Source organism: Triticum dicoccoides, chromosome 1A, assembly GCF_002162155.2.
Source record: "Triticum dicoccoides isolate Atlit2015 ecotype Zavitan chromosome 1A, WEW_v2.0, whole genome shotgun sequence".
Taxonomy (NCBI): Eukaryota; Viridiplantae; Streptophyta; class Magnoliopsida; order Poales; family Poaceae; genus Triticum; species Triticum dicoccoides.
The window spans coordinates 368,255,358-368,327,446 of NC_041380.1; the positions used below are offsets into that span (position 1 = coordinate 368,255,358).

A 72,089-nucleotide genomic window follows, 5' to 3' on the forward strand; every position below is an offset into this window, starting at 1 on the left:
CGCACAAGCAATACTACCTCTTAAGGGGAAGGTACTATCTCTAAATAGATAGCAACAGAGCCAGAACATCCATAACTTCTGCAAACAAACTCCGAAATCAGCACTCAAGCTTGTTGGATAGATGACAACAAGCACTATCCAACAAGGACTGGATAAATTAAGAAGTAGAAATGGAGAAGAAATGTGAATAGGATAAAGAAGAGAACCTTCCCCAAATATGAACCGATGAAATCTCCAACACCGAAAAGGCATAGATGATGCATCAAACTCTTTTTTGATGAACTTGAGTTTGACAAGAAGACGAACACAAACTCTAAAACCTAGCAAAGAGAAAAAACAAATAGGATGCCAAGGATGCAATGATTTGAGCTCTGTATGAACGATACGATCAAGCTACTCACTCGAGAGAGCCCATTGATAGTACGACAATCACCTATAACCCGGTATCCTAACTAACACCATGAGACCAGTAAAATAAGAAACTATCAAGGTCAAACATTTGCCTTGCACATAATCCACTTGAGCTAGATGATGACAATCATGCTCACCTCAAGATGGAACACCTTTCTTGGTAGCACACACTTGGTGAGGACTCATGATTTGCTCCCCCGTACTCCACTATGGGAGAGCTACTTTTAGGCACATCTCCGCGAGGCCATTATCACCAAATGGTCGACAAGCTTCAAGCATGTGATCTCTTCGTTATGCTCCTCTTGAACTTGCACACTGCAACCTTGATGACGATCATCACTTGATGCCATCCTCTCTTGGGTTATATGAGATCTTCCTTTTGATGCAAGCCCATGGAAAGATACCTAACCCCACATAGAAACACCAAACACATAGATCATGGGTTAGTTCACATAGCGTAATGGACAATGCTTACCATACCGTGATATCACATGATCCCACTTGGTACATGGTCTATGCTTTGTGTGTTGATCAAATTTAATCCACTCTTAGCACTTTGTCTGGATCAACCTTGTATATTTCCTACTTTCTCCATTAAGATGATGTATTGAAAGGTAACATGAATGTTCACACAATCTTATTCTTCAAGATATGCTTGCAATTGGCTCAACTCTCCATGGCCAATCTTTGGATAACTCCTTGAATAACACCTTGGTCAACACATAATCTCCTTCTTATAACCTTGAAACCAACATATGGTCTTAAGTAACGCCTATGACAAACCATTAAGTATAACTCAAAGCAACCATTAGTCCATAGGGATTGTCATCAGTTACCAAAACCAAACATGGAGGCACCATGCTCTTTCAGTCGAGGATGGTGCTACTGCATCGATCGTCAAAGATGGAAAAGGTTAGTCCCTTACAGCAAATTGCTCATATACATCACAAGGTGTTGATGTAGCCATGCTGAAATTTATGGCTACACAGAATGGCTTGATCCATGGAAACTCAATTGGTTTCATGTCGTTGAAGCGACTTGGATTCTCTAGAAGTGATTAATTTATATACAGGGACAATTTTAATGGTGTGATGCAACGATGACAATATTGGTGGACTGAGTTGACACATACAACAATGACAGGAAGGTCAAATTCTTACATTGCTTATGAGAAGTGATTTTTTTTGAAACGAAGGCATACGATTAGCCTCATCAATTAATTAAGGAAGAAATAGAGTTGAGGTTACAACAAGACGCAAAAGCTCCAACACTAGTACAACTATTGTCCTGACATTAGTTGACCCAATCGCTTTGCACCCGGGATGACCTATTGCTTATTTCTTAATCTCCTCCATGAGAATCGTCATAGGGCCGGATTTGTGCCGGAAGAACCTTGCATTCCTCTCATTCCAAATGGTCCAACACATGAGTGGTGGAAGCCATCGCACTCCTGTTTGGGATGTTCCTTCCAGAAATTTTGATCCACCAATCTTTTATGGACCTTTCCATAGCCCAAATGATAGTGTCAATGTGCACTAGTTGGAGCCAATTCTAAACCAAACACTGAAGCCTGAAAGTGTAGCGGCATTTGTGTAGCAAGTGCGATGATGTTTCCAGCTCCCTCTTGCATAGCGGGCAGAAGCCACAATTTGTCCAACCACGCTTGGCTAGTCTATCCGCAGTTCAAATCCTTCCTTGGATTGTCAACCACGCAAAGAATTTGGCCTTCAGGATGAGAAGCGAATTGTGCGGCACATGAGCTAGCACGGTTTAGTTTGAGTAATAAGAATTCCTATAGTTGGGTCGATGAACTCCCGAACTTTTTAGCTGGGAAAACTAGTGAATGATGTATTCGTGTTTTCGTATCAATAAAGCTATGTATGATGTACTTCCCCAAAATAATCACATCATTTGGTTTGGTTTGATTTGATTTGATTTGTGAAGATGGGCTTAAGACTGAAGTTTAGAAAAAGAAGTGAACGACGCAGTTGGATGTGGATAGATGGACAGCCGCAAGATAGGACAGCGAATGAAGTCATGCTCCACACACACATCAATCAAAGAAATGAAAAAGGAAAACAAGCTTCGATGAACTGGACAGGGCAGGGATGAAGACGTGATAATTTAGGCCTCCTTTGGTTTAGGGGAGAATTTTGTTTCTGCCACTCTAGATTTTACCAATTTTCCTTATGCCACTCTAGATTTTGACATTTCACTTTTGCCACTCTTAGTTTTTGACAATTATCTGAATTGCCATTCCGGCGGCAAAAGCAAAATTTTCGGAGTGGCAATTGTGATACATTTCAAAAGCAAAGAGTGGCAAAAATGAAATAAAATTATTCTGCTTTTGCCACGGAATGGCAATTGTGATAATTGTCAAAAGCTAAGAGTGGCAAAAGTGAAATGTCAAAATCTAGAATGGTATAAGGAAAATTGGCAAAATCTAGAGTGGCAAAAACAAAATTTTCCCTTGGTTTAGAGGAATCTTGTAGGAATTTCATAGGATAGGATTTCTATAGGAAAATTCCTTTAGAGCCCTTTAGTTTGTAGGAATGGAATCCTATTCCTATGGAGGAATTCTTCCTATCCTCCACATTTCATAGGAAAATAAACATTAGCCTAGACTCAGGCCTCCTTTGGTTTGTAGGATTTTTGTAGGAATTCTATAGGATGGGATTTGCAAAGGAAAAAATCCTTTAAATCCCTTTGTTTTGTAGGAATGGATTCCTATTCCTATGTAGGATAGGAATCAATCCTTCACATTTTGGAGGGAAAAAACATTAGCCTAGACTCAGTGGAAAAAATCCTATCCTATGCACCAAATTGTTGGGGAACGACGTAATTTCAGAAAAAATTCTACGCACACGTAAGATCATAGTGATGCATAGCAACGAGAGGGGAGAGTGTTGTATACGCACCCTCGTATACCGTAAGCAGAAGCGTTATGACAACGCGGTTATCATACGTCTTCACGATCGACCGATCCTAGTACCGAAAGTACGGCACCTCCGTGATCTGCACACGTTTGGCTCGGTGACGTCCCACGAACTCACGATCCAGCAGAGTGTCAAGGTAGAGCTCCGTCAGCATGATGGCGTGATGACAGTGATGATGATGCTACCGGAACAGGGCTTCGCCTAAGCACTGCTATGATATAACCGAGGTGGATTATGGTAGAGGGGGGCACCGCACACGGCTGGAAACAATCAACTTGTGTGTTCTAGGGTGCCCCTGCCCCCGTATATAAAGGAGAAAGGGGGAGGCCGGCCGGCCTTGGGGCGTGCCAAGGAGGGGGTGGTGTCCTCCTCCTAGTAGGAGTAGGACTCCCCCTTTCCTAGCCCAACTAGGAGGAGGGAGGGGGAAGGAAGGAGAGGGAGGGAAAGAGGGGGCGCCCCCCCCCTCTCGTTGTACAATTCGGACTCCAAAGGGGGGCGGCCAGCCCTATGGCCCCTCCTCTCTCTCACACAAGGCCCATGTTGGCCCATTAGTTCCCCCGGGGGTTCCGATAACCCCCCGGCACTTCGATAATTATCCGGTGACCCCCGGAACTCATCCAGTGTCCGAATATAGTCATCCAATATATCAATCTTTATGTCTCGACCATTTCGAGACTCCTCGTCATGTCCGTGATCACATCCGGGACTCCGAACTACCTTCGGTACATCAAAACACATTGCTACCTCTTGAGTATGCGTTGGTTTTCCCTTGACGAGGAAAGGGTGATGCAGCAAAGTAGCGTAAGTATTTCCCTCAGTTTTTGAGAACCAAGGTATCAATCCAGTAGGAGACTACATGCAGATCGCCTAGTACCTGCACAAACAAATAAGAACCTTGCAACCAACGCGATAAAGGGGTTGTTAATCCCTTCACGGCCACTTGCAAAAGTGAGATCTAATAAAGATAATAAGATAAATATTTTTGGTATTTTTGTGGTATAGATTGGAAAGTAAAGATTGCAAAATAAATAGTAAACTAGAATTGTAGATTGGAAACTTATATGATGTAAAGTAGACCGAAGGGCCATAGGTTTCACTAGTGGCTTCTCTCAAGATAGCATGTATTACGGTGGGTGAACAAATTACTGCCGAGCAATTGATAGAAAAGCGCATAGTTATGATGATATCTAAGGCAATGATCATGAATATAGGCATCACGTCCGTGACAAGTAGACCGAAATGATTTTGCATCTACTATTATTACTCCACACATCGACCGCTATCCAGCATGCATCTAGAGTATTAAGTTCATAAGAACGGAGTAACGCATTAGGCAAGATGACATGATGTAGAGGGATAAACTCAAGCAATATGATATAAACCCCATCTTTTTATCCTTGATGGCAACAATACAATACGTGTCGTTTCCCTTTATGTCACTGGGATCGAGCACCGCAAGATTGAACCAAAAGCTAAGCACTTCTCCCATTGCAAGAAAGATCAGTCTAGTAGGCCAAACTAAACCGATAATTCGAAGAGACTTGCAAAGATATCAAATCATGCATATAATTCAGAGAAGTATCAAATAATATTAGATAATCAAGTTCATAAACCCACATTTCATCGGATCTCGGCAAACACACCGCAAAAGAGTTACATCGAATAGATCTCCAAGAAGATCGAGGAGAACTTTGTATTGAGATCCAAAGAGAGAGAAGAAGCCATCTAGCTAATAACTATGGACCTGAAGGTCTGTGGTATACTACTTTTTTCGAGAAAACGCAAAAGAGTTTGCGTTTCATTTCATTGAACAGGAAGAGAACAACAGTACAGGTACAACCTCCCAAGAGGATGGACACACACACACACACATCATCGTCCTCACCAAACGAGCAGGCGAGGAGGTGCTACCAACTACAGACTGCAACTATGAAAGGTCTAGCCTTGTCCAGCCTCCAACCATGAACGACGAGGTAACTAGACTTAGAGCCTCAAGGCCGCGTCACAGCCGTTGCCAGGCGCCTCCAAAGAAGACCGCATCTCCAGGGCTGTCCAGGCCAACGTACCTTCCACCCATATGTGCCTAAGAGACGGCAGGTGGATGGCAGGACCCAACCAGGACTAGTGAAGCCATCGTCTTGGACATGCCGGCGCCAGTGTACATAGCGCCCCGGACGCCCACGCTCTATGCTGAAGCCCTCGTCACAGCATCGCATTACCAGCAAGCCTCACCGGAAGACCGGGGAGGCCACCATCTCCAGTTGCCGCATCGGGGACTGCAAGTGCGACCCAAACAACGCCTTCAAGAAGGGAATGGCGCTGAGACGCCACCGCTGCCTTGTCCAGTGAACTGGACCAAGGGTTTCCCCCGGTGCTTGAGGAGAGGGTTAGTCCGGGCCATGACAGCGCCTCCATGGAGGTTACGACACCCTCAGGTGTCACCGTTGTCAGCGCAGGACATCGCCGCGCAGGGATTTTGCCCCGGCCCAAGACCAGAACCCCAAATACCGTCGAAGCAAAGCAGACAGGAGACGGGGAAGCAGACCGCCGAAGAAGACCATCAGCACCGAGAGGGAAACCACGTGTTCTCACCGTCGATGTAGGGAAGCACCGGCCATTGCAGAGCAGCAGCCGCTAGATGGCTGCCAAACAAGGCCAGCCACCGCAGGGGGTCGCGTCGAGCAGGAGTAGTGGCGCCATCATGGGGACCTGCCACCCGCACCTTGCTGCCGCCGACCATGCCGCTGCCACGGTGACCCGCAGCCTCCGCCACCTGGATCTGCTGGGGCATAGCCAAACAGCCGCAGCCGCACCCCCAAAGGGTCACGCCGGGCCACCCGCGTGCTCGCCACACCAAGTCCAGAGGCCCGACCCTCTGGATCTGGGGTCGCCGTCGCGAAACCCTAGGTCCGGAGCAGCACGGCACCGTCAGCCTCGTCGAGCCCCACGCTCGAGGGGGGAGGCAGAGAGGCTATGGTGTTGATATAGAAGCCCTCCATGATCGAATCCCCCTCCGGCAGATCGCCGGAAAAGACCCAAGATGGGATCTCACGGGTACATAAGGTTGCGGCAGTGGAAAAGGTGTTTCGTGGCTCTTCCTGAAGGTTTCAGGGTATAAGAGTTATATAGGCGAAAGAAGTAGGTCGGTGGAGCTGCGATGGGCCCACGAGGGTGGGGGCGCGCCCTCCTGCCTCGTGGCTTCCTCGCTGCTTCCTTGACGTCCACTCCAAGTCTCTCGGATTGCGTTCGTTCCAAAAATGATCCTCGCAAAGGTTTCATTCCGTTTGATATTCCTTTTCTGCGAAACACTGAAATAGGCAAAAAAACAGCAATTTGCACTGGGCTTTCGGTCAATAGGTTAGTCCCAAAAATAATATAAAAAGGTATATTAAAGCCCATTAAACATCCAAAACAGATAATATAATAGCATGGAACAATCAAAAATTATAGATACGTTGGAGACGTATCAAGTATCCCCAAGCTTAATTCCTACTCGTCCTCGAGTAGGTAAATGATAAAAACAAAATTTTTGATGTGGAATGCTCCCTAACATAATTTTCAATGTAATTCTCTTTATTGTGGCATGAATGTTCAGATCCAAAAGATTCAAGATAAAAGTTTAATGTTGACATAAAAATAGTAATACGTCAAGCATGCTAACCAGGCAATTATGTCTTATCAAAATAACATAGCCAAAGAAAGCTTATCCCTACAAAATCATATAGTTTTGCCATGCTTCATTTTCGTCACACAAAATGCTCCCATCATGCATAACCCTGATGACAAGCCGAGCAATTGGTTCATACTTTTTAACACGCTTCAGCCTTTTCAACCCTTACGCAATACATGAGCGCAAGCCATGGATATAGCACTATAGGTGGAATAGCATATGATGATGGGGGTTATGTGAGAAGACAAAAAAGGAGAAAGTCTCACATTGACACGGCTAATCAATGGGCTATGGAGATGCCCATCAATTGATGTCAATGCGAGGAGTAGGGATTGCCATGCAACGGATGCACTAGAGCTATAAGTGTATGAAAGCTCATCAAAAGAAACTAAGTGGTTGTGCATCCAACTTGCTTGCTCAGGAAGACCTAGGGTATTTTGAGGAAGCCCATCACTGGAATATACAAGTCCGAACTTGATACTAGAACAAAAATATGACTCTATGTGAATGCCTCCCACGGTGTACAGGGATATGCGATGAATCAAGAGCGACATGTATGAAAGAATTATGAAAGTGGCTTTGCCACAAATACGATGTCAACTACATGATCATGCAAAGCAATATGAAAATGATGAAGCGTGTCATAATAAACGAAATGGTGGAAAGTTGCATGGAAATATATCTCGGAATGGCTATGGAAATGCCATAATAGGTAGGTATGGTGGCTGTTTTGAGGAAGATATAAGGAGGCTTATGTGTGATAGAGCGTATCGTATCACGGGGTTTGGATGCATCGGCGAAGTTTGCACCAACTCTCAAGGTGAGAAAGGGCAATGCACGGTACCGTAGAGGCTAGCAAATTGCGGAAAGGTAAGAGTGTGTATGATCCATGGACTCACATTAGTCATAAAGAACTCATATACTTATTGCAAAAGTTTATTAGCCCTCGAAGCAAAGTACTACTACGCATGCCCCTAGATGGATAGATTGGTAGGAAAAGACCATCGCTCGTCCCCGACCGCCACTCATAAGGAAAGCACTCAAAGAACACCCCATGCTTCAAATTTGTCACACAACGTTTACCATATGTGCATGCTACGGGACTTGCCAACTTTAACACAAGTATTTCTCAATTTAACAATTACCCAACTAGCATGACTCTAACATTATCACCTTTATATCTCAAAACATCTATCAAGTATCATAGTATTCAATGCACTCTATATGAAAGTTTTTATGATACCCATCTTGAATGCCTATCATATTAGGACTAATTTTATAGCCAAAGCAAATTACCATGTTGTTCTAAAAGACTCTCAAAATAATATAAGTGAAGCATGAGAGATCGATAATTTTTACAAAATAAAACCACCACAGTGCTCTAAAAATATAAGTGAAGCACTAGAGCAAAATTATCTAGCTCAAAAGATATAAGTGAAGCACATAGAGTATTCTAATAAATTACGATTCATGTGTGTCTCTCCCAAAAGGTGTATACAGCAAGGATGATTGTAGTAAACTAAAAAGCAAAGACTCAAATCATGCAAGACGCTCCAAGCAAAACACATATCATGTGGTGAATAAAAATATAGCCTCAAGTAAAGTTACCGATAAACGAAGACGAAAGAGTGGATGCCTTCTGGGGCATCCCCAAGCTTAGGCTTTTTGGTTGTCCTTGGATTTTACCTTGGGTTTCCTTGGGCATCCCCAAGCTTAGGCTCTTGCCACTCCTTGTTCCAAAATCCATCAAATCTTTACCCAAAAACTTCAAAACTCACAACACAAAACTAAACAGAAAATCTCATGAGCTCCGTTGGTATAAGAAAACAAATTACCACCTTAAGGTACTATAATGAATTCATTCTTTATTTATATTGGTGTTAAACCTACTGTATTCCAACTTCTCTATGGTTCATACCCCCCGGTACTAGCCATAGATTCATCAAAATAAGCAAACAACACACGAAAAACAGAATCTGTCAAAAACAGAACAGTCTGCAGTAATCTGTAGGTTACAATACTTCTGTAACTCCAAAACTCCTAAGAAATTAGGAAATCCTAAATAATTTGTATTTTGATCTACTGCAGTTGGAATCAGTATTTTATCGCTCTCTGGTTAAAAATGAAAATTATTCTCGTGAGCGCATACTTTCTGTTTTTTCCAGCAAGATCAAATAACAATCACCCAAGAAGATCCTAAAGGCTTTACTTGGCACAAACACTAATTAAAACATAAAAACACAATCATAACAGAGGATAGATGATTTATTTATTACTAAACAGTAACAAAAAGCAAGGAACAAAAAATAAAATTGGGTTGCCTCCCAACAAGCGCTATCGTTTAACGCCCCTATCTAGGCATTGCGATTTCAACGATGCTCACATGAAAGACAAGAATTGAAGCACAAAGAGAGCATCACAAAACACATGACAAACACATCTAAGTCTAACATACTTCCTATGCATAGGCATTTTATAAGCAAACAAATTATCAAGACAAGCAAAACTAGCATATGCATGGAAGAAAAAAGAAACAATAGCAATCTCAACATGACGAGAGGTAATTTAGTAACATGAAAATTTCTACGACCATATTTTCCTCTCTCATAATAATTACATGTAGGATCATAAGCAAATTTAACAAAATAACTATCACATAAAATATTTTCAACACGATCCACATGCATGCAAAGTTGACACTCTTCCAAAATAGTGGGATTAACATTAACTAAAGTCATGACCTCTCCAAACCCACTTTTATAAACAATTTCATAAGATTTAACATTATCCAAATGTGTGGGATCTAAAGTTGACACTCTTCCAAACCCACTTTCAATAATATTGCAAACACTATTATCAATCTCATATTCATCATGGGGCTTAAATAAATTTTCAAGATCAAAAGAACAATCACCCCAATCATGATCATTGCAACAAATAGTAGTCATAGCAAAACTAGCATCCCCAAGCTTACGGTTTTGCATATTATTAGAACAATTGACATTAATAGAATTTACAATAACATCATTGCAATCATGCTTTTTATTCAAAGATCTATCATGAATCACTTCATAAAGCACTTCATCACAATTTTCAGATTCACAAATTTCAAGCAAAACCTCATAAAGATAATCTAGTACACCCAACTCACTAGCAATTGGTTCATCATAATTGGATCTTTTAAAAAGATTAGCAAGAGGATGAGGATCCATATCAATAGATATTTAGCAAGCGAAGATGCAAGCTAATAGAAGGCACATGGTAACACGAGCAAATAGAAGGACGAACGAAAGAGGGCGAATAAAACGGCAAAGGTGAAGTGGGGGAGAGGAAAACGAGAGGCAAATGGCAAATAATGTAATGCGAGGGATAAGAGTTTGTGATGGGTACTTGGTATGTCTTAACTTGGCGTAGATCTCCCCAGCAACGGCGCCAGAAATGGCTAGTTGACGGGAGATCAAATCTTGACTTGACTTGGTGCAAATCTCCCCGGCAACAGCGACAAAAATTCTTCTTGCTACCTCTTGAGCATGCGTTGGTTTTCCCTTGAAGAGGAAAGGGTGGTGTAGCAAAGTAGCGTAAGTATTTCCCTCAGTTTTTTAGAACCAAGGTATCAATCCAGTAGGAGACTACACACAAATCGCCTAGTACATGCACAAACAAATAAGAACCTTGCAACCAACTCGATAAAGGGGTTTTCAATCCCTTCACGGCCACTTGCAAAAGTAAGATCTGATAAAGATAATATGATAAATATTTTTGGTATTTTTGTGGTATAGATTGGAAAATAAAGATTGCAAAATAAATAGTAAACTAGAATTGTAGATTGGAAACTTATATGATGTAAAGTAGACCCGGGGGCCATAGGTTTCACTAGTGGCTTCTCTCAAGATAGCATGTATTACGGTGGGTGAACAAATTATTGCCAAGGAATTGATAGAAAAGTGCATAGTTATGATGATATCTAAGGCAATGATCATGAATATATGCATCACGTCCGTGACAAGTAGACCGAAACGATTCTGCATCTACTACTATTACTCCACACATCGACCTCTATCCAGCATGCATCTAGAGTATTAAGTTCATAAGAACGAGTAACGCATTAGGCAAGATGACATGATGTAGAGGGATAAACTCAAGCAATATGATATAAACCCCATCTTTTTATCCTCGATGGCAATAATACAATACGTGTCATTTCCCTTTATGTCACTAGGATCGAGCACCGCAAGATTGAACCCAAAGCTAAGCACTTCTCCCATTGCAAGAAAGATCAATCTAGTAGGCCGAACTAAACCGATAATTCGAAGAGACTTGCAAAGATATCAAATCATGCATATAAGAATTCAGAGAAGAATCAAATAATATTCATAGATAATCAAGTTCATAAACCCACAATTCATCGGATCTCGGCAAACACACCGCAAAAGAGTTACATCGAATAGATCTCCAAGAAGATCGAGGAGAACTTTGTATTGAGATCCAAAGAGAGAGAAGAAGCCATCTAGCTAATAACTATGGACCCGAAGGTCTGTGGTAAACTACTCACACATCATCGGAGAGGCTATGGTGTTGATGTAGAAGCCCTCCGTGATCGAACCCCCCTCCGGCAGATCGCCGGAAAAGGCCCCAAGATGGGATCTCACGGGTACAAAAGGTTGCGGCGGTGGAAAAGGTGTTTCGTGGCTCGTCCTGAAGGTTTCATGGTATAAGAGTATATATAGGCGAAAGAAGTAGGTCGGTGGAGCTGTGAGGGGCTTACGAGGGTGGGGGGGCGCCCACCCCCCTAGGGCGTGCCCTCCTGCCTCGTGGTTTCCTTGCTGCTTCCTTAACGTCCACTCTAAGTCTCCTGGATTGCGTTTGTTCCAAAAACGATCCTCGCAAAGGTTTCATTCCGTTTGATATTCCTTTTCTGGAAAACACTGAAATAGGAAAAAAACAGCAATTTGCACTGGGCTTTTGATTAATAGGTTAGTCCCAAAAATTATATAAAAGGTATATTAAAGCCCATTAAACATCCAAAACAGATAATATAATAGCATGGAACAATAAAAAATTATATATACATTGGAGACGTATCACACATAAACTCATAATACCGATCGTCACTAAACGTTAAGCGTGCGGACCCTACGGGTTCGAGAACTATGTAGACATGACCGAGACATGTCTCCGGTCAATAACCAATAGTGAAACCTGGATGTTCATATTGGCTCCCACATATTCTATGAAGATCTTTATCGGTCAAACCGCATAACGATATACGTTGTTCCCTTTGTCATCGGTATGTTACTTGCCCGAGATTCGATCGTCGTATCTCAATACCTAGTTCAATCTCATTACCGGCAAGTCTCTTTACTCGTTCTATAATGCATCATCCCGCAACTAACTCATTAGTCACATTGCTTGAGGGAGTCCTGGATTAAGGGGTCCTCGGGCGTCCGGCCTATGTGACATGGGCCAGACTAATGGGCTATGAAGATACAAGACAGAAGACTCTCTCCCGTGTTCGGATGGGACTCTCCTTGGCATGGATGGAAAGCCTAGCGTTCGGATATGAAGATTCCTTTCTCTGTAACCAACTTTGTACAACCCTAGTCCCCTCCAGTGTCTATATAAACCGGAGGGTTTAGTCCGTAGAGGCAATCATAATCTGACATGCCAGACTTCTAGGGTTTAGCTATTACGATCTCATGGTAGATCAACGCTTGTAACCCTCATACTCATCAATATCAATCAAGCAGGATGTAGGGTATTACCTCCATCAAGAGGGCCTGAACCTAGGTAAAACTTCATGTCCCCTGTCTTCTGTTACCATCAACCTTAGATGCACAGTTTGGGACCCCCTACCCGAGATCCACCGGTTTTGACACCGACATTGGTGCTTTCATTGAGAGTTCCACTATGTCGCCGTCAGAAGGTTTGATGGCTCCATCCATCATCCGCAACGATACTGTCCTAGGGGAGGTTTTTCTCCCCGGCCAGATCTTTGTATTCGGCGGCTTCGCACTGCGGGCCAACTCACTTGGCCATCTAGAGCAGATCGACAGCTACGCCCTAGGTCACCAGATTAGTTTTGGAAACCTGGATTATGTCACTGATATCCGATGAGACTTGATCTTCCAAGGATTCACGACCCCAACCTCCGCTCTGGCCTTAGAGTTGGAGCACCTCGCCAGGACCAAAGATGCTAAACCTGCCGGACTATCTGTGGCTATTAGGCCCAGTACTGGAGAGCCGGAGGAAGTAGTGTCGCTGGAAACCATCGCAAAGCCAGACTCTTCCCCGAACACTGGCTCCGAACTCTTGGAGTTAGCATCGTGTGAGCTCGGCCAAGGAATTCCCTTCCCGCCATGCTCCACGGACTCTTTTCTCCCCCGACAAACCTCGCTGTTAAGCGAGGCTCTGGACTTGATGCGATCCCTCGTAATTACAGAGGAGCAATGTCCGAACTACGCCCAACCCAGACTAGGGGCTGAGAGTAGGGAATTTTACGTCCCACCCACCACCCACTTCATCGCCACAACAGAGGACTTAACTGACATGCTCGATTACGGCTCTGAAGACATCGACGGTATGGACGACGATGCCGGAGAGGAGCAAGCCGAAAACCCGCCATTTACCGGACGCTGGACGTCCACCTCTTCGTATGAAGTGTACATGGTGGATACACCCAAGGAGGGTGACATCGATAATGAGAAAAAATCTAGTAGAGGATGAACCTCCCAAGATACAACCAAAGCGCCGATGACGCCACTCTAAATCACGCCGCAGCAAATACATCAATACCGGCACGAGAGACAACAACACTCCGGAAGATGCCGAAGACCAAGAAAACCCCGTCGAGCATAACTCTAAACAAGACGATCGGGAGGATGGGCAAGTTAGCCCTGACGAACAGGCTGCAAATGAAGACTCAGAGGACAATAGTTACCTTCCACCCTTCGAGGATGAGGTGAGCCTCGGTGACGAAGACTTTATCGTGCCTGAGGAACCTCTTGAGCAGGAGCGCTTTAAGCAACGACTAATAGCCACTGCAAGGAGCCTGAAAAAGAAGCAGCAGCAGCTTCAAGCTAATCAAGATCTGCTCAACGATAGATGGACTAATGTCCTGGCAGCAGAGGAATACGGCCTCGAGCGCTCAACCAAAAGTTACCCGAAGCGTAAACTACTACCTCAATTCGATGATGAGGCACTTGAGCCCGTACCATCAATGCATAATGCGGTTGATCGACCACCACGTGGCCGGGACAAAATGACAACTCGGGCCGAACACCAGCCCGTCCTACCTCATCATAAAAGGCAAAGATAAAACAGCTTGGGGATACACATATGACTTGCGGCAGGACCTGAAGAATAAATCAGGTCCGGCCAGATCGATCTGCGGATTGCGGGGGCGTGCCCCGATGCACGATGACTGCTATCAAGCCGAACACGGCAAGCACAATCACGTCCGGGCCGAAAACCATAGACGGAATCCATCTGAACTATGACACGATCTGGCCCGATATAGAGGCGCCGCACACCCCCTCTGCTTCACTGATGAAGTAATGGAACATGAATTCCCAGAAGGGTTCAAACCCGTGAATATCGAATCATATGATGGAACCACAGATCCCGCGGTATGGATTGAAGACTTTATTCTCCATATTCATATGGCCCGCGGCGTTGATCTTCATGCCATCAAATACCTCCCCCTAAAACTCAAGGGACCGGCCCTACACTGGCTGAACAACCTACCTGAAAACTCTATTGGCATCTGGGAAGACCTAGAAGACGCCTTCCGTGACAACTTCCAAGGCACATATGTCAGACCTCCGGATGCCGATGACTTAAGTCACATAGTCCAACAGCCCGGAGAGTCAACGAGGAAATTTTGGACTAGGTTCTTAACTAAAAAGAACCAGATCGTCGACTGTCCAGATGTCGAAGCCCTAGCGGCCTTCAAACACAGCACCCGCGACGAATGGCTCGCCCGACACCTCGGCCAAGAAAATTCGTAGTCCATGGCGGCCCTCACGGCACTCATGACCCGCTTTTGTGCGGGTGAAGATAGCTGGCTAGCCCGCAACAATAACAATGCAAGCGAACCTGGCACCTCTGAAAGCACAAGTGCTCCCTAGATGGTTTTGATAATTGATGACAACATATCTCTTGTTGGACTAACATTTCTATCTAGCATGTTTCAGATAAGTTCAATAATGGAGTGGCATGGACTAAAGGTTGTGGGAACTCCTTCAAGATGCTAAGGACAAAGGATTGGCTAAAGCTTCAAGCTCAAGACTCTTCATTTTACATTTTAGTGATCCAAGATCACATTGAGTCCATAGGAAAAGCCAATACTATCAAGGAGGGATGAGGTGTTGCTTAATGAGCCTCTTGCTTCATGTGCTTAATGATATGCTCCAAAACCCTCAACTACTTTCCCATATCCACATATGACCTAAACCCTAAGCCAAACTCGGTCCTACCGATTCTTCCTATCCGGCGCCACCGAGTTTCACTTGTCATTAGCCACTGCCAAACCCTAGCAATTCGGTTCTACCGATAAGGGTCTCGGTCTCACCGAGATGGGATTGCAAACTCTCTGTTTCCCTTTCGTAACTTTTCGGTCTCACCGAAAGAGCGAATCGGTCCCACCGAGATTGCAATGTAAACTCAGTGTTTCCCCTTTGTAACTTTTCGGTCTCACCGAGTTCCACTCGGTCTCACCGAAAGAGCAAATCGGTCCCACCGAGTTTGCCTGACCAACTCTCTGGTTAGCTAATTACCAAAATCGGTCTCACCGAGTTTGTGTAATCGGTCTCACCGAGATTACATTATGCCCAAACCCTAACCATATCGGTCCTACCGAGTTGCATGTCAGTCCCACCGAAAATCTCTAACGGTCACTAGGTTTACATTTTCGGTCCGACCGAGTTTGTTGATTCGGTCCCACCGAGATTGGAAAACTGTGTGTAACGGTTGGATTTTGTGTGGAGGCTATATATACCCCTCCACCCCCTCTTCACTCGAAGAGAGAGCCATCAGAACACACACACCATTCCAACTCATATGTTCTGAGAGAGAACCACCTACTCATGTGTTGAGACCAAGATATTCCATTCCTACCATATGAATCTTGATCTCTAGCCTTCCCAAGTTGCTTTCCACTCAAATCTTCTTTCCACTAAATCCAAATCCTATGAGAGAGAGTTGAGTGTTGGGGAGACTATCATTTGAAGCACAAGAGCAAGGAGTTCATTACCTACACACCATTTGTTACTTCTTGGAGAGTGGTGTCTCCTAGATTGTCTAGGTGTCACTTGGGAGCCTCCGACAAGATTGTGGAGTTGAACCAAGGAGTTTGTAAGGGCAAGGAGATCGCCTACTTCGTGAAGATCTACCGCTAGTGAGGCAAGTCCTGTGTGGGCGATGGCCATGGTGGGATAGACAAGGTTGCTTCTTCGTGGACCCTTTGTGGGTGGTTGCTTCTTCGTGGACCCTTCGTGGATGGAGCCCTGTGTGGACTCGCGCAACCGTTACCCTTTGTGGGTTGAAGTCTCCATCAACGTGGATGTAGGATAGCACCACATATCCAAACCACGGGAAAAACATCCGTGTCTCCAATTGCGTTTGATCTCTCCAAACCCTTCCCTTTACATTCTTGCAGGCTGCATGCTTTACATTCTGCTGCTCATATACTCTTTGCATGCTTGCTTGATATGTATTGTGTGTGTTGAAATTGTGCCTAAACTCCACTTAAACCGAAAAAGCTTAAAAATTGCAACTTGAGCATTATGTGTCTAATCACCCCCCTCTAGACACATCTACTTCTAGATCCTACAAGTGGTATTAGAGCTTTGGTCTCCATTACCTTGGTTTAATCACCATTGGAGGAAGATGGATGTGTCTACATTAGGGAGTCTTAGACATAGAGTGCCTATTCTTGATGGAGAGTATTTCCATGAGTGGAAAAATGAGATGCTTGTAATCTTCAATCAATATCATTTGAACAAGTATATTGCTAGCCCTTGTGCACCTCATATTGATCCTTTGCATCCTACCCTAGATGAAGATATTGACATGATTCACAATCTTAGAACTATTGAGCTCATCATTAGAGGATTGCCCAAAAATTTGATTGCTAGTTTGCCTACTCACAATTGTGCCTATACCATATGGAAATTTCTTGAGGAACGATTTCCTGATTATTCCTTGAAAACTTTGGATGAAATTCTCCATAAATCTATTGCCTTGAGTAAGATGAACTCTAGTGATCCTAGTTTTGGTAAATGTCTTTTTGAACTTGCCAATCTTAAGCATGCTAAAGGAGATGTTGGAATCATTAATGATATCATATTCAAAGCTATAAGAATTCATAAAAGTAACCACTTTGATCATTTATCTAATGAATTACCCTCTCTAGGAAATGATGAGTCACAAGATCATGATGAACATGAATATTATGATGATGATGATAGTGACTTCGATCTTGATGATGCAATGAGACATTTTGGTCTTATGGCAAATCTTCGGGGATATGAATCAGGAGGAAAGGAATGGGTTCTTGATAGTGGATGTACTGATCATATGACCGGAGATGAAGAGATGTTTTGTGAGCTTGCTGAAAACAACGGCCCTCAAAAATATGTCACCTTTGGTGATAATTCAAAGGGTAAAGTGGTTGGCCTTGGTAAGGTGGCCATCTCACATGATAGTTCCATTCAAAATGTCATGCTCGTTGAATCTCTTGGCTACAACTTACTTTCAGTATCTAGACTTGCTGATTTCGGTTTGAATGTCCTATTTACTGAGGTTGATTGCCAAGTATTTCGTCGAGACAATCATAAAATGGTCTTTACGGGTATGCGTAGAGGTGATCTTTACATTGTCGATTTCTCTAAAAAGGCACAACCTAAAACTTGCTTTGTTGCTAAATCCTCAAAAGGTTGGTTGTGGCATAGACGACTAGGTCACGTTGGCATGAGAAACCTTGACAAGCTTATTAAAGGAAATCATATCCTTGGAGTTAACAATGTCATATTTGATAAGGATAGACTTTGCAGTGCTTGTCAAGCAGGTAAACAGGTTGGAGGAAGACATCCCGTGAAGAACATCATGACCACAAGGAGGCCACTCGAGCTACTTCACATGGATCTTTTTGGTCCCAACGCCTACAAGAGTCTCGATGGAAATTATTTTGGTCTAGTTATAGTTGATGACTTTTCAAGATTTACGTGGGTGTTCTTTCTTAATGACAAGTCGCAGGTCCAGAAGATCTTCAGAAACTTCGCTAGGAAGGCCCAAAATCAGTTTGATGTGAAGATCAAGAAGGTACGGAGTGACAACGGAACGGAGTTCAAGAACGCAAATGTGGACACCTTTCTTGACGAAGAAGGGATTTCACACGAGTTCTCGGCTATGTACACACCTCAACAAAATGGAGTTGTTGGGAGGAAGAACCGGACGCTCATCGAGATGGCAAGAACGATGCTTGATGAATACAAGATGCCAAAGCACTTTTGGGCAGAAGCGGTTGAGACAGCTTGTCACGCAACAAATCGCTTATATCTTCACAAGCTACTCGGCAAGACGGCATACGAGCTTCTCACCGGTAACAAACCCCAAGTTGGATACTTTCGAGTATTCGGCTCAAAGTGCTACATTCTTGATAAGCATCGTCGTTCAAAGTTTGCTTCTAAAACTCATGAAGGTTTTCTACTTGGTTATGGCTCAAACTCTCACACTTACCGTGTCTACAACAATTTCACCCGGAAGGTTGAAGAGACGGTAGATGTGAAGTTTGATGAATCTAATGGCTCGCAAGTAGAGCAATTTCCAATTGATGTAGGAGACAAAGACTCTTCAGAAGCAATTCAAGACTTGTCCATTGGCAAAATTCGTCCAACGGAGGTGAAGGAGAGTACTTCATCCGTCCAAGTGGAAGCTTCTACTTCACGACAAGGTGAACCAAGAATCGACACGGAAGCATCCACAAGTGGGACACACCAAGATGAAGAAAACGAGGAAGTACGTCAAGATGAACATCAACAACCTCCTTCTCCACCACGACAAGAGAACGACGACGTCAACAATGAAGAAGGCCAAGAAGAAGAACAAGATGAAGAAGATGTTCAACGAAGACCCAAGCAAAAGCTCTCACAAGTTCGAGCAAGAATTGCCAAAGATCATCCCGTCGAGCAAATCCTCAATGATATACAAACCGGGAGAATCACTCGCTCAAAAACTCGTTTAGCTAACTTTTGTGAAAACTATTCATTCATCTCTAGCATTGAACCAATGAAGGTTGAAGAAGCATTGGAAGATCCGGATTGGATAAACGCTATGCATGAAGAGCTACATAATTTTGAGAGAAACCAAGTTTGGACATTGGTTGAGAAGCCCGACAACAACCACAACATCGTTGGTACCAAATGGGTGTTTCGCAACAAGCAAGATGAAGATGGACAAGTGGTTCGCAACAAAGCACGTCTCGTCGCCCAAGGGTACACACAAGTCGAAGGTATGGACTATGGTGAGACGTATGCTCCCGTTGCTAGACTTGAGTCCATTCGCATCTTACTTGCCTATGCTAATCACCATAATATCACCTTGTACCAAATGGACATTAAAAGTGCTTTTCTAAATGGTGAAATAGAGGAGGAAGTTTATGTCAAACAACCTCCCGGCTTTGTCAATCCTAAGAAACCAAATCATGTTTACAAACTTCACAAAGCTCTTTATGGTCTTAAACAAGCTCCTAGAGCATGGTATAAATGCTTGACCAAGTTCCTTACTACAAGTGGTTTTGAATTGGTAAAATTGATTCTACTTTTTACTAAAAGGGTTAATGGAGAACTATTTGTATGCCAAATTTATGTTGATGATATCATATTTGGTTCAACTAACCCTCTCTTTAGTGAAAAGTTTGGAAAGCTAATGTCAGAGAAGTTTGAGATGTCTATGATGAGTGAACTCAAATTCTTTCTCGGGTTGCAAATCAAGCAAACTAAGGAAGGTACATTTGTCTCTCAAACAAAGTACACCAAGGACTTATTCAAGAAGATCAATATGCAAGAATGCAAAGGTATGTCTACACCCATGCCTACTAGTGGACATAATGATTTGTCCAAAGATGGTGAACCTGTTGATCAAAAGGTTTATCGCTCTATGATTGGTTCATTGTTATACCTATGTGCTTCACGTCCCGATATTATGCTAAGTGTGTGCATGTGTGCACGATATCAAGCTGCTCCTAAAGATTGTCATCTTAAGGCTGTAAAAAGGATAGTGAGATATTTAATCCATACACCAAATTTTGGCATTTGGTATCCTAAGAGGTCTTCTTTTGATCTTGTTGGCTATTCTGACTCGGATTATGCCAGAGACAAGGTTGACAGAAAGTCCACTTCGGGTACTTGTCAATTTCTTGGCAGATCTCTTGTGTCTTGGTCTTCCAAGAAACAAAACTCGGTATCCTTATCCACCGCCGGAGCGGAATACATTGCCGCTGGTTCATGTTGCGCTCAATTACTTTGGATGACCCAAACTCTTAAAGATTATGGGATTTATGTGAAACATGTTCCACTGCTTTGTGACAATGAAAGTGCTATCAAAATTGGTCATAATCCTGTACAACATTCTCGAACTAAGCATATTGAAGTTCGTCATCATTTCATTCGAGATCACGTTGCTAAGGGTGACATCAATCTTAAGCATGTTCGCACCGACAAGCAATTAGCGGATATATTTACTAAACCACTTGATGAGAAAGTGTTTTGCAGGTTGAGAGGAGAATTGAACATCATTGATGCTTCGAACTTGGAGTAGAAACTCCATTGGATACATGCAAGACATGAGCTTATGACTAATCCATGATATATCTCTTATGATAACTATCTTATGTCTTGGATATATTTGCACCTTGCATGTTGTCTAACCCATGTAGGTGCTTGGTTGAATCTAATTCCATGAGATTGCGACTCACTCATATCTTGAGCAATCTCTACATCACCAAGACTCTACACAATAGTGGTTGAAGACAGGGAAGCACAAAATCACTCAAACATATCCTTTGACAAATTCTATGTTAAGCTTCATGATTGTCATTTTTGGATACACAAGTGCTCTTCCTTGCAAGAACTAACCCATGTAGGTAGATGAACTCAAACTCCAAGTGGTGCTCTCAACTCTTGATGAACTACATCAACCTTGAGCACCCACACAAGTTCAACTACATGAGCAAGAACCACACCACCACCCAAGGTATGTTATTCCATCTTAGAGAAGCTTTACTCCAAGACATGAGTCAAAGCAACTCAACAAGATGTGAATACATCAAGATGCTTAAACGAAAAATGGTAACCCCATTTTGAGCTTAAACGATGAGTATGACCTATGATCAAGTGTTCTCACTTGACTCCTAAGTCAATATACTCTAACATAGGTGACTATGTCACCGCCCAATTCTAGATGAAGTTCTCTTGTGTTCTTTTCTGAGTTATTGCATTTGTCCCTTGCATATTTGTTTCCTTCTTTTTCAAACAAAACAAAAACAAAAACTTCATCTAGAAACTTTCACTCTTTTTTTGGTTCTTGTTCTGCATATTTCTGCATCAAATTCATTGCAAATCTTTGTGAGATCTTACTTGACTAGTGAGCTGAGGTGACAAGTGTTTTTCTCCGTGATGAACTCGGTTTCACCGAATTGCCATTTTCGGTCCAACCGAACCCCTTCGGTACTACCGAAACATGCCACTCGGTGCCACCGATTTCGCAACAGGAAAAACAGTTTGCCACATATTCTATATTTCCTCTGATCCAGCTCCACTCAATGAATCTTGTCCTCTACAAGCATCACAGTTTTATTCCCTACCTTGTACTGAATCTCAAGGACCAAACCTATTCGACGGATTCCAGGAAAAACCTTCTTGGAAATTGATGTCAAAGGGGGAGAGAGAGAGATCACATCAAAGCTTATCATCAGGGAGAGAGAGATCACATCAAAAGCTTATCACCTACAAAGGAGAAAGTACTAAGGGGGAGAGAATACTCAAGGATCCCATATATTAAGGGGGAGAAAGAAATCTCCAAGGAATCTCCAAGGGGGAGAGAATACTCAAGGATCCCAGATGCTTGATGTTCAAAAGGAGAGATGCCACATGTCTTTTTGGGGGAAAGACATGTTCATATGAACTCTGGGGAAAGACATGTTCATATGAACTCATTTCAATTAAGTTCTATTCATATCTTTCAGCTCTGATTTTCTGTTTCCTATCTTCTCCCAATATCCCATGTACGATTCAGGGGGAGCAAGACACCTAAGGAAAAGAAATCAGTCAAATTCATTGCATATCTTTATTCTTGGGGACATGTTGAATTCAATGTGGTACCTTGTACTCACTCTCTACATGTCATCCCAGTCTTGGTATTCTTGTGGTTTCTCTTGTTTGCTCTGGCTAGTGGACGTACCTGTGTTATCTAACCTTGTTTGTGCAGGTCCATTTCATCCTAAGCCAACTCAAGACCACAAGGTAAGTATATGCATCAAAATCATGAGTATGAGGAGTTCTTGCTTATGTACATACTGTTTGCAAGAAGGACTCATGAGCATGAAGATATTTTCCTTGATAATCTTTTGCTCTGATGCATATGGCCAAGATGCATGTAACACATTGCCTACTCTGTCATGGTTATGCTCTCACATGCCTCTATATTTCATATTTACATGAGTGCATACATGTAGGGGGAGCCTATGCTCGTTACATGTCCTTCCAAAGCTTTACTTACTGTTCTTTATATCTTTATCTAAAGCTTTGATGTATGTTGCCATCAATTACCAAAAAGGGGGAGATTGAAAGCACAAGTGCTCCCTAGATGGTTTTGATAATTGATGACAACATATCTCTTGTTGGACTAACATTTCTATCTAGCATGTTTCAGATAAGTTCAACAATGGAGTGGCATGGACTAAAGGTTGTGGGAACTCCTTCAAGATGCTAAGGACAAAGGATTGGCTAAAGCTTCAAGCTCAAGACTCTTCATTTTACATTTTAGTGATCCAAGATCACATTGAGTCCATAGGAAAAGCCAATACTATCAAGGAGGGATGAGGTGTTTCTTAATGAGCCTCTTGCTTCATGTGCTTAATGATATGCTCCAAAACCCTCAACTACTTTCCCATATCCACATATGACCTAAACCCTAAGCCAAACTCGGTCCTACCGGTTCTTCCTATCCGGCGCCACCGAGTTTCACTTGTCATTAGCCACTGTCAAACCCTAGCAATTCGGTTCTACCGATAAGGGTCTCGGTCTCACCGAGATGGGATTGCAAACTCTCTGTTTCCCTTTCGTAACTTCTCGGTCTCACCGAAAGAGCGAATCGGTCCCACCGAAATTGCAATGTAAACTTAGTGTTTCCCCTTTGTAACTTTTCAGTCTCACCGAGTTCCAATCGGTCTCACCGAAAGAGCAAATTGGTCCCACCGAGTTTGCCTGACCAACTCTCTGGTTAGCTAATTACCAAAATCGGTCTCACCGAGTTTGTGTAATCGGTCTCACCGAGATTAGTTATGCCCAAACCCTAACCATATCGGTCCTACTGAGTTGCATGTCAGTCCCACCGAAAATCTCTAACGGTCACTAGGTTTACATTTTCGGTCCGACCGAGTTTGTTGATTCGGTCCCACCGAGATTGGAAAACTGTGTGTAACGGTTGGATTTTGTGTGGAGGCTATATATACCCCTCCACCCCCTCTTCATTCGAAGAGAGAGCCATCAGAACACACACACCATTCCAACTCATATGTTCTGAGAGAGAACCACCTACTCATGTGTTGAGACCAAGATATTCCATTCCTACCATATGAATCTTGATCTCTAGCCTTCCCAAGTTGCTTTCCACTCAAATCTTCTTTCCACTAAATCCAAATCCTATGAGAGAGAGTTGAGTGTTGGGGAGACTATCATTTGAAGCACAAGAGCAAGGAGTTCATTACCTACACACCATTTGTTACTTCTTGGAGAGTGGTGTCTCCTAGATTGGCTAGGTGTCACTTGGGAGCCTCCGACAAGATTGTGGAGTTGAACCAAGGAGTTTGTAAGGGCAAGGAGATCGCCTACTTCGTGAAGATCTACCGCTAGTGAGGCAAGTCCTATGTGGGCGATGGCCATGGTGGGATAGACAAGGTTGCTTCTTCGTGGACCCTTTGTGGGTGGTTGCTTCTTCGTGGACCCTTCGTGGGTGGAGCCCTGTGTGGACTCGCGCAACCGTTACCCTTCGTGGGTTGAAGTCTCCATCAACGTGGATGTAGGATAGCACCACCTATCTGAACCACGGGAAAAATATCTGTGTCTCCAATTGCGTTTGATCTCTCCAAACCCTTCCCTTTACATTCTTGCAAGCTGCATGCTTTACATTCCGCTGCTCATATACTCTTTGCATGCTTGCTTGATATGTATTGTGTGTGTTGAAATTGTGCCTAAACTCCACTTAAACCGAAAAGGCTTGAAAATTGCAACTTGAGCATTATGTGTCTAATCACCCCCCTCTAGACACATCTACTTCTAGATCCTACAACCTCGAAAGCCAGAAATAGCAACGGCAAGCCCCGACGCAACAGGCACAAGAGTCGAAACAATGGTGACAATATTGATGACACGGCGGTCAACGCCGGATTCAGTGGCTCCAAGTCCGGTCAGCGGAAGAAGCCATATAAAAGGAATAATCAAAGCCCTTCCAGCCTGGACTGCATACTTGATCGTCCATGTCAGATCCATGGCACCCCTGATAAACCAACCAATCATACCCACCAGAGTTGTTGGGTCTTCAAACAAGCCGGCAAGTTAAATGCCGAAGACAAGGAGAAGGGGTCACAAAGCGAGAATGACGACGAGGAGCCCCGTCCACCAAACACAAGGGACAGAAGAAGTTTCCCCCTCGTTTCAAAATGGTGAACATGATATATGCTACCCATATCCCCAAGAGGGAGCGCAAGCGCGCGCTCAGGGATGTCTATGCGATAGAGCCAGTCGCCCCAAAATTCAACCCATGGTTGTCCTGCCCGATCACCTTTGATCGCAGGGACCATCCGACCAGTATCCGTCATGGCGGTTCAGCCACATTGGTTCTCGACCCAATAATTGATGGATTCCACCTCACATGAGTCCTCATGGACGATGGCACCAACGTCAACCTGCTCTATCAGGATACAGTACGTAAAATGGGCATCGATCCATCTAGGATCAAGCCCACCAAAACTGCCTTTAAAGGAGTTATACCATGTGTAGAGGCCCATTGCTCAGGCTCAATCACATTGGAGGTCGTCTTCGGATCTCCGGACAACTTCCGAAGTGAAGAGTTAATCTTCTATATCGTCCCCTTCCGCAGCGGCTATCACGCACTGCTCGAACGAACCGCGTTTGCTCGATTCAATGCGGTGCTGCACTATGCTTATCTCAAGCTCAAGATGCCCGGACCACGCGGTGTCATAACAGTCAATGGAAACACGAAGCGCTCCCTCCGTATCGAGGAACATACCGCAGCCCTGGTAGCGGAAGTACAGAGCGGCCTTTTAAGGCAAAACTTTGATTCAGCGGCCAAGCTCCTGGACACTGTCAAACGAGTCCGGACTACTCCGCAGCATGACAGTCCGGTTCGTCAGGAGTTAGACTAGCAATTCGACCTCCATCTCAGTCCCGACCAAGTGAAGGCATACGTACCGCGCATACATAACTACGCACTAAAAATACCATGGGCAAAGACGGAGGCATAACCGGACTGTGGTCCACAATATGGCTCAACCTTCCCAGGACACACATACTTTTACCTTTCTTTTTATCCTTTTCACGTTTCTTTTCCACATGCCCCTCTCGACAGCCTGATAATCAGTCCTTTCAAAGGACGGATATACCAAGGTGGCAAGTAGCACAGACGTATGGGGGAATCTCTAGATGTTCTTTTTAATGATCATTCTACCTATTTTCAGGACCCATACGCAGCTCCCCCTTGGTCTTGGCATGTTAAATAGCCACTGTTGCTTATCGCACTATTTTGTACAAATACGCTTTGACGTATTAATCAAAATTATAATGGAAATTGTTTGTGGCCCAACTTATGTGGCACTAGCTTACTACTTCATTTTTATTTCGCTATTCTTATTGATTGCATCCGTACACTTTGGTACGATGTAGTTCGCCTAGGGCTTTATTGCGCTCCATACTACAGCAACAAGTCCGAACACTTTTACAGTATAGTTCGGTCCCCGAATTTAGCATTATATGCATCGGCTCCGAATCATGTCTTTGGTCAATAGTTGGGTTGCCCGGCTCCTGTGCTTACTACCTTATGTTCTGCTCTATCGGCTAGGGTAGTAAAGGGAGAACTACTGCGACTGTGTCCTGGTTTATCTGGATGAGCACCCAGCAGAGAAAGCCGAAAACTGACTGTCATGATGCGGCGCGAGCCGGTCAGCTCTTTGGAGGATAAAAATCTTTTACGATTTTTTCCGCATTATGCGATGAATCGGTCTTCATCCGATCAGGTGTTTACAGCACCCCAGTCCGGATTAAATGCTAACTAGCCGCGCCTACATTTTTATTGTCAAACTCCTATGGCTAAGTGAGGGTGATAAAGCCACATAGTCCGATTGCCTGGTTCATTGCGCTAAACACCTCCTTCAAGGACCAAATTCTTGGATCAAGAGTGTTTAGATTCCATCCCGAGCATCCCCGTACTACCTACGTGGGGGCTGAAGCCGACGACTGGCCAACTCTCAGATTTAATAAAAACAGCCACAAAGGAGGACATTTTTTAAATAATAAACAAGCATTATATTACATAACGGCATTGTTTCATCATACAAGACAAGATAACATGAATGTATTCATTCGAAGATAATGTCTTTTGAACACTGGCCCTCTACAATACGGGACCCCTCGAGGACATCGTCAAAATATCGCTCCGGCGTGCGGTGCTCCTTGCCAGCGGGCGGTCCTTCGGTCACAAGCTTGATGGTGTCCATCTTCGCCCACTGCACCTTGACATGGGCGAAGGCCATCCGCACACCTTCAATGCAGACTGACCGCTTGATGACGTCAAGACGGGGGCAGGCATTGACTAGCCGCTTCACGAGTCCGAAGTAGCTACTGGGTATGACTTCGGCAGGCCATAGCCGGATTATTAAATCCTTCATGGCTAGTTCGGCCATCCTATGCAGTTCGACCAACTGTTATAGCTGATCGCTAAAGGGCACTGGATGTTCTGGCGCAAGGATTTTGACCAGAACAGCTTCTCCGTCGAGCTCCCCTCTTCGGCTCGGAAGAACTCCGCAGCATCGGCAACACTGCACGGTAAATCCACAAACGCTCCTGGAGAACTCCAAATCCGGGTTAGTAAGAGATACCTCTTCTTCACATATTTGCTCTGCATAATGAAGGCCTTACCCGCCGCGGTTTTTTTGGCCTCTTGGATCTTCTGGAGGGCGCCCTGGGCTTCGACCCGGGCATCTTGTGCGCTTTGGCGGGCCTTGGCGAGTTCAGACTCTTGATCCACAACGTGGCGCTCTAAGGACTCGTATTTCTTCACGACGTCCTGGAGCTCCTGATGGACCTCACCGACCCTGACCTCACTGCTTTTCACGGGCGGCCTGTTCCTTTGCCGCTCTCTCCTCGGGCTCGACCAGAGCCTTCTTGAGGGCCTCCACCTCGGTCGCCTCCCCTAATAACTATCATGGCACTATGGTCAGCACAAATCATTCATCCTTTCTGGATATACACAAGGCCATTACATACCTTGCTTGTCTTCTAGCTGCTTTTTTACACGGCCCAGCTCTTCCTCGGCCCGCTTCAGACTCTGCTTTAGTCCGGAGACCTCAGCAGCATGAGAGGTTGCGGCCAACAATGATGCCTGCTTATTCACATAAGACATATTAAGTTAGTCTCCTGCGAGAATTACTTGATCCTCTGCCCGGCTTTTCTTTTAGAACACCGGACAGAGTCTCAGGGGCTACTGTCTATACCATGACATTCTTTTTATACAATTGCGTCGCTTACCTCAAAGCCTCTTAGAAGGCTTGTGCAGGCTTCAGTTAGTCTGCTCTTTGCGGACTGAATCCTCTCAACCATCGTACCCATGAGGGTACTGTGTTCCTCAACAATGGAAGCACTTCGCAACACTTCCAGTAGAGTATTCGGTGCCTCTGGATGGACAGAGGGCACCGGTGGAATCGGTGCACCTCCTTCTTTCGAAGGAGGCTGCTTGCCAGATTCTGGAGCCGTATAGGTCTCCGGGATTGTATTCGGCTAGGGGCCAAATTGGATATTGCCCCCATCGCCAGTCTCCATGGGGACCTGCTCCCCCATGTGTTCGGCGGCCGAGGTATCGTCCTCTGGTGCCACCATAACGGCCTCATGTGCTTCCCCCGGGAGGGTCCTTTGGGACAACACTTTAGCGTCCTCCGTAGCCTTGGGAGAGGAGGCCGCCGGAAGGGACCCGCTGTCCATCACCTTCGGATCCAGCGAATTTCCTGAAGATGAGGATCGCTCGAGGTCGAAACGAGCTGGACTGCAAGTGCATGATTTAACATGTTAAAATTATGAAGTAAAGAAGGTTGGGTATTTGTGTGCATCTTCGAGTACTTACGATTCGGTCAGGGGCTTATCCCTGGGGCGCCACTCGGAGCTGCTATCAACCTCCCACGCGGAGTTGTCCGCGGTGGAGGCCTTCCCCTTCTTGGACGCCTCTGCCTCCAGATGCATGGAGGCCGCCCTTTTCTTCCTTCCCCCCTCAGGGGGAGAATTGCTTTCCTCCTCTTCCTCGTCGTCGGTGGCGGGAGGGGAGTGGGTTTCGGCGTCTTCGGATGTCACGTCCGAAGTGCCCTTATGGCAGAGACCACCTCTGGTCCCCTTGGCCTTGTTGTTGGCTTTCTTCTCCGGGGCTTGATAGGGCGCCGGAACCAGCATCTTCGTTAGAAGAGGGATAGCTGGTTCTTTGAGCAGCGGATCCGGACACCGAATCCACTCCGCCTTCTTTGTCCAACCCTGAAGAAACAAATAGGGAAGCTTAGACATCTTCCTTGAGTAAGCAAGTAAAGGATACACCTTGAAATATGGAAAAGTTACCGCACTAGCAGGATGGGCCAGGTCGTGCCCGCGGTCTTCGATCGTCGCCGGCCACGTCTCGTTGGCCTTAAAGAGCACCTTCCAGATGTCTTCGTGCGTAGTGCCAAAGAACCGTTGCAATGTCTGGTGCTTGGCCGGATCGAACTCCCACAAGTGGCAAGTCCGGCTTTGGCACGGAAGATCCGGCGAGCGAGCATCACCTGGATCACGACAAGCTTGACGTTCTTGTCCACCATGCTCCTGATGCGCGTCTGAAGTGCGGTCAGCTCATCCGACGAAGACCAGTCCAGGCCCTTCTCTAGCCAGGAGGTGAGCCGCATCAGGGCGCCGGACTGGAATTCAGGAGCCGCGGCCCAGGTGGCGTCACGAGGCTCTGTGATGTAGAACCACTACTGTTGCCACCCTTTGACGGTCTCCATGAAGGTACCTTTGGGCCATGTGACATTGGGCAGCTTGCTCACCATGGCGCCTCCGCACTCTGCATGTTGGCCATCCACCACCTTCGGCTTCATGTTGAAGATCTTCAACCACAGTCCGAAGTGGGGTGGAATACGGAGGAAGGCCTCGCACACGACAATAAATGCCGAGATATTGAGGAAGGAGTTGGGGGGCCAGATCGTAGAAATCTAGCCCGTAGTAGAACATGAGTCCACAAACGAATGGGCGGAGAGGAAATCCCAACCTGCGGACGAAGTGGGGGATGAACACGACCCTCTCATGGGGCTCCGGAGCAGGGACGATCTGTCCTTTGGCCGGAAGCCGGTGGGCCATTTCCTTGGCTAAGTATCCGGCCTCCTGGAGTTTGGTGATGTCCTTCTCCTTGACGGAGGAAACGATCCACTTGCCTTGTGCTCCGGATCCGGACATGGCTGGAGTGCTTTTTTGAGATGGAAAGGATGGAAGCTTGGGCACTGGAGCTCGAGAATGGATGGGCATAGAGAAGGAAGGCATGGGTGAAAGAGGTGAATCCTTATCCCTTTATAAAGGCAGTGAATATCAAGCGCCTCCCCACTCGCCTTAAAACTCTCCTATTCCCCAAGGGTCGTGCAGACGGCGCGGTTGGATTACCCATGCCCGTATTGATGAGAATCCCGCAATAAGGGGACACGATCTCTGCTTTGACAAGACGTGCCAATAAAACCACATCTTGAAACATGGAGCGGGAGGCTAAAAACGGTTCAAAATAATGACCGGGCTATGACATGATGTCACGCTACAAAAGTTGTCAGTGATCAGACTCATAAAATATTATACTCTCTGCGGATATATGTGTTATTTGTTTTACAGAGCCGGACACGTTCTCTGTGTTCGAGAGCTGTTTTGGAGTATTCGGAGGAGGAACCCGCCTTGCAATGCCGAAGACAATCTGCGTGCCAGACACCTCGTCATTGAAGCCTGGTTCAGGGGCTACTAAGGGAGTCCTGGATTAAGGGGTCCTCGGGCGCCCGGCCTGTGTGACATGGGCCAGACTAATGGGCTATGAAGATACAAGACAGAAGACTCCCTCCCGTGTCCGGGTGGGACTCTCCTTGGCGTGGATGGCAAGCCTAGCTTTCGGATATGAAGATTCATTTCTCTTTAGCCGACTTTGTACAACCCTAGTTCCCTCCGGTGTCTATATAAACTGGAGGGTTTAGTCCATAGAGGCAATCATAATCTGACAGGCTAGACTTCTAGGGTTTAGCTATTACGATCTTGTGGTAGATCAACTCTTGTAACCCTCATACTCATCAATATCAATCAAGCAGGACGTAGGGTATTACCTCCATCAAGAGGGCTCGAACTTGGGTAAAACTTCGTGTCCCCTATCTCCTGTTACCATCAACCTTAGACGCACAGTTCGGGACCCCTCGCCCGAGAACCACCGATTTTGACACTGACATTGCTTGCAAGGATTATATTGATGTGCATTACCGAGAGGGCCCAGAGATACCTCTCCGACAATCAGAGTGACAAATCCTAATCTCGATCTATGCCAACTCAACAAACACCATCGGAGACACCTGTAGAGCATCTTTATAATCACCCAGTTATGTTGTGACGTTTGGTAGCACACAAAGTGTTCCTCTGGTATTCGGGAGTTGTATGATCTCATAGTCATAGGAACATGTATAAGTTATGGATAAAGCAATAGCAACAAACTAAACGATCATCGTGCTAAGCTAACGGATGGGTCAAGTCAATCGCATCATTCTCTAATGATGTGATCCCGTTAATCAAATGACGACTCATGTCTATGGTTAGGAAACATAGCCATCATTGATTCAACGAGCTAGTAAAGTAGAGGCATACTAGTGACATTCTGTTTGTCTATGTATTCTCACATGTACTAAGTTTCCGATTAATACAATTCTAGCATGAATAATAAACATTTATCATGATATAAGGACATATAAATAACAACTTTATTATTGCCTCTAGGGCATATTTCCTTCAGTCTCCCACTTGCACTAGAGTCAATAATGTAGATTACATTGTAATGATTCTAACACCCATGGACTCTTGGTGTTGATCATGTTTTGCTCGTGAGAGAGGCTTACTCAACGGGTCTGCAACATTCAGATCCGTATGTATCTTGCAAATCTCTATGTCTCCCTCCTTGACTTGATCACGGATGGAGTTAAAGCGTCTCTTGATGTGCTTAGTTCTCTTGTGAAATCTGGATTCCTTTGACAAGGCAATTGCACCAGTATTGTCACAAAAGATTTTCATTGGACCCGATGCACTAGGTATGACACCTAGATCGGATATGAACTCCTTCATCCAGACCCCTTCATTTGCTGCTTCTGAAGCAGCTATGTATTCCGCTTCACACGTAGATCCCGCCACGACGCTCTGCTTGGAACTGCACCAACTGACAGCTCCACCATTTAATAAAAACACGTATCCGGTTTGTGACTTAGAGTCATCCGGATCAGTGTCAAAGCTTGCATCGATGTAACCGTTTACGACGAGCTCTTTGTCACCTCCATATACGAGAAACATATCCTTAGTCCTTTTCAGGTATTTCAGGATGTTCTTGACCGCTGTCCAGTGATCCACTCCTAGATTACTTTGGTACCTCCCTGCTAGACTGATAGCAAGGCACACATCAGGTCTGGTACACAACATTGCATACATGAGAGAGCCTATGGCTGAAGCATAGGGAACACCTTTCATTTTCTCTCTATCTTCTGCAGTGGTCGGGCATTGAGTCTGACTCAACTTCACACCTTGTAACACAGGCAAGAACCCTTTCTTTTCTTGATCCATTTTGAACTTCTTCAAAACTTTATCAAGGTATGTGCCTTGTGAAAGTCCAATTAAGCGTCTTGATCTATCTGTAGATCTTGATGCCTAATATATAAGCAGCTTCACCGAGGTCTTTCATTGAAAAATTCTTATTCAAGTATACTTTTATGCTATTCAGAAATTCAGTATCGTTTCTGATCAACAATATGTCATCTACATATAATATCAGAAATGCTACAGAAGCTCCCACTCACTTTCTTGTAAATACAGGCCTCTCCAAAAGTCTGTATAAAACCATATGCTTTGATCACACTATCAAAGCGTATATTCCAACTCTGAGAGGCTTGCACTAGTCCATAAATGGATCGCTGGAGCTTGCACACTTTGTTAGCACCTTTTGGATTGACAAAACCTTCTGGTTGCATCATATACAACTCTTCTTTAAGATATCCATTAAGGAATGCAGTTTTGACATCCATTTGCCAAATTTCATAATCATAAAATGCGGCAATTGCTAACATGATTCGGATGAACTTAAGCATCGCTACAGGTGAGAAGGTCTCATCATAGTCAACTCATTGAACTTGTCGAAAACCTTTTGCAACAAGTCGAGCTTTGTAGACAGTAATATTACCATCAGCGTTAGTCTTCTTATTGAAGATACATTTATTCTCTATGGCCTGCCGATCGACGGGCAAGTCAACCAAAGTCCATACTTTGTTCTCATACATGGACCCCATCTCAGATTTCATGGCCTCAAGCCATTTTGCAGAATCTGGGCTCATCATCGCTTCCTCATAGTTCGTAGGTTCGTCATGGTCAAGTAACATGACTTCCAGAACAGGATTACCGTACCACTCTGGTGCGGATCTTACTCTGGTTGACCTACGAGGTTCGGTAGTAACTTGATCAGAAGTTTCATGATCATCATCATTAGCTTCCTCACCTACTGGTGTAGGAATCACTGGAACTGATTTCAGTGATTTTCCAATAAGGGAGAAGGTACAATTACCTCATCAAGTTCTACTTCCCTCCCACTTACTTCTTTCAAGAGAAACTCCTTCTCTAGAAAGGATCCATTCTTAGCAACGAATATCTTGCCTTCGGATCTATGATAGAAGGTGTACCCAACAGTCTCCTTTGGGTATCCTATGAAGACACATTTCTCCAATTTGGGTTCGACCTTATTAGGTTGAAGCTTCTTCACATAAGCATCGCAGCCCCAAACTTTAAGAAACGACAACTTGGGTTTCTTGCCAAACCACAACTCATAAGGTGTCGTCTCAACGGATTTAGATGGTGCCCTATTTAACGTGAATGCAGTCGTCTCTAAAGCATAACCCCAAAACGATAGCAGTAAATCAGTGAGAGACATCATAGATCGCACCATATCTAATAAAGTGCGGTTACGACGTTCGGACACACCATTACGTTGTGGTGTTCCACATGGCGTGAGTTGCAAAACTATTCCGCATTGTTTCAAATGAAGTCCAAACTCATAACTCAAATATTCACCTCCATGATCAAATCGCAGAAACTTGATTTTCTTGTTACGATGATTTTCCACTTCACTCTAAAATTCTTTGAACTTTTCAAATGTTTCAGACTTATGTTTCATTAAGTAGATATACCCATATCTGCTCAAATCATCTGTGAAGGCGAGAAAATAACGATATCCGTCGCGAGCTTCAATGTTCATTGGACCACATACATCAGTATGTATGATTTCCAATAACTCTGTTGCTCTCTCCATTGTTCCGTAGAACGGAGTTTTAGTCATCTTGCCCATGAGGCATGGTTCACAAGTACCAAGTGATTCATAATCAAGTGATTCCAGAAGTCCATCAGAATGGAGTTTCTTCATGCGCTTTACACCAATATGACCTAAAAGGCAGTGCCACAAATAAGTTGCACTATCATTATCAACTTTGCATCTTTTGGCTTCAATACTATGAACATGTGTATCACTACTATCAAGATTTAGTAAAAATAGACCACTCATCAAGGGTGCATGACCATAAAAGATATTACTCATATAAATAGAAAAACCATTATTCTCTGATTTAAATGAATAACCGCCTCACATCAAACAAGATCCAGATATAATGTTCATGCTCAACGCTGGCACCAAATAACAATTATTTAGGTCTAAAACTAATCCCGAAGGTAGGTGTAGAGGTAGCGTGCCGATGGCGATCACATCGACTTTGGAACCATTTCCCACGCGCATCGTCACCTCGTCCTTAGCTAATCTTTGCTTAATCCGTAGCCCCTATTTCGAGTCACAAATGTTAGCAACTGAACCAGTATCAAATCCCCAGGCACTACTGCGAGCATTAGTAAGGTACACATCAATAACATGTATATCAAATATACCTTTCACTTTGCCATCCTTTTTCTCCGCCAAAATACTTGGGGCAGTTCCGCTTCCAGTGACCAGTCCTTTTGCAGTAGAAACACTCAGTCTCGGGTTTAGGTCCAGACTTGGTTTTCTTCACTTGAGCAGCAACTGGCTTGCTATTCTTCTTGAAGTTCCCCTTCTTCCCTTTACCCTTTTCCTTGAAACTGGTGGTCTTGTTGACCATCAACACTTGATGCTCCTTCTTGATTTCTACGTCCGCAGCCTTTAGCATTGCGAAGAGCTCAGGAATCATCTTATCCATCCCTTGCATATTATAGTTCATCACAAAGCTCTTGTAGCTTGGTGGCAGTGATTGAAGAACTCTGTCAATGACACTATCATCAGGAAGATTAACTCCCAGCTAAGTCAAGTGGTTATGGTACCCCAGACATTCTGAGTATATGTTCATTGACAGAACTATTCTCCTCCATTTTGCAGATGTAGAACTTATGGGAGACTTCATATGTCTCAATCCGGGCATTTGCTTGAAATATTAACTTCAACTCCTGAAATATCTCATATGCTCCATGACGTTCAAAACATCGTTGAAGTCCTGGTTCTAAGCCGTAAAGCATGGCACACTAAACTATCGAGTAGTCATCAGCTTTGCTCTGCCAGGTGTTCGCAACATCTGGCGTTGCTCCTGCAGCGGGTTTGTCACCTAGCGGTGCTTCCATGACGTAATTCTTCTGTGCAGCAATGAGGATAATCCTCAAGTTATGGACCCAGTCCATGTAGTTGCTACCATCATCTTTCAACTTAGCTTTCTCTAGGAACGCATTAAAATTCAACGGAACAACAGCACGGGCCATCTATCTACAACAACATAGACATGCAAAATACTATCAGGTACTAAGTTCATGATAAATTAAAGTTCAATTAATCAAATTACTTAAGAACTCCCACTTAGATAGACATCTCTCTAATCATCTAAGTGATCACGTGATCCAAATCAACTAAACCATGTCCAATCATCACGTGAGATGGAGTAGTTTTCAATGGTGAACATCACTATGTTGATCATATCTACTATATGATTCACACTCGACCTTTCGGTCTTAGTGTTCCGAGGCCATATCTGCATATGCTAGGCTCGTCAAGTTTAAACCGAGTATTCTGCGTGTGCAAAACTGGCTTGCACCCGTTGTATGTGAACGTAGAGCTTATCACACCCGATCATCACATGGTGTCTCGGCACGACGAACTATAGCAAAGGTGCATACTCAGGGAGAACACTTATACCTTGAAATTTAGTGAGAGATCATCTTATAATGCTACTGCCGAATTAAGCAAAATAAGATGCATAAAGGATAAACATCACATGCAATCATTTTAAGTGATATAATATGGCCATCATCATCTTGTGCCTTTGATCTCCATCTCCAAAGCACCATCATGATCACTATCGTCACCGGCTTGACATCTTGATCTCCATCGAAGCATCGTTGTCGTCTCGCCAACTATTGCTTTTACGACTATCACTACCGCTTAGTGATAAAGTAAAACAATTACATGGTGATTGCATTTCATACAATAAAGCGACAACCATATGGCTCCTATCAGTTGCCGATAACTATGCTACAAAACATGATCATCTCATACAATAAAATTTAGCATCATGTCTTGACCATATCACATCACAACATGCCCTGCAAAAACAAGTTAGACGTCCTCTACTTTGTTGTTGCAAGTTTTACGTGGCTGCTACGGGCTGAGCAAGAACCGTTCTTACCTACGCATCAAAAACCACAACGCGGTATAGTGATTGCTTTTTGATCTTCAGAAAGAACCCTATTCATTGAACCCGATTCAACTAAAGTTGGAGAAACTAACACCCACCAGCCACCTGTGTGCGAAACACGTCGGTAGAATCAGTCTCGCGTAAGCGTACGCGTAATGTCGGTCTGGGCCGCTTCATCCAACAATACCGCCGAATCAAGAATCAACTAGTGACGGCAAGAAATATGTATATACCCACGCCCACAACTCCTTTGTGTTCTACTCGTGCATATAACATCTACGCATAAACCTGGCCCAGATGCCACTTTTGGGGAACGCAGTAATTTCAAAAAAAATCCTACGCACACGCAAGATCATAGTGATGCATATCAACGAGAGGGGAGAGTGTTGTCTACGTACCCTCGTAGACCGTAAGCAGAAGCGTTATGACAACGCGGTTGATGTAGTCGTACGTCTTCACGATCGACCGATCCTAGTATCGAAAGTACGGCACCTCCGCGATCTGCACACGTTCGGCTCGGTGACGTCCCATGAACTCACGATCCAGCAGAGTGTCGAGGGAGAGCTTCGTCAGCACGACGACGTGATGACGGTGATGATGATGCTACCGGAACAGGGCTTCGCCTAAGCACCGCTACGATATGACCGAGGTGGATTATGGTGGAGGGGGGCACCGCACACGGCTAGAAAGAATCAACTTGTGTGCTCTAGGGTGCCCCTGCCCCTGTATATAAAGGAGCAAGGGGGAGGCCGGCCGGCCTTGGGGCACGCCAAGGAGGGGGAGGAGTCCTCCTCCTAGTAGGAGCAGGACTCCCCCTTTCCTAGTCCAACTAGGAGGAGGGAGGGGGAAGGAAGGAGAGGGAGAGAGGGAGGGAAAGAGGGGGCGCCGCCCCCCTCCTTGTCCAATTCAGACTCCCAAGGGGGGGCAGCCCTATGGCCCGTCCTCTCTCTCTCACAAGGCCCATGTTGGCCCATTAGTTCCCCCGGGGGTTCCGATAACCCCCCGACATTGATAATTATCCGGTGATCCCCGGAACTCATTCGGTGTCCGAATATAGTCATCCAATATATCAATCTTTATGTCTTGACCATTTCGAGACTCCTCTTCATGTCCGTGATCACATCCGAGACTCTGAACTATCTTCGGTACATCAAAACACATAAACTCATAATACCGATCGTCACCGAGCGTTAAGCATGCGTACCCTACGGGTTCGAGGACTATGTAGACATGACCGAGACACGTCTCCGGTCAATAACCAATAGCGTAACATGGATGTTCATATTGGCTCCCACATATTCTACGAATATCTTTATCGGTCAAACCGCGTAACGATATACGTTGTTCCCTTTGTCATCGGTATGTTACTTGCCTGAGATTCGATCATCGGTATCTCAATACCTAGTTCAATCTCGTTACCGGCAAGTCTCTTTACTCGTTCCGTAAGGCATCATCCCGCAACTAACTCATTAGTCACATTGCTTGCAAGGCTTATATTGATGTGCATTACCGAGAGGGCCTAGAGATACCTCTCTGACAATCGGAGTGACAAATCCTAATCTCGATCTATGCCAACTCAACAAACACCATCAGAGACACATGTAGAGCACCTTTATAATCACCCATTTACGTTGTGACGTTTGGTAGCACACAAAGTGTTCCTCCGATATTCGGGAGTTGTATGATCTCATAGTCATAGGAACATGTATAAGTTATGGAGAAAGCAATAGCAACAAACTAAACGATCATCGTGCTAAGCTAACGGATGGGTCAAGTCAATCACATCATTCTCTAATGATGTGATCCCGTTAATCAAATGACAACTCATCTCTATGGTTAGGAAACATAGCCATCATTGATTCAACGAGCTAGTCAAATAGAGGCATACTAGTGACATTTTGTTTGTCTATGTATTCACACATATACTAAGTTTCTGGTTAATACAATTCTAGCATGAATAATAAACATTTATCATGATATAAGGAAACATAAATAACAACTTTATTATTGTCTCTAAGGCATATTTCCTTCACAAATGACATCTCTTTCTCTATAGGAATTGACATGCATGCCATCTCACTTCCTATGATTTTCCTATTCCTATAAAATTCCTATCCTATGAACCAAAGAAGGCCTCAATAGAAAAAATACTATGATGTGAATCAAAGGACATCTCTTTTCCTATTTCTACTCAGGCCTCCTTTGGTTTAGAGGAATCTTGTAGGAATTTCATGGGATATGATTTCTATAGGAAAAATTCCTTTAGATCCCTTTGGCTTGTAGGAATATAATCCTATTCTTATGAAGGAATTCTTCCTATCCTCCACATTTCATAGGAAAATAAGGCCTCCTTTGGTTTGTAGGAATCTCATAGGATTTCTATAGGATAGGATTTGCATAGGAAATTTTCCTTTGAAGCCCTTTGGTTTGTAGGAATGGATTCCTATTCATTATATGTAGGATAGGAATCAATTCTTCATATTTTGGAGGAAAAAACATTAGCTAAGGCCTCTTTTGGTTCATAGGATAGGATTATCGTAGGAATAGGAATCTTGTAGGAAATGAGATGACATGTATTTCAAATCCTATGAGTAGGAATAGGAAACAAGATGTCATTTGGTTGACACCAAAGGAATTTTTCCATTGAGTCTAGGCTCATTTCTATTTTCTTATAAAATGTGGAGGATAGGAACCAATCCTATGTAGGAATAGGAATCCATTCATATGAACCAAAGGGCTCTAAAGGAAAAAATCCTATAAGAATCCTATCCTCTAGAATTCCTATGAAATTCCTCCAGACCAGAGGAGGCCTAAGACTCAATGGAAACATTCCTATCCTATGCATCAAATGACATGTCTTTCTCTATAGGAATTGAGATGCATGTCATCTCACTTCCTTTGATCTTCCTATTCCTATAACATTCCTATCCTATGAACCAAAGGAGGCCTAAACATTTGCCTAGACTTCATGGAAAAAATCCTACGATGTGAATCAAAGGACATCTCCTTTCCTATTCCTACTCATAGGATTTGAGATACATGTCATTTCATTTCCTATGACTTTTCTATTCATACATTTTTCCTACCCTATGAACCAAAAAAGGCTTCATAGAATTTGAGATACATGTCATGATTTTCCTATTTCTATGATTTTCTTATCCTATGAACTAAAGGAAAACAAAATAAAGGACATGCTCAACACGAGCGGAGGAAAGTCGCCGGTGCCACTGCTACTGCTACGTTTTTCCTCAGGGAAAACAAAATAAAGGACAGGCTCAACACGAGCGGAGGAAAGTCGCCGGTGCTACTGCTACTGCTACGGGAGGGAATCAGTCAGGGAAGATCCGTTCCGCTCTCACTGTCTACAGCAGTAGTATACTCGAGCTCCAGGAGACCAGGACATAAGGAAATGAATGAAGTTGGGTGGATCCGAATAGAAAACGACGGAGATAATTAGAATACGCAACGCGCGCAAATAATGAAGCCACGGTTCGATGAGAGCAAATAAAAGTCGTTGGTACTGGCGGCTACGTGCCGTGCCAAGGACGACCACCAAGTATGAGTAGCTGGGAGGCTGGAACGGGAGGAAGCGGACCCGGGGGAAGGTGAGGTGAGAGAGTCGGAGGGAGCCCCGCTCCGGCCAGCCTCCGTCGGCACCCACGGCCGGCAGCGGCAGCGGCAGCGGCACGCCATGGACGCGGAGGCCGGAGAGGCGCCCCTCCTCTCCCACCAGCACAGCCCCAACCAGGTAACCCCGCCTTGCCCACCGGAAAAGCCCATTCCCCAAAAACGCCTGCCTACCCGCCACCCATTTATTTCTCTGGCTCTGGCTCGGCGCCTCTACTACATCACAAATCTTCTTCTACTTCTTGCACCACCACCAGCATCTCTCGCGTCGCAAGTAGGGACAGGTTGAGATCAGGCTCCTCGGATTCATGGCCACGCCACGGGCTTCAGATTCGGCTCCGGGTTTGTCAGATAGGGTTGGTGTTGCTCAATTTTAGTACTACTCTCATTGTAGTAGACTGTAAGTACACGGCGCTCATCCTGTTAGATCTCCCCGTCGCTCGCTTGCTTGTAGCAGCAAGCAGCGCGCACATTCCGATCTCGGCTCACTTACATCACATCCAAATTCCACCTTAGATTCGCACTCCTGCTTGCCACTCCTCTGCACTGACGCTTGGGCACTTGCTATCCACCTCAAACTAAATCTCTCGGCTCTCATCCCTGCTCCCTAAATTGGTCAACCATTTTCTTCCTCATTTCAAGTCGCACAATCTGGTCACCTTTAACTTGCTTCATCTGTTTCTCCATGCATACAGGTCCCGTCGGCAAATCACAACGGCAAACCCTTCAACTGGAAGGCTCCTGCTATTATCTTGGGTCAGCTCCTCCTCATGTTAGTTCCTACCAGTCTCATGGATGCAAACAAACCTACTATACTATGAACATTTTCTTCTCTTGCAAACAAATTAACACTCCTTTTCACCGCAGCGTTTGAGTTCTTGGAGAGCATTGCCTACGCTGGTATTGCCCTCAACTTGGTAGTATATCTTGGGAAGGTCCTTCATGGAACTACGGCTTCAAATGCCGCGAATGTCGATACATGGAACGGCACCACGTTCCTCACGCCCGTTCTCGGAGCATTTCTTGCTGATACATACTGGGGGAAGTACAAGACCGTCGCAATCTCCATAATATTCTATCTTACTGTAAGTACATGCATTCTACAAATTCAGAACTTGCTCTCTGTTATGCTCATTTTATTGCAGTCATCATGTGTGATTTCTTAACTCCTCAATTTTTCTGTCAACAAATAGGGGCTGCTCATCATAACTGCTTCGGCGATCATTCCATCTTTACAACCCGCCGCATGTGAAGGAACTTCATGCCCTCCTGCCACAGGGTTTCAGAATTTTGTCTTCTTTACTGCACTATACCTTGTCTCGGTTGGGACTGGAGGGGTTAAATCAGCTTTGCTCCCACTTGGAGCTGATCAGTATGATGATTCAAACCTTGAGCAGAGTAAAAAGAAGCAGGCTTTCTTTAGCTGGTTCTTCATTGCCATTAACCTTGGCGTCTTCATCTCGGGGACAGTTGTTGTATGGATACAGCAAAATGTTGCTTGGTCTCTTGGATTCGGCATCTCATCGATATGCCTCATTATCGCCACAGTTGCCTTCTTGGCAGGAACACCAATCTACAGGGTTCAACTTCCTACTGGAAGCCCACTGAAAAGTCTTGTAGCGGTGTTTGTCGCATCATTTAAAAAGAGGAAAGTGGAGGTTCCTGCTGATAGCTCAATATTGTTTGATGGGAATGAAACCGACTTAACCAATGAGGCACCAAACAAATTGGCACATACCGAAGGATTCAGGTACGTTTATCACATGATGAAATCCAGGCTGGTAGCATAGCCGGACAAGTTAGTTCAAATTTGTTTGTTGTAAAAAGAAACTTATTTCACATGATTTCAAGAATTCCCCACTAGCTACAAATAGACATATGGAAGGTGTAATATCCCCCTTAACATTATTTTACGAAAATAGAGTCAAAACATATTTATGAAATCAGTAGCGTTTTTTATATCCTTTTTCTTGTAAAGAATGGTGTTGTTAGAGCTGCTGGGAAAATGTGAATTTTTTTTTTGTTCTTCTAAAAAAATGTGATTTTTGTATCAAAAGGTTACATTGACATGTGGCCTTGATTTGTTCATGTGAATCTCAAAGAGAAATTAAGCTCAGTCTGTCCTCATATTGTACTCGAGGTCCTCCGTCCCAGAATATAAGATGTTTTTGCAAGCTAAAAGGAGTACTATTCTTCAACCACAACCTCCGATTGTAATTAGTAAAAAAAATGTCATGAAACATATCAGTCCTAATTAGCCCCATCTAGGGCCTGTTCGGTTTCTCTCCGCTCCCGTGACTCAGCTCCCGGAGCGGAGCGGGCTGCTGCAGCTTTTTACGGAGCAGCTCAAATCGAGCTCCGCAGCTCCGTGGAGTTGAGCGGAGTGGAGAGATCCCAAACAGGGCCCTAATCTACCAGATAGAATTAAGTTGTCTCTCGCAACATTGTACATGTGAGTCATGTTATGTTATATAATGATCAAACATTAGAATTTTTTAGAATTTTCTGTGGCTGTGTTCATTGCAATTGTAGTTACCCTCCTTTAAAAAAGACAATACGTAGAATTTTTGCATTTGTACTACAGTATAATACAGCAAATCCAGTTTCTGTTACGTGTAACGTGTTAGTTATAATCATGGACTCGTGGTAAAGTTTGTGTGCAATTTGAGTCATTTTTGTTACCTTTCAGTCGAATAGGTATTCTGCACTTTGACAGTTGAATTCTTTCAGGTGCTTTGTTACCTTTTAGTCGAATATGTATTCTGCACATTGACATTGGAATTCTTTCAGGTGCTTAGATAAGGCTGCCGTAGTCTTAGGGGACCAAGAGATAAAGGAGAGCCTTTCTGGGCGTCCATGGATGCTATGCACAGTAACTCAGGTGGAGGAAGTGAAGATCCTTGTTCGGATGCTTCCAATATGGTTCACCAGCGTGTTCTACGCAGCTTCCATGTGCCAAACGGCCACCACCTTCATCCAACAGGGGAACAAAATGAACACAAAGATTGGATCCTTCTCCGTCCCTCCTGCTTCCATGAACTCTGCCTCGGTGGTCTTCATGATGATCTTTGTCGTGATCCAGGACAGCATTGTGATCCCAATGGCCAGACGATACACCGGAAACGTCGCCGGGCTCACGCAGCTGCAGCGCATGGGCGTTGGCCGGTTCCTGGCGGTCCCGGCGCTGGCCGCGGCCGCGCTGGTTGAGATGTGGAGGCTGCGCAGCATCAGGGCCGGCCACAACCTGAGCATAGCATGGCAGCTCCCCCAGTTCATGCTCATCGCCTGCTCCGACGTGTTCTGCGGCATAGCTCAGCTCGAGTTCTTCTACTCGGAGGCCCCCATGTCGATGCGGAGCCTGTGCTCGGCGTTCTCGTTCCTTGCGATGTCGCTTGGATATTACCTGAACTCGATGATCATCTCGGCCATCGCTGCTCTGACGAAGGGCGGGGGCGGGCAGGGCTGGCTTCCCGCCGACCTGAACGACGGGCATCTCGACTACTACTTCTGGCTGTGGGCGGGGATCGGCGCGGTGAACTTTGTTGTGTACACGGCATTCGCCAAGAATTACACGGTGAAGAAAGTCGAGCTCCGGTGAACACGGTTTGCTGTCGGTCACAGGCGTACGTTTTTCATCCTCTTTGTTGTGTATGTACCGTCTACAAAACCAGTTCGATGTAATTAAATATCGCCCAAAATTCCTGTAGCTGTGTTCATTTGAATAAATATAAAAGGTGCCTTTGGAACAGAAATGAAACAAAGCTAGCTCCCTCTGTTTGCAGCTGTGCATACGTCAATACGTCTGAACTTTGAATTCTCACTAGTATGACTCTGCTGGGGTGCTATCCGCGTTTATTCACCAAGAGGCCTCACTTCTATGGCCTACCTAACATCTGAACTTCCAGCAATACATCTCTTGAGCGGTTCTTGTTGACCAGCAACACATTTGCGGATCACACTTGAATCAATGTGCCTAGCCCAGTAGTTGGGGAATTGGTTGGGATTGATGAGAGTCACATGGCGAGGTTGCCCGTCGCCAGCAGTTCCAGGAAACCCAAGTAGCCAGGCAAGTTGCAAGTTGAGCTGGATCGGCAATACTAGACTAGTGCCAGCACCGTGAACGCGGACAGACGCAAGGTTGGGTCATTGGCTGCTATAGTTTTAGCTCATGCATCGAGCTAATCCCGCGGCCTAATTAAGTGGTCGCAAGTCGCAACTGCCTGCCTAGTGGCCGATGAAGAGCTGACCAGAAGTAGCCCAAGTCATAAACTATAACAGCAAGCGGTGCTCGACTGCTCGTCTGAATCTGGATGCCTTCCAGTGCTCTCCTCGCTGTTATCTTGCAGCAATGTCAGTAGTGCAGTAGTATGTTAGTGACAACTGGCCGCAGTATCAAATGCGCGTGCCTGGTCTACTCCGAGCTTAACTCTGAGGCCAAAGGAAAATGAGAAGCAGCAGCTAGAGCGATCTTGTGCTACATCACTGTCGCCGCCCACGTCCCATGCACATCAGCAAACGCGAGAGCGGCATCGAAGGACGGTTGGGTAGGCCGTAGCTGCCTGAAACGGGGCTTCCGTGGCGAATCCGGGCTGCCTTGGTGTCTTGGGTTGCAAGGGAAGGTGACGTGACCCGCCGCCTATCCCTCCGCCTTCTGCCCCAACAACCATGGATGGCGCCAAGGCTCACGGTCCCGCACCGCCCGCACGCCCACGGCCGCCTCTGACGGATGAGGTACGCCGCACATCTTTTCTTTGGGTTTTTCAGTGCACTGCGGTGGCGTCGCTGCCCGCGGGTTTGGTTCAAGGAGGGAGGGAGGGAGGGGGAGGCCACTCCATCCAGCTCGTTTATCCTCCCCGCCCGTACCTGTCCGGTTGCTGACCGGGGCCGAGCGGGATGACGCGCTGCCCTCGTCCTGTAGCTTGACTTTCACCGCGCGCGACCAAATCCGCCGAGCTCATCAATTCCACTCCGGTCTCGCGGTTTACTATTTTAGTTACTGTTTCATTCATTTCATTTCATCCCGCTGCCTTGTCTGTCTGTCATAGTCATTAGAACCTTCCGTCTTTGCTCCTGGTCGATCTTTACTCGCTGAATCTGGATGCGGCCTGCAGATGGCGTCCTCTGCTGGTAATGGCAAGGAGATGGCCGCGCTCGAGTCCGGCCATGGGTCGTCGTCCTCCTCCTCCTCGTCGCCGGCCGCTGCTGCCAAGATGACGGCGGTGGCGGGGAAACCGCGCCCCTTCACCTGGACAGGGCCTGCCATTGTTATGGGTAAGTAACCAACGACGACGACGATTTCCATTGATTCATGTGGCTGAATGAATGACTGGCTGTGGTGTGCAGGCTTCGAGTTGCTGGAGAGCATCGCCTTCTCCGGCGTTGCGCTGAACCTGGTCATCTACCTGGGCACCGTGCTCCATGGCACCACCGCCTTCAACGCCGCCCACGTCGACACCTGGAACGGCACCACCTTCATCGTCCCCGTCCTCGGCGCCTTCCTCGCCGACAGCTGCTGGGGCAAGTACAACACCATCGTCGTCTCGCTCCTCTTCTACCTCGCCGTCAGTATCATCCTCTTATCTTCATCACTTCACTTGTGATTCAGTCAGGCAAAAGTCGTACTGTAGTTGAGATTGATAGGGAAATGAAATGTCGATCGATGGATGCAGGGCCTCGTGCTGCTCACCCTGTCCGCGGCGATCTCGCCCTTCCGGCCGTCGTCGTGCCAGGGGCTCTCGTGCCCGCCGGCCTCACGGACCCAGTTCTCCGTCTTCTTCGCGGCGCTGTACTTGACCTCCATCGGCACGGGGGGCGTCAAGTCGGCGCTGCTCCCGTTCGGGGCGGAGCAGTACGACGACAGCAGCCCGGAGGAGAGCCGGAGGAAGCAGTCCTTCTTCACCTGGTTCTTCGGCGCCATCAACCTCGGCATCTTCGTCGCCGGGACGCTCGTGTCCTGGCTGCAGCAGAACGTGTCCTGGGCGCTCGGCTTCGGCGTCTCCGCGCTCTGCCTGCTCCTGGCGGCCGCGGGCTTCCTGGCCGGCACGCCCTGGTACAGGGTGCAGCTCCCCGCCGGCAGCCCGCTCAGGGACATCCTCAGGGTGGTGGTGGCGTCCGTCAAGAAGAGGAAGACCAGGCTGCCTGCAGCCGCGGGTCAAGGTGACCTTGGCCTGCACGAGGTGGCGGAAGACGACGACCTGCAGAAGCTGGCGCACACCAAGGGGCTCAGGTGCCTGGACAAGGCCGCGGCGAAGGGCGGCGACGGCCGCGAAGGCCCGTGGAATCTGTGCACGGTGAGCGAGGTGGAGGCCGTCAAGATCCTGGCGCGCATGGTGCCCATCTGGGTGACGTGCGTGCTCTACGCGGCGTCCCTGGGGCAGATGACCACCACCTTCATCCAGCAGGGGATGACCATGGACAACAAGCTGCTCGGGAAGGTGAAGGTGCCGGTGGCGTCGATGGTGTCGATCGAGGTGGTGTTCATGCTGCTGTGGGTGCTTCTGCACGACGCCGTCATCATGCCGCTCGCCAGGAGATGGGGCCGAGCCGGGAGCGCCGGGCTGTCCCAGCTCCAGCGGATGGGCGTGGGGAGGGTCCTGGTGGTTCTGGCGATGGCGACGGCGGCGCTGGTGGAGAGCCGGCGGCTGCACGTGGCCGGTGCGGGCAGGAAGATGGGCATCGCGTGGCAGGTGCCGCAGTTCGTGCTGGTGGCCGGGTCGGACGTGTTCTGCGGGATCGCGCAGCTGGAGTTCTTCTACGGGGAGGCGCCGGCGTCGATGCGCAGCATCTGCTCCGCCTTCTCCTTCCTCGCGCTGTCGCTGGGGTTCTACGTCAACTCGGTGGTGGTGACCGCGGTGGCGGCGCTGAGGCCCGGGTGGCTGGCGCGCGACCTCAACGAGGGGCACCTGGACTACTACTTCTGGCTGTGGGCCGTCATCAGCGCCGGCAACCTGCTGCTCTACCTGCTGCTTGCCGCCCAGTACACGCCCAAGCAAGTCCTCCGCCACTCGCCATAGCCGCCGGCACCGAGTTAGCTAATGCACTGCTCCGTACTACTGTATGATGAAATGTCTGAATGATGATGTAACTTGGACACATCACGCCGTAGAAGTCTTGCCGGATATAACTCTTGTTTTGTACATGTTCAGAGAGTGTCGTTAACGTTAACTAAGCTGGGAGATATGTAAGGGCAATTTTATCTTTTAGCAAAACAATGGGTGAATGATTTTCAGTTCTTTGTCCTTAGGATGAATGCAATCATAGTTTCTTGGTTATACTGTAATCGCATAAGGTTTTCTTGCGTACAATTTGTTTTCTGAAAAGCATAATTTTCTGCAACAATACTCTTGCTGCGAAATCTTTTCTTCTCTAACTTTCTACAACAAGAGTCATGTTACAAAAATCTCTTCTTCTCTAATTTTCTACAACAAAACATCTGATGCAAAATATTCTCTTATTTAATTTACTGCAACAAGACCCCTATTGCAAAACTTTTTCTTCTCTATTTTTCTGCAACAAGACCCTTGATACAAAACTTCTTCTCTATTTGTTTGTAACAAGACTCTTGTTGCAAAACTTTCATTGCAATAGACCCAACATCTCTAACTTCTTCTATGTATTCCTGCAACAAGACTGTTGTTGCCAAAACTTGCAAGACCGCCGACGGCTGCAACTCGAAGAGAGCAACCCGTGGTCTCTGCATCACCCCATTTGTTGCGGTATACTTTTTCGAAACAGGTGCTCAGTTATAAGAACTGTAGTACGGAGCACTCTGCATGATCAGATGAGATTCAACGCATGGATAGGAGAGATAAAAATATGCGGCCATTTCGTCAGAGATAGAGATGGAAAGAAGCGGTGCGCTTACCCATCAAAACATGTGTCAAAGCATAGAACGTGGTGGATGTGAGAGGAAAGATCGATCCGTTGACCACTAGCTTTTTCCAATTTCAATTTAGTTTTAAAGGTTTTCGTAGTTTTATGGGGGCTTCTAAAGGCAAACATATTGGTTTCAATCGACAAGTAGTGTCAATGTAAATGATTGTTATCAACCTACGGATGGATATTGATAGGTTCCTCCACCTCGTCTCCTTCCTATTCCAAACACTCCTCTCCCAGATGTCATATCCGCCCGAATGCTACTCGTCTCGCGGTTCCTCATGTGTCCCCCTCCTTCGATCCCCTCCCAAGTGTCCTCCTCCATGACAGTTAGTGGCCTGGAGCTCGCGCCATGGGCATACTCTAGAGTGGTGTTTGAGTTGAATACATGCTGCTTCATGGATACCTCACTGTGGAGCTTGAGTTCGCACCACCAAGCTCCAACGGATATCATGGTAGAATGGAATGAGTCAAGGATTGCCTAATATAGCTCTAACAGGCACTTGGTGTGTCGGGTTCATGGTTAGCGAGCCAGCTCGAATTCAACAAAAGGCGGCGCCTGCATTGTGATGGTGAGAGGGCTGTGAAAACCAAGATTTTTCGATGTTGCGTACTGTTGGACATGCTGCAAATGTGCATGGTGTTTTGTTTTGTACACATAGCTTCATCAATTAATGCTCAATCTTCATTTGAAGCTTGAGCTCAACTTGCGAGCTTCTCCTTGGGATGTCAACATTTGATGTTTAAACTCTAACTTGAGCTTGGTCACTTGAATGACATTGCCCTTGGTCTTGTTCACTTGATTGAGGGACATGTTCTTGGATAGGAAGTTGATCTTCAAGTATGAATTGATCTTGATCATTGTGTTAACCTTTTTGTTGAGGTAGGAGGTTCTACTTGTGTTGAACTTGACTCTTCTCCTTCACCACTTGAGCTTGTTCAATGTGTAAGATGTTTACAACACCCATGTCCTTGTAGCTTCAGAAGAATCTATATCACCTACGACACTGGGAACAACTTGCTCCACTTGGGATCCATTATCTTCATCAAAATCCACAACACAAGATTTTTCAACAGGTTTGACGAATTTATTGTAGAATTTTGAGTGTTTGACACATATCCAACAAATATGTCCTAAGTAGATCTAGATGCAAGTTTAGCTAACTGAGAAGCTTGGGAAGGATTGATGGTCACCTCAAGGCAAACCACTAGCTATTTGAGCTCCTACTTTGTGTTGGAGGCTCAAAGGAGAAGAAGGCAATACTTTGTGTTGTGGGGGGTACTTGTGTTCCCTATACCTCTCCAACGAAGATTATTATTTCTCCAAGTGTTTGAAATGGGGGATAATTCCTTCAACTCCAACTTGTGGTTATTTTGTGCCTCATCATTTACTATCTGCAAGTTATTGCTAGCTTTGTTTACTTGTGGATCTTGTGCACCTAGCTTTATCTTGTCATATAGGTTGTATCCTATATTTGCATATTTAGATAACTTACTTTATCCACAATCACTAAAGGCAATTAAAAAGAAAAAAGATGTAGCCGCCTTTCAACCCCCTCCTCTCATCCTCCTATCGGCATATTCGAACCCTCAATCCTGCATGTAAACCCGGGCATGGGCAGCCCGACCCGACTACCCGGCCCGAAAAACCCGGGCTGGGCCGGGTCGAGCTTGACATTCGGGCCGGGCTCGGGCTCGGGCTTTGTTTTGCAGCCCGAAAGATAGTTCGGGCCAGGCTTGGGCTCCAGCTTTTCTGTATTTCGGGTCGGGCTTGCATGTGCGCGTACTAAAAAACAACATTCGGGCCGGGCTTTCGGGCTTCGGACTTGATTTCAGGCTAGGCTCGGGCTTGAAAACATGGAGTATTTTGGGCTTCAGGCCGGGCTCGGGCTTGAGAAATGAAGGTCGGGCTTTTACAAGCCCGGCCCGAAACCCGGCCCGGCCCGACTTTTGCCCGGGTTTACCTGCATACACAGTTGTTTGTAGTGGCCACTCTGAGACATGTCGTGTCCAATAGACCTGCCACATCAAATAGATCATTCTTGGTGGAGGTCGTTCATTGTATTCGCGGTGAACGCACCACAAACTCTACCTTGATACAAACCAATCTATGTGAGAAAATACACCAAAGGAAGAGGCAGATATGAGAAAATTTAGAACAACTTGGCCACCATTACCAAGTGTTCCGCTGCTATCACTCATCATCTCTAGTCGACTTAGCTCTTGTACGAATGTATTACTTGATTTGTCGTGTGTAAGATTGTGAGACGGTTTTAAGCTTTTGTCTTGAAGTGAGTTTTTAAATCTTTGTGTCTACTATATATCTTTGCGTTTGATGAATCAAATTTATATGTTAATTTCCACCTTTTATTTTGTTTCGTAGTATAGGATTCTTTGGATTTTACCATGTTCACGCACCTTCTTTGTTTTGGAGTTCAAGGAAAGAACACCAATTTATGGTGATAAAATCACATCAATTAACGTGATAAAACATTACCATAAAGGAGTAAAACACCTGGGAGAAGAGATAGCTCATGCAGGAGCCTCCATAGCACAAAACGGCCCATCGCTGCCTCTGCTTGGTCAACTACTTCCTTGTGCAGATACATCGGGGATCAGAGACTCCTAGCCACCAGAAACACAATGGAAACGAAGAACTCTAGCCTTCGGAAGGATTCTAGAGGGGCAATTGATCAAGGGACTCCGTCGTCGCACCACCGCATTGACGTGGCTTGAGACTGCGTCAGTATTTCCCCAAAGAGGAAGGGTGATGCAGCACAGCTACGGTAAGTATTTCCCTCAGTTGTGAAACGAAGGTTATCAATCAAGTAGGAGAACCAAGCAACACTATGTAAATGGTGCCTGCACACAAAGAACAAATACTTGCAACCCGACACGTAAGAGGGGTTGTCATTTCCTCCTCGGTAAAAAGATAGATTAAATTGTATGAGATTGGATAAATAATATGAATAAAACACAAAGTAAAATAAGTAAATAAAAAGTACAGCAAGGTATTTTTGGGTTTTTGGAATAATATATCTGAAAACGATATGATAAAAGATAGACCCCGGGGCCGTCGATTTCACTAGTGGCTTCTCTCGAGAAAATAACATATGGTGCGTAAACAAATTACTGTTGGGCAATTGATAGAAGAACAAATAATTATGATGACATCCAAGGCAATGATCATGAATATAGGCATCACGTCGAAGATTAGTAAACCGACTCCTGCCTGCATCTACTACTATTACTCCACACATCGACTGCTATCCAGCATGCATCTAGTATATTAAGTTCATGGAGAAATGAAGTAATGCAATAAGAACAACGACATGATGTACACAAGATCTATTCATGTAGGAATAGGCCCCATATTTTTATCCTTAATAGGAATGATACATATGTGCCTTGCTACCCTTTCTGTCACTTGGTGAGGACACCGCAAGATCGAACCCATCACAAAGCACCTCTTCCCATTATAAGAAAATCAATCTAGTTGGCCAAACCAAACCAAAGTTTTAGAGAAGAAATGCGAGGCTATAAATAATCATGCATATAAGAGATCAAAGAAGACTCAAATAATATTCATGGATATAGATCTGATCATAAACTCAAACTTCATTGGATCCCAACAAACACACCGCAACAAGTCATTACATCAAATAGATATCCAAGAACAACAAGGAGAACATTGTATTGAGAATCAAAAAGAGAGAAGAAGCCATCTAGTTGATGACTAGGGACCCATAGGTCTATGGTGAACTACTCACACATCATCGGAGGAGCACCAATGAGGATGATGAACCCCTCCGTGATCGTGTTCCCCTCTGGCAGAGTGCCGGAATAGGGCTCTAGATTGGATCTCGTGGTTCTGCAACTTGCGGCGGCTGGAATTGTGTTTTGTCGACTCCCCTAGGGTTTCTCAAATATTTGTGTATTTATAGAGTTGAGAGGCGGTGGAGGAGACCCCTGTGGGCCCCACAACCCATCAGGGCACGCCAGGGCCACTGGCGCGCCCTCGTGTCTTTTGGGCCCCACGGGCCTCCCCCATGGTGTTTCCTTGGCTCCCAAGTTGTCTTCTGGTCCAAAAAAATCTCCAAATAGTTTCGCTCCGTTTGGACTCCGTTTGCTAGGGATATTCTGTGAAATAAAAACAAGCAAAAAAACAACAACTGGCATTGGGCACTATGTCAATAGGTTAGTCCCAAAAAGTGATATAAAGTGGCTATAAAATAATTGTAAAACATCCAAGAATGATAATATAACAACATTGAACAATAAAAAATTATAGATACATTGGGGATGTATCAGCATACCAAGCTTAATTTCTGCTCGTCCTCGAGTAGGTAAATTATAAACAGAATTTTTGATGTTGAATGCTGCCTAACATGTTCATCACATATTCTTTTCTTTTGTAGCATGGACATTTGGACTTTTAGACGGTTCAAAACAATAGTCTATATTTGAGGCTTCAATACTCAGGCATATCAACGAGCAAACCATGTCTTTCAAAATATCAAAACTAAAGAAAGTTATCCCTAGCCCATCATGCTCAATCATTCATCCATTCAAAAAAAACACTCGAATATTAGCTACACCCAATGCACAAGTACGATCATAGTGCTCCCTAGTTGGTGCTTTATAAGAGAAGACGGAGACCCAAGCTCGCCACTCATTTTTAACTTTGTTGCGGATGCCCTGGCGGCCATGATTAATAAAGCGAGGGCAGCGGGGCACATTAAAGGTCTTGTAGCCCACCTTATTCATGGTGGGGTTACGCATCTGCAATACGCAGATGATACGATGCTCTTATTCGAACCCGACGACCACAACATAGCTACCATCAAGTTACTACTGCTCGCTTTTGAGATTTTATCGGGGCTTAAGATCAACTTTCTGAAGAACGAAGTGATCACCATTGGGATGGATGATCTAGCAAGCACTCGGATTGCGAATCTACTTAATTGCAAGCTAGGGAGCTTCCCGATTAAATACTTGGGTCTTCCGATCTCGACCAAGAAACTAACCATAGCGGAATGGGAGCCGTTGTATGGGAAAGTCGCTAACAGAGTGAGCCCTTGGAGGGGCAGGTTTATGTCCTCGGCAGCGAGGCTTATCCTCACCAACTCGAGCTTATCCTCCCTTCCTATTTTAATAATGGGAATGTTCCTACTTGCGGATGGGGTTCACGCTAGAGTCGATACTCCGCGCTCCCGGTTCTTTTGGGAAGGAGCTGGGACCAAGCGCAAGTACCACTTAGTGAAATGGGCAGCGGTTTGTAGGCCCAAAAAATTTGGCGGCCTGGGTATTATGAAATCTAAACTCATGAACGTGGCCCTGCTTGCTAAGTGGTGGTGGCGTCTCGCCCAAAACGAGTTGGGACTCTGGGCAGACATCCTCCGGGCTAAATATTTCCTAGACGGGAATTTGTTCAAGGCCAAAAGCAACGGTTTGGCCTTTTGGAACGGGGTCCAAGCGGTCCGACGGGCCTTTACAGTGGGTGCACAGTTCCGTGTAAATGATGGCAAGTCCACACGCTTCTGGCTCGATCATTGGTGGGGTCAGGAACCGCCGTGGCAATCTCACCTGGAGCTGTACAAACTGGCAACAGACACCAACATTACGGTGGCCGATGCTCTGCGAGTCCAGCCGCCGGCCATCTCTTTTATTAGGATGCTAGAGGCAACGGAGGCCGCTTGCTGGGACGCTTTGGCGGCTAACTTGGGAGGGCTGACTAGTAGTAATGGTGCGGATACGATTACGTGGAAGTTGACCTCCTCCAAGAAATTTACGGTCAAGTCCCTGTACGACAAGCTCTCCGAGGGTGCTACGCTGGATATAGCTAGGGGCTATGGAAGGCTGGCATTCCTCTCAAAATCAAGATCTTCTTATGGCAAATGTTTCGCAACCGCTTACCTACTTCGGATAACGTGGCCAAACGCAACGGGCCAGCTGACGGAACGTGCACCACTTGCGGTTTAGGGGGAAACGTGAATCATGTGTTCTTTGGCTGTGTGCTCGCTAGATTTGCGTGGAGTGCGGTTAGAGACGCTTTCAAACAAAATTGGTATCCATAGTCTAGCCATGATGTTCTGGATATCTTAACATCGCAAAGAGGGGCCAATGCTAGGATCGTTTGGAGATGCGTTGGGGCGCTACTTTGGTCCCTTTGGACGGTTCGGAACAAAATTACGATAGAGCACAAGTTTCCGGACCACCCCGCTGATATCATTTTCAAATGTCACATTTTCCTTCAGGTATGGGCACCGCTGGGAAAGAAGCGTGACGTCGACCGCATGAACGATACTATGGAGTTGATCAAGACGACTATGGTGAAGGCACGACAAGGATGATGGCTTGATCATGAGACCTCTACTTTTAGCTATCTTACGTCTCGATGCTCCGCTTTTGCGCTATGGAACTTTTGGCTATGGCCTTCTTATCTTTATTCTGAGCCGTGAGCTTGTTGACTGTTTTATTCGGTTTGTAAGACTTATTATGTGTGGATCCTGCCTGGTGGCTTTATTAATTTAAAGCCTGACGCTTCTAGCGTCTATGTTCCAAAAAAAGAGAAGACGGAGACTCAAATAAAAAATTGCATAAAATAAAATAGATAGGCCGTTCGCACAGGGAAGCAGAGATTTGTAGAGGTGTCAGAGCTCAAATCTTAAATTGAGAGATAATTTTTTTAGAGGCATGCTTTTCCGATCAACGAAGACGACTGAGTAATTTCTAATACTTTCCATGCTAGATACATCATAGGAGGTTCCCAAATATAAAATAAAGTTTATTCCTTTTTCCACCATTCTATCACAATCATGGCTAGCCGTATCCAGGGGTGCCTTCCATACCAATACTTTCCAAGGAATTTATTATTTGACAACATAAAGTAAATTTATGTTTCCTTTCGAGACTGGGCATCCCTATTACCGCCGTACTCTCATGCAATGACAAGTGAATAAACACTCATCTTGAAAATAACACATCTAGGATGGAAAAATATTGGCCACCCCCCGCCGCTTCATGAGAAGTACGGGCATACAAAAAAGAAATTCATTTTGAAAATTAGAGTTAGCACATACAAATTTACTTAGAACAACACGAAAATGCCGCATATAGGTAGGTATGGTGGACTCATATGGCATAACTGGTTTAAGGATTTTGGATGCACAAGTAGTATTCCCACTTAATGCAAATGGAGGCTAGCAAATAGATTGAGAAGCAACCAACCAAGAAAAGAAAATTCTCATAAATGAGCATTAAGCATAATTAACACCGAATAATGCACCACAAGTAGGATGTAATTTCATTGCATAACTATTGACTTTCGTGCTTGCATAGGGCATCACAAACCTTAACAACAATATTCTTACTAAAGCATAATTATTCACCAACATGACTCACATATTACTATCATCATATCTCAAAACTATTACAAAGAATCAAGTTTATTTTGTCCAATGATCTTGATGAAAGTTTTTATTATACCCCTCTTGAATATATATCACTTTGGGACTAGTTTCATATATTTCCATTGCTTTTGACAAGCTCAAACAAATTTAAGTGAAGAACATGAGCATAAAAATTTTCATCTCTCAAAATAATATAAGTGAATCATGAGAGAATTTCTTAAAAAAATTACTAACTGTCAAATAAATCAAGTGAAGCATGAGAGTATTTCTTCAAAAAAAATTAAAGCACATCATGCTCAAAAAAATATAAGTGAAGCAGTAGAGCAATTCCATAGCTCAATTTTTTTAAGTGAAGCACATAATGCAATTCTAACAAATCATAGCATAATTTTGGCTCCCTCAAATAGGTGTGTCCAGCATGGATAATTGTGACAAACTAAAAAGCAAAAAAACAAAAGACTCATATAATACAAGAGGCAACAAGCAAAACTCATGATATGTGATACGTCCATTTTGCATCATGCTTTTATATCGATATTTATTGCATTATGGGCTGTTATTACACATTATGTCACAATACTTATGCCTATTCTCTCTTATTTTACAAGGTTTGCACGAAGGGGGAGAATGCCGGCAGCTGGAATTCTGGGCTGGAAAAGGAGCGAATATTAGAGACCTATTCTGCACAACTCCAAAAGTCCTGAAACTCCACGGAAGTCAGTTTTGGATTACATAAAAAATATTGGGTGAAGAAAGCACCAGAGCGGGGCCACCCACCATCCACGAGAGTGGGGGCGCGCCCCCTATCTCGTGGGCCCACCTGGCAGGCCTTCGGTGCCCATCTTTGGCTATATGGAGTCTTTCTCCCTAGAAAAATCATAAGCAAGCTTTCGGGAGAAACACCGCTGCCACGAGGCGGAACCTTGGCGGAACCAATCTAGGGCTCTGGCGGAGCTGTTCTACCGGGGAAACATCCCTCCGGGAGGGGGAAATCACCACCATTGTCATCACCATTGATCCTCTCATCGGGAGGGGGTCAATCTCCATCAACATCTTCACCAACACCATCTCATCTCAAACCCTAGTTCATCTCTTGTATCCAATCTTTGTCCCAAAACCTCAGATTGGTACCCGTGGGTTGCTAGTAGTGTTGATTACTCCTTGTAGTTGATGCTAGTTGGTTTACTTGGTGGAAGATCATATGTTCAGATCCTTTATGCATATTAATACCCCTATGATTATGAACATGAATATGATATGTGTGTAGTTACGTTTGTTCCTGAGGACATGGGAGAAGTCTTGCTATAAGTAGTCATGTGAATTTGGTATTCGTTCGATATTTTGATGAGATGTATGTTGTCTTTCCTCTAGTGGTGTCATGTGAATGTCGAATACATGACACTTCACCATTTTTTGGGCCTAGGGGAAGGCATTGGGAAGTAATAAGTAGATGATGGGTTGCTAGAGTGATAGAAGCTTAAACACTAGGTTATGCGTTGCTTCGTAAGGGGCTGATTTGGATCCATATGTTTCATGCTATGTTAGGTGGGGTGCAAGAGGGGTTAACCATAAGTGGGATGCTTGTCCAAGGAAGGGCAGTACCCAAGCACCGGTCCACCCACATATCAAACTATCAAAGTAACGAACGCGAATCATATGAGCGTGATGAAAACTAGCTTGACGATAATTCTCATGTGTCCTCGGGAGCGCTTTCCTTTATATAAGAGTTTGTCTAGGCTTGTCCCTTGGTACGAAAAGGATTGGGCCGTCTTGCTGAACCTTATTTACTTTTGTTACTTGTTACCCATTACAAATTACCTTATCACAAAACTATCTGTTACCGATAATTTCAGTGCTTGCAGAGAATACCTTATTGAAAACTGCTTGTCATTTCCTTCTGCTCCTCGTTGGGTTTGACACTCTTACTTATCGAAAGGACTATGATAGATCCCCTATACTTCTGGGTCATCAAGACTCTTTTCTGGCTCCGTTGCCGGGGAGTGAAGCGCCTTTGGTAAGTGGAATTTGCTAAGGAAAAAATTATATAGTGTGCTGAAATTTACTGTCACTTGTTACTATGGAAAGTAATCCTTTGAGGGGCTTGTTTGGGGTATCTTCACCCCGACCAGTAGAGCAAAGAGTTCCTACTCACCCTGCTGAATCTACTGAAAATGTTTACTTTGAAATTCCTTCGGGTATGATAGAGAAACTGCTAGCTAATCCTTTTATAGGAGATGGAACATTGCATCCCGATTTGTACTTAATCTATGTGGATGAAGTTTGTGGATTATTTAAGCTTGCAGGTATGCCCGAGGATGTTATCAAGAAGAAGGTATTCCCTTTATCTTTGAAGGGAAAGGCATTGACATAGTTTAGGCTGTGTGATGATATTGGATCATGGAACTACAACCAATTGAAATTAGAATTTCATCAGAAGTTTTATCCTATGCATCTGGTTCATCGTGATCATAATTATATATATAATTTTTGGCCTCGTGAAGGAGAAAGCATCGCTCAAGCTTGGGGGAGGGTTAAGTCAATGTTATATTCATGCCCCAATCATGAGCTCTCAAGAGAAATTATTATTAAAAAATTATGCTCGGCTTTCTCTCAAATCGCTCCATGCTCGATACTTCTTGTACTGGATCTTTTATGATGAAGACTATTGAATTCAAATGGGATTTATTGGAAATAATTAAATGCAACTCTGAAGATTGGGAACTCGACGAAGGTAAGGAGTCAGGTATAACACCTAAGTTTGATTGTGTTAAATCTTCTATGGATACCAATGCTTTTCATTTAATTTAGCACTAAATATGGACTTGACTCTGAGATAGTAGCTTCTTTCTGTGAATCATTTGCTACTCATGTTGATCTCCCTAAGGAGAACTGGCTTAAATATCATCCTCCCATTGAAGTAAAAGTAGTTGAACCAATTAAAGTTGAAGAAAAGACTATCACTTATAATGTTGATCCTATTGTTCCTACCGCTTATATTGAGAAACCACCTTTCCCTACTAGAATAAAGGATCATGCTAAAGCTTCAACTGTGGTTCATAGGAGTAATACTAGAACACCTACACCCTCTGAGAAAACTAAAGTTGAACCTAGTATTGCTATGGTTAAAGATCTCTTGGTTGATAATATTGATGGACATGTTATTTACTTCTGTGATAAAGCTGCTAGAATTGCTAGAGCCGATACTAAAAATAAACATAGACCTGTTGTAGGCATGCCTGTTATTTCTGTTAAAATAGGAGATCATTGCTATCATGGCTTATGCGATATGGGTGCTAGTGCAAGTGCAATACCTCATTCTTTATATGAAGAAATTATGCATGATATTGCACCTGCTGAGATAGAAGGCATTGATGTTACAATTAAGCTTGCCAATAGAGATACTATTTCACCGATTGGGATTGTTAGAGATGTTGAAGTCTTGTGTGGGAAAGTTAAATATCCTACTGATTTTCTTGTTCTTGGTTCGCCACAAGATGACTTTTGTCCCATTATATTTGGTAGACCCTTCTTGAATACTGTTAATGCTAAGATAGACTGCAAAAAGGATATTGTTTCTGTTGGTTTAGGGGATATGTCTCATGATTTTAATTTTGCTAAATTTCATAGACAACCCCATGATAAAGAATTGCCTAGTAAAGATGAAATTATTGGTCTTGCTTCTATTGCCGTGCCTCCTAATGATCCTTTAGAACAATATTTGTTAGACCATGAAAATGGTATGTTTATGAATGAAAGAAGAGAAATAGATGAAGTATTCTTTAAACAGGGACCTATTTTGAAACACAACTTGCCTGTTGAAATTCTAGGGGGTCCTCCTCCACCCAAGGGTGATCCCGTGTTTGAGGTTAAACCATTGCCTGATACTCTTAAATATGCTTATCTTGATGAAAAGAAGATATATCCTGTTATTATTAGTGCTAACCTTTCAGAGCAGGAAGAAGAGAAAATATTGAAAACTCTAAAGAAGCAACGTGCTGCTATTGGATATACTCTTGATGATCTTAAGGGCATTAGTCCCACTCTATGCCAGCACAAAATAAAATTGGAGAAAGACGCTAAACCGGTTGTTGATCACCAACGACGGTTAAATCCTAAGATGAAAGGAGTGGTAAGAAAAGAAATACTAAATCTTCTGGAGGCAGGTATAATTTATCCTATTGCTGATAGTCAGTGGGTAAGTCCTGTCCATTGTGTCCATAAGAAATGAGGTATTACTGTTGTTCCAAATGATAAAGATGAATTGATCCCACAAAGAATTGTTACAAGTTATAGAATGGTAATTGATTTCCGCAACTTAAATAAAGCTACTAAAAAGGATCATTACTCTCTACCTTTCATTGATCAAATGCTAGAAAGATTATCCAAACATACACATTTTTGCTTTCTAGATGGTTATTCTGGTTTCTCTCAAATACCTGTGTCAAAAGAGGATCAAGAAAAGACCACCTTTACTTGTCCTTTCGGTACCTTTTCTTATAGACATATGCCTTTTGGTTTATGTAATGCACCTGCTACCTTTCAAAGATGTATGACTGCAATATTCTCTGACTTTTGTGAAAATATTGTTGAGGTATTCATGGATGATTTTTCTGTATATGGAACTTCTTTTGATGATTGCTTAATCAACCTTGATCGAGTTTTGTAGAGATGTGAAGAAACTAATCTTGTCTTGAATTGGGAGAAGTGCCACTTTATGGTTAATGAAGGTATTGTCTTGGGCCATAAATTTTTTTAAAGAGGTATTGAAGTTGATAAAGCTAAAGTTGATGCTATTGAAAAGATGTCGTGTCCTAAAGACATTAAAGGCATAAGAAGTTTCCTTGGTCATGCCGGTTTTTATAGGAGGTTCATTAAAGACTTCTCAAAAATTTCCAGGCCTCTGACTAATCTCTTACAAAAAGATGTTCCTTTTGTCTTTGATGATGATTGTTTAGAAGCATTTGAAATACTAATGCGGAGCATCCCAAGGTCATCCCCATGGACCTACCATCGTCTCACCAAGTGCCTAGCGGACCCATGACACGAGAACGTGCAAGAGCTCTTGAAACCGAGGTGACATCTCTCCTCTCACATTTCCACTTCGATGCACATGAGACATGGCTACTACCTCAAACAGAGACATTGTGCATACTAAGGTATCAAGGAGTTGGCCATGAAGAAGCCAAGGAGCAAGGAGAATCGGAAGAGGAAGTTGGACGTTAAGATGGAGAAGAAGAGGAGCTACGGAAGAAGTCCCAGCCACCGGACGACCGGTCGAGACAGGACGTCCGGAGCCTGAAGCTCCATACGAACCTCAGCGAGTGGACGTCCGGCCCGGACCGGACGACCGGTGCCCCTGCACCCGAGCCAAGCGAGCAGACGTCCGACGCCACCGAACGTCTGACAACCGGACGTCCGGCGACCGGACGTCCGGCGACCGGACGTCCGGCGACCGTACGTCCGACGACCGGACGTCCGGCGACCGTACGTCCGACGACCGGACGTCCGGCCACGGCCGGAAATCTGCTACACCAGCATCCGAGCCAGAACGAGCGGACAACCGACGCTTACCAGACGTACGGCCGGCCATGAGCCACCAGACGACCGGTCCCCAGCGGACGTTCGGTACCTGTCTGTGCACAGGATTCGGGCCCGAGGCCCATGTACCCCCTCACTCCATCCCCATTTGCACTAAGACTATAAATAGACCTACTATTCATCCTAGCTAGGGTTAGCATTGGTTTAGCTCATAGTTAGAGATAGAGCATTGCTCATCCACATCGGATCTACTCCACGAGAGAGACCATAGCCCCTCTTCGGAGAAGATCCCTTTGGATTCAAGACCCCTCTAAGGGAAGATCCCCTCGTGGATTCAAGACCTTCCCACAGAGAAGACCGGCTACCTTTGTATCCTCCTTAGTTGTCCGTGGATCATGTGATCTCTTATGTACTCGAGGATCTAGCATATGTGTGACTATTTCTTGTTGGTTTAGTGTTTCGCTCGTGTGTTCCCTCGTGTTTCCCCTAGTTTTCTCCCTTGTGTTCTTCGTGTTCTTCGCGGGATCCACTCCTTTCGTGAAAGATCAGCCCCTAGGGTTCCTACCCTATATCATCTTGGTATCTAGAGCCACGTTGATCATGATTTCGGAGCCTCCCCATTGTGTTTCTAGCCTAGTTTTGTTGATTTTGTCCCTATTTCGAAAATTCCCCACAAAAATAGCCCCAATTTTTTTTGTGATTTGTTGGTGTGTTGAAATTTTGTTGGATTTGATCCGTGGAATTGCTTTGTCTTGATGGATCTAGCTTTTCCCCCCTTCCCCCACCTTTTCCATCCACAAATCCGCCCGGATTCGAAGAATTTCGACCTCTCCATCACGAACACCGCCAGTTCATCCCGTGCCCGCGAATCGCCCAGGCACCGGACGTCCGCTCGCCACCGGACATCCGACGACCGGACGACCGCTCACCACCGGATGTCCGGAGTTCCCTGACGAAACTGAATTTTTTTCAGTTCAGTCACCACCGCCGTCCCACATTTCCGTATACGCACTCCTACCACCTATACGCCATCACCACTTCCGCATACCACCACCATTGCTTACCTGTTTCGCACTCTGACACGTGTTGCCACTTCGAGCTTTGAGAATTTGAGTTGCGGTTCCATGTCCTTTTGTGTTTCGGCTATCTAGGTACGGTTCGACATCAACACCACCACCGCTCATCTTCGCCACGGACGCGTCATCAACAACGACCACCTCGACTACATCTTGGTATTCGTGCCACCATTTTGACACCATATCGTAAGCAAGAACGGTAGCCTCGTCTTGGTATTGCACATATCATTCTTGCCATTACATTGATAGACATCATAGCCTTATTCCTTTGCGTTGCTTACCCATCGAGACTAGCCTTTGAGTATTGCCGGCAACGAGACTTGTGCACATTAGTGATCATACTTCCCATAGCATACATACATCATTGTTGCATATCTTGGTATCATCTCTTGTGTCACAAGGTTGTCATTACATACACAATTGCTATCTTGGTTCGTGAAGCATTGCATGAGAAAAGAGCTCAAACAACAAAGAGCCAAACAAGCTTTTAATCAAAAGGGAAAGATAAGCAAAGAGCTTTTAAGCAAGAACCATATCATCATACAACATTAAGATTGTCATACTAGATCGTCTTGGATCATATCATAGAAACACCATACATAGAGCATACTTGGGATAGAAGTCGTTGCATTTTGCTTAGTAGGTTGTGCACAAGTCTTGTATCCGCCTATTATGCAATCGTGCTAGCGTCTCCCTAGTGTTGTGCAACAAGAGAATTTTTGTGGATTCCACATTTTGGCTCATCCTTGGTTGCACGACCCCACTTATCTTTTGCGTGTGTGTTTCCGTGTACCTTATATTGCTTGGTCTACTTGTTGCATTGCGAACTTGCGAATCTTTTCCAACATTATTGAAGCTCACCTACAATTGCATTAAATTTTGTGCCACCATCCTAACCAAGCTCCACCATAAGCTTTTACTTGTGTAGGTGTGAGAAACCGAGAAGAATTGGTACCAATTGTGCTATTTCCTTGTCCACATTGGAGTGATCATTGATCCACCTTCAACTTCGGTTAAGGTACATTTGGTATTTGTTCTTCTCTTTCTACCACTCACATTTTTCTCTTGGAATGATGGATAGGCCTAGTACTTCTACCAACCCACTCTTCATTGAGCACAACAACGACATTAACTCCTACGTCACCAAGAGCCACCTCTTTGGTGCACAACGTGCTTTGCATCAAGAGCAACAAGCAATGAGTGAACGCATCGACAACCTCGCCACTGACTTGCGACTCTCCGAGCAACGTACAAGGGACTACTTCAACCACAAGCTCGACGATCACAAGCAAGAGAACGACGCAAGAATGGATGAGATTCGGCTTTGTTGATCAATCGCTCTTCTTCCACTTCGTCCTCATCAAGACGGAGCCGCTCAAGTCGACATTCTGACTTCACCCTCTCCGGCTCAAGTACACCGACTTTGAACACTCTTTGACGAGCCGCGCGCAATGATCGTCAAGCAAGCTCAATCCTCTATGCGACACCGAAGCGACTTTTGTGCTAGCATGAGAACGGCAACGACAACGCCAACATGAAGAGGAAGAGCGAGCGCGTCTACACCAAGAAGCATAAGATGCCGAGGCACAATGTCAAGAGAAACAATTGCAAGATGCTCAAGCACTTGAGGCACAACAAGCCCTCCAAGATTCAAGTCGAGCCATAGCCAACCGAGGCCGACAAGCTCGTGAACATGAAGAAGCACTTCACGAAGAAGCTCACGAACGAAGATTTCAAGCTCGCATGCATCGTCAAGTTCCTCAAGTTCCTCCTCGAGCTCGACAAGCTCCTCCACAAGTTCACCAAGAGCATGAAGACAACGGAAATCATCCACGACAAGAGAAACATGAGTTCGACAACCCTCCTTGCCAAGAGCAACACGAGCTTGACAATCATCAACAACATGGACGTCATTATCCCTGACCCCAACACAATGAAGAGCAATGCTACGGCAAGCTAAAATTCACCATGCCCAAGTTCAATGGCAGCAACGATCCCGAAGAGTACCTTTCATGGGCATTGAAGGTCGACAAAATCTTTCGCTTGCACAACTACGATGAAGAGAAGAAGATCACGATGGCATCCCTTGAGTTCCAAGACTATGTCCTCATTTGGTGGGAACAAGTTATCGAGCGCCACGAGGCAAGAGGAGAACCACCCATCACTACTTGGGCGCAAATGAAGGATGTCATGAGAGCATGCTTCATGCCTACCTACTACAACCACGACCTCTTCAAGAAGCTTCAACTTCTCAAGCAAGGAACCAAGAGTGTTGAAGAGTTCTACAAGGAGATGGAGATTGCCATGATAAGAGCCAATGTCACGGAAGATGATGAGCAAACAATGGAACGTTTCTTGAATGGACTCAATCATCCTATCAAGAAGATCGTCGACTTCCAACCATACTCGAATCTCATCGAGCTAGTGCATCAAGCTACCAAAGCGGAACGCCAAGTGCAAGATGATTACAAGTATGCCAAGTTCTCATCCAAGTCTTACGGCTTCTCCAACACCCAAGCTTCAACGACTCCAACACTGTCTACCAAGCCTTCTACAAGCAACATCGACAAGTCAAGTTATAAGAAATCTTCGTCAACTCCAAGTCATCCTCCTACTACAAACAACTTCAAGCTGAGAGCTTCCTCATCATCAACCCCCATCGATGTGTCCGTTAAGACAAGTTCCTTCAAATGCTTCACATGTGGAGGCCGAGGCCACAAGTCATATGAGTGCACCAACAAGCGGACCATGATCCTCAACGACGACGGCACTTACGACTCAATGAGTGAAGGAGAAATGGACGCCCTCGAGCAAGTCGCCATGCACCGGCAAGTGAACAATAAAGAAGAACAAGTCTTTTGCGATGAAGATTCAAGTCCCGCTCTTATTGTCTGCAAGGTCTTGACTCTCCAACATCACCAAGAAGAAGACCAATGATGCCACATCTTTCATACCAAGGCCGACATCAATGGACGATCCGTCAAGGTCATCATCGGTGGAGGGAGTTGTCATAACCTCGCAAGTGAAGAACTTTGCTCCAAGCTCCAATTGCCCAAGATGAAGCAGCCACATCCTTACAAAGTTTAATGGCTTAGCGACCCCGGCACTATCCAAGTCGAGCATCGAGTACAAGTCTCCTTCAAAATTGGCGCTTATGAATACACTTTGGAGTGTGACGTCATTCCAATGATCGTTTGTCACCTTCTTCTTGGACGCCCATGGCAATTTGATAGAGGTGTCATCCACAATGGCCGAACGACCACTACATCTTCAAGATGAAAGGAAAGGAGTACGTACTTCGCCTCATGTCTCCAAGCCAAGTGATCGCCAACAAGCAAGCCACCCATCGTGGAGATAATAGTGAGAGAGCGAGCCACCAAAAAGAGAGTGAGCGCCACAAGCCCAAATCGAGCGCCTCCACGATGAGTGAAAAGAAAAACTTAGTCCTATTTGCCACCAAAAGTGAGATAAGAGGAGTATGTGAGAACCCATCTAGTGTCCTACACTATGTCCTTTTGTGCAAGGACAATGCACCAAACGCTAACACCTCTCATGCTCTGCCTTTAGTGTTGTCTTCTCTTTTGCAGGAATTTCAAGATGTTTTCGCCGACGAGCTTCCTCTGGGACTACCTCCACTACGAGGCATCGAGCACCGCATCGACCTCATCCCCGGAGCACCTCTTCCGAACAAAGCTCCCTACTGCGTCAACCCCGAAGAAACCAAAGAAATACAAAGGCAAGTAAAGCATCTCATAGACCATGGACATGTGCGTGAGAGTTTGAGCACTTGTGTCGTACCGGTCATTCTTGTGCCAAAATGAGACGGTAGCTTTCGCATGTGCTCCGATTGTAGACCCATCAATGCTATCACCGTTCATTATAGGTATCCCATTCCACGCCTTGACGATATGCTTGATGAACTTAGTGGTGCCACTATATTTTCCAAAATTAATCTTAAGAGTGGTTACTATCAAATCCGCATACAAGAGGGTGATGAATGGAAAACCGCTTTCAAAACCAAGTTTGGGTTGTATGAGTGGTTAGTCATGCCTATGGGTCTATCAGAAGCTCCGGGTACTTTTATGCGTCTTATGAATCATGTCTTTCACCCTTACATTGGTGTGTTTGTTGTGGTCTACTTCGATGATATTCTTGTTTATAGCAAATCTTTTCACGATCATGTCACCCGTGTTCGAACCGTTTTACAAACTCTTCGAAAAGAGCGTCTCTATGCTAATATGGAGATATGCCTTTTTGGCATTGATAAGCTTGTTTTCTTGGGTTTTGTTGTTTCTTCTAAGGGTGTTCATGTAGATGAGTCCAAGATCAATGCTATTAAGACTTGGCCCCAACCAACCAACTTACAACAAGTGCGTAGCTTTCTTAGCCTTGTGGGTTTCTATCGTCGCTTTGTGAAACATTTTAGCACCGTTGCTTCTCCTTTGCATGCTTTGAGCAAGAATAATGTGCCTTTTGTTTGGTGACCATACCAAGATACCACTTTCAATGAGCTTAAGAATTTGCTTACTCATGCTCCCGTGCTTGCATTACCCAACTTTGACAAGCCCTGAGATTCATTGCGATGCTAGTGGTAATTGTTGGGGAACGTAGTAATTTCAAAAATTTCCTACGCACACGCAAGATCATGGTGATGCATAGCAACAAGAGGGGAGAATGTTGTCTACGTACCCTCGTAGACCGAAAGCGGAAGCGTTAGCACAACGCGGTTGATGTAGTCGTACGTCTTCACGGCCCGACCGATCAAGCACCGAAACTACGGCACCTTCGAGTTTTAGCACACGTTCAGCTCGATGACGATCCCCGGACTCTGATCCAGCAAAGTGTCGGGAAAGAGTTCCGTCAGCACGACGACATGGTGACGATCTTGATGTTCTACCGTCGCAGGGCTTCGCCTAAGCACCGCTACAATATTATCGAGGATTATGGTGGAAGGGGCACCGCACACGGCTAAGAAAACGATCACGTGGATCAACTTGTGTGTCTATGGGTGCCCCCTGCCCCCATATATAAAGGAGTGGAGGAGGGGAGGGCCGGCCCTCTCTATGGCGCGCCCTAGGGGAGTCCTACTCCCACCGGGAGTAGGATTCCCCCTTTCCTAGTCCAACTAGGAGTCCTTCCATGTAGTAGGAGTAGGAGACAAGGAAGGGGAAGAGGGAAGAGAAGGAAGGAGGGGACGCAGCCCCTCCCCCTAGTCCAATTCGGACTAGGCCTTGGGGGGGGGGCGGCCTGCCTCTCCCTCTCCCCTAAAGCCCAATAAGGCCCATATACTTCTTCTCCCGTATTCCCATAACTCCCCGGTACTCCGAAAAATACCCGAACCACTCGGAACCTTTCCGATGTCCGAATATAGTCGTCCAATATATCGATCTTTACGTCTCGACCATTTAGAGACTCCTCGTCATGTCCCCGATCTCATCCGGGACTCCGAACTCCTTCGGTACATCAAAACTCATAAACTCATAATATAACTGTCATCGAAACCTTAAGCGTGCGGACCCTACGGGTTCGAGAACAATGTAGACATGACCGAGACACGTCTCCGGTCAATAACCAATAGCGGAACCTAGATGCTCATATTGGCTCCCACATATTCTACGAAGATCTTTATCGGTCGGACCGCATAACAACATACGTTGTTCCCTTTGTCATCGGTATGTTACTTGCCCGAGATTCGATCGTTGGTATCTCAATACCTAGTTCAATCTCGTTACCGGCAAGTCTCTTTACTCGTTTCGTAATACATCATCTCGCAACTAACTCATTAGTTGCAATGCTTGCAAGGCTTATGTGATGTGCATTACTGAGAGGGCCCAGAGATACCTCTCCGACAATCGGAGTGACAAATCCTAATCTCGAAATACGCCAACCCAACATGTACCTTTGGAGATACCTATAGAGCTCCTCTATAATCACCCAGTTATGTTGTGACGTTTGGTAGTACACAAAGTGTTCCTCCGATAAAGGGGAGTTGCATAATCGCATAGTCATAGGAACATGTATAAGTCATGAAGAAAGCAATAGCAACATACTAAACGATCGAGTGCTAAGCTAACGGAATGGGTCAAGTCAATCACATCATTCTCCTAATGATGTGATCCCGTTAATCAAATAACAACTCTTTGTCTATGGTTAGGAAACATAACCATCTTTGATTAACGAGCTAGTGAAGTAGAGGCATACTAGTGACACTCTGTTTGTCTATGTATTCACACATGTATTATGTTTCCGGTTAATACAATTCTAGCATGAATAATAAACATTTATCATGAAATAAGGAAATAAATAATAACTTTATTATTGCCTCTAGTGCATATTTCCTTCAGTCTCCCACTTGCACTAGAGTCAATAATCTAGTTCACATCGCCATGTGATCTAACATCAATAGTTCACATCTTTATGTGGTTAACACCCATAGTTGACATCGATATGTGACCAAAACCCAAACGGTTTACTAGAGTCAGTAATCTAGTTCACATTGCTATGTGATTAACACCCAAAGAGTACTAAGGTGTGATCATGTTTTGCCTGTGAGAGAAGTTTAGTCAATGGGTCTGCCATATTCAGATCCATAAGTATTTTGCAATTTTCTATGTCTACAATGCTCTGCATGGAGCTACTTTAGCTAATTGCTCCCACTTTCAATATGTATCCAGATGAAGACTAAGAGTCATCCGGATTAGTGCCAAAACTTGTATCGACGTAACCCTTTTACGACGAACCTTTTGTCACCTCCATAATCGAGAAACATATCCTTATTCCACTAAGGATAATTATGACCGCTGTCCAGTGATCTACTTCTAGATCACTATTGTACTCCCTTGACAAAATTAGTGTACGGTGTACAATAGGTCTGGTACACAGCATGGCATACTTTATAGAACCTATGGCCAAGGCATAGGGAATGACTTTCATTCTCATTCTATTTTCTGCCATGGTCGGGCTTTGAGTCTTACTCAATTTCACACCTTGTAACACAGGCAAGAATTCTTTCTTTGACTGTTCCATTTTGAACTACTTCAAAATCTTGTCAAGGTATGTACTCATTGAAAAAAAAGCTTATCAAGCGTCTTGATCTATCTCTATAGATCTTGATGCTCAATATGTAAGCAGCTTCACCGAGGTTTTCTTTGAAAAAAATCCTTTCAAACACTCCTTTATGCCTTGCAGAATAATTCTACATTATTTCCGATCAACAATATGTCATACACATACACTTATCAGAAATGCTGTAGTGCTCCCACTCACTTTCTTGTAAATACAGGCTTCACCGCATGTCTGTATAAAACTATATGCTTTGATCAACTTATCAAAGCGTATATTCCAACTCCGAGATGCTTGCACCAGTCCATAGATGGATCGCCGGAGCTTGCATATTTTGTTAGCACCTTTAGGATTGACAAAACCTTCTGGTTGCATCATATACAACTCTTCTTTAAATCCATTAAGGAATGTAGTTTTGTTTATCCATTTGCCAGATTTCATAAAAATGCGGCAATTGCTAACATGATTTGGATGGACTTAAGCATCGCTACGAGTGAGAAAATTTCATCGTAGTCAACACCTTGAACTTTGTCAAAAACCATTTTCGACAAGTCTAGCTTTGTAGATAGTAACACTACTATCAGCGTCTGTCTTCCTCTTGAAGATCCATTTATTTTCTATGGCTTGCCGATCATCGGGCAAATCCATCAAAGTCCATACTTTGGTCTCATACATGGATCATATCTCAGATTTCATGGCCTCAAACCATTTCGCGGAATCTGGGCTCATCATCTCTTCCTCATAGTTCGCAAGTTCGTCATGGTCTAGTAACATGACGTCCAGAACAGGATTACTGTACCACTCTGGTGCGGATCTCACTCTGGTTTACCTACAAGATTCGGTAGTAACTTGATCTGAAGTTACATGATCATCATCATTAGCTTCCTCACTAATTGGTGTAGTAGTCACAAGAATAGATTTCTGTGATGAACTACTTTCCAATAAGGGAGAAGGTACAATTACCTTATCAAGTTTTCTACTTTCCTCCCACTCACTTCTTTCGAGAGAAACTCCTTCTCTAGAAAGGATCCATTCTTAGCAACGAATGTCTTGCCTTCGGATCTGTGATAGAAGGTGTACCCAACAGTCTCCTTTGGGTATCCTATGAAGACATATTTCTCCGATTTGGTTTTGAGCTTATCAGGATGGAACTTTTTCACATAAGCATCACAACCCAAAACTTTAAGAAACGACAACTTTGGTTTCTTGCCAAACCATAATTCAGATTGTGTCGTCTCAACGGATTTAGATGATGCCCTTTTAAAGTGAATGCAGATGTCTCTAATGCATAACCCCAAAACGATAGTGGTAGATCGGTAAGGTACATCATAGATTGCACTATATCCAATAAAGTACGGTTATGACGATCGGACACACCATTATGCTGTGGTTTTCTAGGTGGCATGAGTTTGTGAAACTATTCCACAATGTTTTAATTAAAGACCAAACTCGTAACTCAAATATTTGTCTCCGCGATCAGATCGTAGAAACCTTTTCTTTTCTTGTCACGATGATTTTCCACTTCACCCTGAAATTATTTGAACTTTTCAAATGTTTCAGACTTATGTTTCATCAAGTAGATGTACTCATATCTGCTCAAATCATCTGTGAAGATTAGAAAATAATGATACCTGTCGCGAGCCTCAATATTCATCGGACCACATACATCAGTATGTATGATTTCCAACAAATCTGTTGCTCGCTCCATTGTTCCGAAGAACGGAGTCTTGGTCATCTTGCCCATGAGGCATGGTTCGCAAGCATCAACTGTTCATAATCAAGTGATTCCAAAAGCCCATCAGTATGGAGTTTCTTCATGCGCTTTACACCAATATGACCTAAATGGCAGTGCCACAAATAAGTTGCACTATCATTATTAACTTTGCATCTTTTGGTTTCAATATTATGATTATGTGTATCACTACGATCGAGATCCAATGAACTATTTTCATGTGGTGTGTAACCATATGAGGTTTTATTCATGTAAACAGAACAACAATTTATTCTCTTACTTAAATGAATAACCGTATTACAATAAACATGATCAAATCATATTTATGCTCAACGCAAACACCAAATAACACTTATTTAGGTTCAACATTAATCCCGAAAGTATAGGGAGTGTGCGATGATGATCATATCAATCTTGGAACCACTTCCAATACACATCGTCACTTCACCCTTAACTAGTCTCTGTTTATTCTGCAACTCCCATTTCGAGTTACTAATCTTAGCAACTGAACTAGTATCAAATACTGAGGGGTTGCTATAAACACTAGTAAAGTACACATCAATAATATGTATATCAAATATACTTATGTTCACTTTGCCATCCTTCTTATCCGCCAATCACTTGGGGTAGTTCCGCTTCCAGTGGCCAGTCTCTTTGCAGTAGAAGCACTTAGTCTCGGGCTTAGGACCAGACTTGGGCTTCTTCACTTGAGCAGCAACTTGCTTGCTGTTCTTCTTGAAGTTCCCCTTTTTTTCTTTGCCCTTTTCTTGAAACTAGTGATCTTGTCAACCATCAACACTTGATGCTCTTTCTTGATTTCTACCTTCATCGATTTCATCATGAAGAGCTTGGGAATCGTTTTCGTCATCCCTTGCATACTATAGTTCATCATGAAGTTCTACTAACTTGGTGATGGTGACTAGAGAATTCTGTCAATCACTATCTTATCTGGAAGATTAACTCCCACTTGATTCAAGCGATTGTAGTACCCAGACAATCTGAGCACATGCTCACTAGTTGAGCGATTCTCCTCAATCTTTTAGCTATAGAACTTGTTGGAGACTTCATATCTCTCAACTCGGGTATTTGCTTGAAATATTAACTTCAACTCCTCGAACATCTCATATGGTCCATGACGTTCAAAACGTCTTTGAAGTCCCGATTCTAAGCCATTAAGCATGGTGCACTAAACTATCAAGTAGTCATCATATTGAGCTAGCCAAACGTTCATAACGTCTGCATCTGCTCCTGCAATAGGTCTGTCACCTAGC

The 72,089-nt window shown here is 44.7% G+C and overlaps 1 protein-coding gene and 1 pseudogene across 6 annotated transcripts; both read left to right on the plus strand.

Moving 5' to 3' along the window:
* The first annotated feature begins 5,760 nt into the window (after positions 1-5,760).
* Positions 5,761-35,199, plus strand: LOC119353162 (annotated as a pseudogene).
* Positions 35,200-40,017: 4,818 nt separating this feature from the next.
* Positions 40,018-47,394, plus strand: LOC119273718 (protein NRT1/ PTR FAMILY 8.5-like). 6 transcript variants are annotated; one of them, XM_037554811.1, is made up of 8 exons: positions 40,018-40,244; positions 40,819-40,879; positions 40,991-41,208; positions 41,317-41,873; positions 42,914-43,697; positions 45,235-45,394; positions 45,467-45,684; positions 45,793-47,394. In XM_037554811.1, exons 1-8 carry the CDS (start codon positions 40,188-40,190, stop codon positions 47,134-47,136), a joined length of 3,399 nt encoding a protein of 1,132 aa, XP_037410708.1. In that variant the 5' UTR covers positions 40,018-40,187; the 3' UTR covers positions 47,137-47,394. The 6 variants fall into 6 exon arrangements, with proteins under 6 accessions (XP_037410708.1, XP_037410704.1, XP_037410693.1 ...); XM_037554807.1 differs by lacking the exons at positions 40,018-40,244; positions 45,235-45,394; positions 45,467-45,684; positions 45,793-47,394 and adding an exon at positions 40,338-40,479 and having other exon boundaries at positions 42,914-43,904; XM_037554796.1 differs by lacking the exons at positions 40,018-40,244; positions 40,819-40,879; positions 40,991-41,208; positions 41,317-41,873; positions 42,914-43,697 and adding an exon at positions 44,464-44,854.
* Positions 47,395-72,089: the final 24,695 nt, after the last annotated feature.

Bases quoted from the DNA above. Each gene is read 5' to 3' on its own strand.
- LOC119273718 (XM_037554811.1), top strand. From the start codon at position 40,188: ATGGACGCGGAGGCCGGAGAGGCGCCCCTCCTCTCCCACCAGCACAGC. The intron at 40,880-40,990 runs GTCAGCTCCTCC...TTTTCACCGCAG, and splicing joins GGCTCCTGCTATTATCTTGG to CGTTTGAGTTCTTGGAGAGC. The intron at 41,209-41,316 runs GTAAGTACATGC...GTCAACAAATAG, and splicing joins CCATAATATTCTATCTTACT to GGGCTGCTCATCATAACTGC.